The following is a 72,089-nucleotide window of genomic DNA, read 5'->3' on the forward strand; positions in this document are numbered from 1 at the left end:
CATATTGAACCTTTCCTTTTCATCGGCTACGGTTCCAACAGCCTGGAAACAAGCATGGGTCTCCCCTATTCTCAAGAAACCTACCCTAGATCCCTCCAAGCTGGAAAACTACAGACCCATTTCGCTGCTCCCTTGGCTATCCAAACTTGCAGAGGCCCATGCCAACAAAGCCCTGTCACTACATATGGACCAAAACAGTATCCTGGATCCATCCCAGAATGGGTTTAGGCCAGGCCACAGCACTGAGTCTGCTCTATTGGCTACGACTGAACACCTCCGAGCCATCCTCGTTGCCGGTCAGAGTGCTGCGCTGATTTTACTAGACCTCAGTGCAGCCTTTGACACGGTATCCCATGACATTCTGCTTAACCGTCTGGTGGCAGTAGGGATCTCAGGTACAGCCCTGGAGTGGTTCCGTTCCTTTCTGAAGGACAGAACCTTCCGGGTATCAGCCCCCCCGTTTCTGTCTAGACCCTATCCCATTGAACAGGGCATTCCGCAGGGATCTGCTTTGAGCCCATCCCTTTTTAATCTTTACGTGCAGCCACTCACGGTAGTAGCTAAAGAGTGGGACCTTACGCTGGTATCTTACGCCGACGATACGCAGCTGGCCATCACTCTCACTGAAGGCCCCTCCATCTCGGCCTCAAGATTCAGGGATGGTCTTGCTGCAGTAGCCCAATGGATGACGGACAACTGCCTGCAGCTTAATGCAGGAAAAACAGAGGTGCTGCTCCTCGGAAAGAACACCAGTTACTGGACCGAGCACTGGTGGCCCTCAGCACTAGGCACCATCCCTCCCTCCAAGTCTCTGGTCAAAAACCTAGGGGTCTGGATGGACTCCTCACTATGCTTCCAGAACCACACAAAAAAAGTGGCAGCTACCTGCGTTGGCCTGTTGAGAAGTCTCAGCCCAATACTCGGCTTCTTCGACGCCAAGGTTCGTCAACTCATCGTCCAAGCTACAATCCTCTCCCGATTTGGATTACGCCAATGTTCTACTTCTTGGCGCCAATAAAGGAGAAATAGCGTGACTACAACGCGTGCAGAACTCTGCGGCAAGAACCTCTGTTTGGTCTTCCCCGCAGATCCTCGGCCAGAGCCACCATTCGCAAGCTGCACTGGCTGCCCATCGAATCGAGAATCCAGTTCAAAACCCTCATTTTGACATTTAAAATATTTAAGCTCAGATCCCCTGAACTAATACGCCCTCTCCTCACACCATACGTGCCGCAACGCAATCTGCGTTCATCTGGCCAACGCCTATTGAACGTACCTTGCACAAAGCTCTGCCACACCGGTGGCCGCTCCTTTAGGGTTCTAGGACCCAAGCTCTGGAACGCTCTGCCAGTGAACATTCGTTCTTTGGAAAATCTATCTGCTTTTCGGAAGGCAATCAAGACCTTCCTTTTCCCCTCTCCCTAGGCCACCTGCTTTCATCCCCTTTTTTTCTCAGTGTAGTGCTGGTGGTTCCTCAGCGCCGGGACGCCTCTTTGCTGGGGCAGCTGTTGCGCTTTACCAAAATCATAACATAACATAACACCTAAGGTTAGAATTAGCAGATAGCACATGTACTTCAGTATTCATGTGACCCAATTGAGATTCTGTGGTTTCCCCGACAATGTCCTTTGCACATTTTGTAAAGCATTCTCATGCCTAATTTTAGTACATGTTTTCAACAGCACATAGATCTGTGCAATGTGCCCTTTGCTGGTTCACTTCCGGAAAGGTCATCATTATCGCAAGATTTCTCTAATCCCTTGAGTGTTAGTTAAGATATCACTGAGTGGGGTGTCAATTCCACCATGGTGGAAAACAAACTGGTTCCCCAAAAGGAAGAAGCCTCTTCAGCCGAGGTCATATTACTAACATAGAACGTGTGGCATTAAGTCTTAAGGGCAAGATGTGCAAACAATGTTTTTGTTTGCAAATATTCCGAAACAGAGTTTGAAACCGCAAAAATGTTTTTTGCACTATAAGCATCCCAATTTTGAAGTCAGTAAAAATGTACTAACTTCTAAAGCGAGATTGTGACTAGATACAATTCCTTTTTTATAAGGGGCATGCTGTGCTCATCGATTCCAAAATACCAAATTGGTATACAATGTATCAATAGCTTGAGTCCATAATTCCGTGTGCAAACCATAGCGAAGTCACTAACCACCAAGATGAGTGGGAACTCATTCACAGAAAGGAATGGGTTCTCTCTAGATGCTTTTTCCTACTGTGAATGTATACACATGTTTCAGGCAGAGTAGAGCGTAGCCCACGGACAACTGCGAATTCTCATTGAATTTTTACTTTTAAAAAAAGGGAAAAAACAATTCAAATGCAGTCCCCTTTCTTTAAAAAAAAATAGGCAAAATTTAAAAAAAATGTTTTTTTGATTTAAACACAATTACGGACATAATGGTTTGCTGATCCTTGCAGGGCATCATCCTTGTGATTGTGGTTAATCAGAATGAGCGACAATTTGCAACATGTCTTATGAATATTAATGAGGTAGGTCAGATTGCACCCACTCAGATGTGGACAGGGCCGGACTGGGAACTAAAATCAGCCCTGGCAAACTGCTATGCCGCCCCCCCAGCGGCTGGGGGGTGCGGCCGAGCTGTTTGCAAGGGCCGGTTTCGGCCTCTTTTGTTACTGAGGGCAGATATTGCAGGCCCCTGGTAACAAAAACGGCTCCCGAGGGGCCCAAAACCGGCCCCACCCTAGCAGCCCACAGGGGTAACGCCCAGTGCCCGCTACTGCCTGTCCGGACCTGGATGTGGAATTTTGTGAGCTGACAAATTGATACATTGGTTGGGACATAAAATCCAGCTCTGGTCCCAAAAATACTGGTCACAAATTTAGGACTAGTTTTTGGGACCACTGTTATATTCCATCTGGCTCTTATTCTGTCTATGGCTTCAGATATCATGAAACTTAATGGCAAAACAATATATACCAAATCCACCAGTGACAACTAATAAAACTAACTCTAAAAGCTGGTAATCATTGAAGGATAACTGCCTGAGTTATAATCTCGGATACAGAAGCTAAATAATTATCCTCCAAATTAGGTGGAGCCTAGCCTGCTTCTAATTTGGCACAGTGTTTTTTAAAAGGCTACTTGTGAAGATTTTTCCACCTATAAAAATAATGATATAATCCTTTTAATATTTTGAGACCCCCCTTTAAAAATGTGAGTATGGTGGTCTGAAAAAGGACAAGCAACTCGACGATTGTAGACATTTTTACTAAGTTGATACCACTGAACGGAGAGAGTAAGGCTTGACTATACCAGTCAAATTCTAGCTTGACAGAGAAAAGTAATAGGACATAATTCCACTATATAATTCTTCTACATTTTCCGTACTCTTATTTCTAAACAGCTTAGCGTCACTGACTGATTTCGACAAAGTAAATCTATTGGAAGTATCCCATCTACATCATAGGACATTATGTCTTACTCTCATGAAACGATGAATAGAAACCCCTGGGCCTGTCTAAAACCCATTTTTTATGTATCTGCTTCCATGTCTAAAAGGAGGCTATATTATTTATGTAAAGCCCGATTTTCAATTAGCCCTGCTAGTCTTGAGCTATACAAATACCTATCATGACTTGAATATGACGTGGAAAATGGTTCCAAAATGATGGCAGACACTCCCATTTTACATTCACACTTTTTCCTGAGTTGCCTTCTCTTCCACACAATGATTCTTGACACACATTTGCTTGCGTGACAGTGTGGATTAATTTCCATGAAACTAAAATTGCTTACACATTCATCTTCGCACGAACACTATCACAATACCTGGAACATTCTGTACAAGATCTGAATATATATTGTACAAATGTGGTTGTTTGTTGTTTGTCCATGTGACAACATAGCTATCTATAGAATATAAACAATGTCAGTCTGACTAGAATCTTGGCTCAAGGCAAGGATGCTTTCCAATATAAATAAGCATTTCAGGCTTGAGGCAGAAGACCACTTGTTGTCATTTGCAAGGTCACTATACGCTGAACCCTCAGCCCATCTGCTTTCTGATCTCTCTCGCCGAAGAGGGATGTTCAATTCGTGACCACAATGGGGACATACATACTTTCGCTTCTGGTAACAGTGTTGGATCATGTGATGGGGGATTCTTGGCAGAACACACACCTGCACCCATGACACTTAGGTTAGCAAGCACATAGTAGGAGTATGCTATCTAGAGATTGTTTTATATGCTTACATGTACATCGTTTGGAAAGATGGTGATACTTTTTTGTTCTGTTCATTGTCCTGATATTGCGAATTATTTTCACCTGCTTCTGTTTATTTATAATTGCAGTACATATGTTTTATTCAAAAATCACTTTGGTTAAATAAATATTGAAAACACACTATGTATTCCTTGTATATTTCCACCGAGAGAGAGAACAAGTGACTGAGCAAAAGGGTTCTAGCTCTGTTACCACGATTCCTGGAAGAGCTCAGGCTCATCATGTTCTGTGGTTGCCAAAACTGTTTACCACCCACCTATGTTTAGGGGGGCTAATGGTGGCACTGTGGCCTAGTTGGTCTGTGGGACGACATATCCTGCGGAGGTGCACTGAATCAGTCCTGCACCATCTCTACATTTATACTGACTAACAAATGCACAGTCTCTACAGGGAAGGGAAGATTACACGACATGGCGCCGCCAAAGTTAGTACCAATTTAATGGATCACCTGAGTAGTTCTATTGTGCTTTCTCAGAGACCCCCTCCTTACCTGCTAACTGGAGATGTCCATGGTGGCAGGGACAGTCCTCCTTAGCTGAGTAGGTATTGGCTGCAGGTCATTCAAGCTTGAACCTATTAAAGGATCTGCTCCCATTGTATTACCCTCTCTGTAATTCATGCTATACATTTGCAAAAATGGCTGATGAAGCAGCACTTAACATTGCTTAGAACTGCAGACATGCGGTTACTCAGAACCTACTATAAGATGGTCTTTCAGCTGTGGGCAGAGATGTTGACTTCATGGTTGAGACTCACAAAGCATTTAGGACAGAGGTGTTCTATTCCTGGGTTACATTCCCGGCTGCAAACAGCACCATACGGTTATTTCACACTTACAAACAGGATACAGTACCAGACAATTATACACTGAACGAATAAATAGAGATACCTCTCATGTACCAAGAGCACATAAATTGGTTTAATGGCGCCCTTCACACACAACAACAAACGCTAAACGTAGTCCTCTCAGCAATGAGGGAGCAACACGGCCAGTCTTAGCTGGCTACACACTGCATCCTAATGTTGATATTTTATCAGCAGCCAAGGTGCAAACACTATACAAAGATTTAGTAACAATATTCAGATGTCTTACACAGTTCATTATGTGAACATTAACACTTAACCCTGTGCGGAGTGCTCAATCTACCCAACCATAATGAACTACACCAGGCATCTGCCCACAAACGCTAAATGCAGGCATGGAAAAAGTTCCTGTGAAATGGGAGGACGTTCTATTCTGGATTGCACAAAAAAACAGGTCCACTTGATGCAGTATTTCCCCATAGAGGTCCACAGGAAAAACATACAATACTGACTATTTGCTTACCAACGGGGATGGTTCCCCTATGGAAGACAGTACAGTTTGTGGTACCGTTTTTGTTGCCATATATACCAGAACACATGGTAGCCCTTCATTGGCTGTTTTGCCTGAAGAGCTAAAACAGATCCAGAATGTGTATGAGGCAGCACCTGCCCTGGACTTGGGAATGGAACTGATGGGTAATTTTGCTGCAGTATCCGCCATTAAGTTAAGAAACATAAATGGGGAAGCAACAGCGTGGTTATAAGCCAGCATGTGCAGGATTTGGCTCCTGCACCGCAGGAATGAGAATTACCTAAAATTATCGAAGAAACCTATTCTACGCTGATTACAGATAATTTGGGAGCTAGGCCAGGAAAAAAGATAACTCTAAACAAGCACCCAGCTTTTCAACAAAGAAGTGGGACAATAAGAAAAACAAAGACAAAACGAAGTCACGGGGTGGATCTCATCACCAGGAAGTCACTGAAAAATGCTATAACCTGTGAAACCGTGATAATAAAACAGCAGGATACTGATACATGTTTGTCTCATTTCTTTCAGGATTCATCCGATAAAGGTTCAGAAAGAGGTGAACGGTCAGAGAGCTGATCAGAAACACACATGAAACAGAAGAAGGGCTCATCAGGCTACATAATTAAACAGGAAGAAAAACTAAAGTGTTCCAAGCCTCAATTCAAAAAGAAGAAGGTAGCCAGACCTAATGTCTGGCATGCCCCGGATATTGCGGACTCTGCTTCTGAGCAGGGACTGGGCAGTAACAATGCTGGACAGCGTGGCAGAAGTCACAATAGTTCACAAGACCCTGATTCATTGTCTGCTGTAAGTAGTGCTGAGTGAGTATATCACGGTGGAAACATCTGATACCAGGGTGAGTGTCCCACATTGTCTATATGGAAAACAACTCAAATTGGAGGGGACATACCCAGAAACAGCAATGTTCTCTTTTGGGATGACTTAACGCAAGATTATGATATTCTTTGGCTGAAAAGGATTGGCCACCTGATTTTGTAATGAAGTGCCCAAATGGGGAAATGGTAATTTTACCCGCTTTCTCCGACCTCGTTCCAGAATCAGTAAAACATTGCTACACCAAGGAGAGGGTGTTAGCACTGGCTCCTGCTTTGTACAACAACCATGTGGGGTGGGATGACGGTTCCCCTTACCATGAAATGCCACTGACAACCCTGCAACGTCAAAGACAATACCCAATAAAGCATGAAGCTAAAAAACAAGTTAGGGAAATATTTCAACAACTGAATACCAAGGTGTAATAGAAAGTTGCTCCTCATCAATGAATAATCCCTTGTTTCCCATAATGACACCTGATCATTCAAACCGTCTAGTATTAGACTACAAACATTTCAATACAGCTACTCACACATTTGCAGTACAAAATACACAGTGTTGTGCCAAAGAATAGCATAGAGCGGAAAAAATACAAAACAATACTTCCTATCTCGAATGGATTTTTCTGAAAAAATATAGTGCCTGGAAGCAGATATCTGACTGCATTCGGTGCACTTGGCACTCAGCGGCAATTCTGTTGATTACCCCAGGGGTATAAGAATAACCCTGGCTGTCCTCAGCCAGAGTAACAGAGCTACTGCAAAAGTTTGATGACCAGGCATTTTCCTATGTTGATGACATTTATTTAATGGATGATGACCTTTCAGAGCACTCGACAAGCGTGGACTGCATAGTTTTGAGGTTTGCTCACATAGGCTACAAATTTGATTTAAAATCAAAAACTGCCCATCTCAGTGTCCTTTTTCTGGGATAGGAGCTGTCAGATGAAGGTAAAAGCCTTGCGACACACTTGTTAGAGAAGTCTGCGCTACTTCAACCTCCAACTACGTTGAAGAGATTGCAATTCATATTGGAATTTCCACATTTTGGCAGAACCTACATTCCAGAATACACAGAACGGGCTAAACCGTTCTACAACCTAATACGTCCAGAGTTTTCCAGTACACATTGGACTCAGGAACATATAAATATAATATGTTCACTACAAGCTGAATGATATCTTCAAAACACTTACACACAAACGGTAAACACGCCAAACCTGGTGATCTACGTCATTGTAGAAACATCCAGGTATACCTATGTTACATTTAATGAAGGTGACACAGTTCAGATTGCATATAAATCGCATTTCTACACCAATGCTGAATTGCATTTTGCACCTACAGAAAAGATACAGACAATGGTACAATCTGACATGGTGAGGGTGCGAGCCCTGGGTCAGGGAAAACGCATCATTGTCGTTACCCCAGTGCTGATCTTAGACACCATCACCAGAGCAAGCATCCCAAACGCTAAATAATGACATCCTCGTGGATACAATGGGCTAACTCACTCATCACAACAGATATAGCCTACAAGTTTGACTCTACACTACAAACACAGGCCTTTTTGCAGTACGAATAAGAACATACTCTGTCTAATTAAATAATGCCTCTAGAATGCCATGAATACATCATTTGTACTGATGGTTTTGCCGAGCTTGTCATAGGGGCAAAGCATGAATACTCAGTGGCATGTGCTACTGTGAAAGGATGCATGCATGGTGGAGAATTCCACTCTGAGAAAACCCACACGCAGTCACTTGCTGCCAGCACAGTGCAGCTGGCAGAACATAGGGCTTTCATATGGAGGCCTTAAAATACAGATCCTGGATTCGCCACACTTATTGTGTGTGATTCGTTTTACTGTGTCCAGTCTTATACTAAATTTCTACATTATTGGAGCCAGAATGGATTCAGAGACTCAAAGGCTTGCACAATCAAGCACAAGCTGTGTTGGGAACGTTTGGCAAAGCTGGAAGATTGCTTGCAGCGTACTCATGTAACACACACATTGAATCACTAACGTGCTGGTGTGCAAGTTGTAGGGAATTCCATGACTGATGAAGCAACAAAAGCAACAGTTCACACTGCTGCGATTGCTGCAATACTCCTTCCAGTATGAGAATAGACAGAGACATTATGGTGACTGTCAATGCTGCTTGCAACAACACCCATGTGATGAAAGGTTTTCCACTTAAGTTCTCCTACAAGTTTGATGCACAAAACATTCCATATGCTCACATTCCTGAGTGGAGGCAGAGTAATACCAAACACAGATTGCAGGATGGGTTTAATTCTAGCTGCATACAAGAGTCTGGCATCTGCACACACAGGGGTGGCTGCTACAATTTCATTATTGCAGCAACATTACTGATGGTCTGTTCTTTACAAACAGGCAACGGACTTTGTCTTTAAATGCAACCTCTGTGACCAGATGAAGGGGTCCACCGTGACACGTCCTCCACAGACACCTATACTGATTTCAAATAGGCCTCTGGCTTGTGTTTACTTGGACCACTGTGGCCTTCTGACATCAGATGGGGCTTACAAGTACATCTTGGTAGCATTGGATTCCTGATCTCAATCCCTATGGGTATGGTCACAGTGGTCAGCTGATGCCTGAACTGTTATAAAGGATCTGCAAGTCTTCATCTGGACATATGCAGTTGGCACATTACATTACAACCGGGGGTCCGACATTTAGCTCTAGGGCTTACAAAGAGGCCATGGGAAATTTGGACGTGTCTATAAGTTTCTCATCTCCATACCATCCTGAGGGAAATGCGGATGTGGAGAGTAAAAAAGCGTGACTTTAAGCAGTTTTTTTTACAGCAAGGGTACTAGGTTCAGGCCACAGTTGGGTCCTTCCTCTGTGCCAGAGGGCACTCAACAACCTGCCTAGAAAATCCCTGGGTGGTCAAATTCCCTACGAAATCCTCTTTGGGGTAAAGATGTGGGTCCCAGACCTCGACAATACCAGCACAGTGGCAGGAGAAACACCATTTGACTTCAATGAAAGTTTGGCTGTTTTATAAGAACTGAAGAACTTCCAGGACGAACAAAGCAATGTGAAATGCACCGCCACTGGGGAAGTGAAGGTAGTGTTGCCAAAACCTGCCTAGGCCCCAAAGGTTGGGGACCTAATCAGGGAGAAAATTGTGGGCAAGAAAGAATTTGGGCCATCTTACAGACCTGTTCCTGTCTCTGCTGTTAAAAGTACCAGAACTGTGCTTCTTCCGCCCCTTGCTGGCTGCAAAGACAAAAGATTTGTCTCCATTGATCTGATCATACCACACTATGTGGCCAATTCTCAATAGTAAGCCACGTGGGACCCTAGGTAGCTACCTGCCTCTTTACCATGCAGGAAGTTCAGATAGAAGCTTTAAGAAGTAATGAAGCATCCTCTCTCTAGCGAGAGATAACAATTAACAACAACAAAGTATATCTTGTACTGGTTGCAACTGCTACAACTGTACAGTCAACTTGTCATCACCCCAACCACTATCTCCCAGAATGCTCTGCAGTAAAACTTGTGAACTTGGTTCTCAAACCACAAGCGTCATCATACCTTGAACAAAGAGACCTTTCCCTGGTGAACATTTCAGGTATTCCAGTTCCCTTTGGCATTGTCTGCGATAGGGTATTGCATGATGTGTATGGTCCCACTGAACTTTTACAAATTCTATATCTGTTCAAAATATCTTTGAATTATATAATTACCCCTAGTACTGTTTCTGATGATTGGGACATTGATGCAGTGCATGAAATGCCAGAAGCTCTAGAACATTCTACTGAGTTTTCTTCTGATGAACTTTATGATGGTACATCTACTTATGACAAAATGTTTTGCTTTCAATGTTACAGTCATCATTTTCTGCATCACGCATGTATTCCACAAGCTGTTAACAATTATACTCAATGGTAACATTACGCCCTACACCACCACAGGGTAGTTCAGAAACATTTGCACAGAAGTTTGCTTATTTTTCTGATTCCAATACATCTGACACTACCTCATATTATTATAGGGGTGCACTTTCACCTGCAAAGAAAAATATGCTACCTGACATTAAGCTGATATACTCTGCTTCTTTTCTTTCCCAGCTGTCTGTACAGGGTTTCGACTTTTGGGGGGGCATGATAGATTTAAAATCTATTTGGTGGACAAAAGACTAGCAGGATCTAGGAACTGAGGCCTTGTTTAGAGCATGCCTAATACCACAACAAATTATATTCCTGAACAACATTGTGCAACAAACGACATGTCTTGGATTAGCCAAGATGAAATACTTGAGCACACCACAAATTCCTACATTTGCACATTTTGAAAACTCACAACAGTTTACAAAATACAGTGAGGATACATCGGATACCATGCTATGTAATGGGGTACATGCAATTCATCACACCCCAATTGGAAGAGATGGTTAGAGTGTCCATTAGACACGAACTGATGCCAGGCATGATTCCTAGATAACATTGAGGGATTCAAAACAATAGGACCTGACTTGTGGTATGTGCAGTCTGAACACTCGGGTGGTGACAACTTACAGAGTTGGAAAGTTGTGCCTTGATTGGCTAAAAACCTCAACACTGTCCCAGGTGAAACATCACTTGTCCCTTGTGGATCACTGAAATATTATCGACGGTCACATTATCGACTACCAAATATATAGTTGAAAAATTATCGACTACAAAAATATCGACTTTGTATACTTATTACACAAACTATTAAAATATCGACTCAAAAATATCGAGTATTTACAATATCGAGTACATAAATATCGCCTTAATAAATATCGACTACAAATATATCGTTGTTCATGAAATTACCCCTAACACTACAAAAATATCGACTACTAAAATATAGAGTACTAAAATATCGTTACAAAAAAAATATCGAGTTCTTTTTTGTACCCTTTCATGTCTAAAATACCATATTAATCGTCTATAAAAGTCATTGCTCTATACAAAAAACATTTAACATATAATACCTGTTACTTTTATAACATTACTATTTATCTACATTTACTATACATTCTATTAAATGTGTTCTATCTTATGGAAAATATTCTTTACATTTAACTAACATTTTCCTTATTTTTTACCACTTACACATCTATTTTATTTAACAACTAACTTGCTTTAATGCGGAAATGACCACATACCACCATTCTCACATCAACAAACATACCAATTAACAAAAAAAATTTCAAACTAGCCTATAAAATCCTTCCTTTCATCCTACAACCAATCAAATCAAAGCACACAAAATACACATACTATAAAAGGGATACATGCATTATACCATTTGCTGCTGCTAACTCTATAGAAAGAAGATGCCAACACTCTGAAGATTTTGTTCCTGAACAAACATCTTTAAAGATCCAGCTCACTAGCTAATTAATCAAGTAAGTTACAGTGCATTATGTAGAAATCTAAATTAGTAGTGTACTAATTTACTTATATCTCCTAACTCTTGCACTTATTTTATTTTTATCTCCTCCTACATTTCAGATAGAAACTACTACAAATAAATTCATAATACATGCTCCTATTTCTTCACCTGGAAAATCAGATAGTAAGTATATATTAATGCTCTGTTATACAACAACTGCTGTTTTTAAACACTATTTCACAAGATTCATTCTTTATTTTAAACATTTTATTCACAGATATTCAGAGAATTTCCTAGTTCAACGCTACAAATGTATAAAACTAGACTAATTAAACATGTAAGTATATATGTTTTTGTTAGTAAATCCCCAATATTACAAATGCTATTTTCTAAACAACATATCTTGCATATTACATCTTCCCTTCAGATCCAATAATAACATCCAACATCAACTATACCAAAAGACAAGACTACCCTTGTAAAAAATGTAAGTATACTTGTAATTGGTCTAAAACTTCCTAAAAAAACGAAAACTATGTTCTTAACACCATGTTATGTATTTTATATTTTCTCTACAGATATTCTGAATACATCATACATCTATTCTACCTACAGCAAACAAAACTACTTATTTAGAAGTTAGTATACTTTTAAATATTTCCAATTTCCCAACAGTTCCATAAATTTTTACTAATATTTTACATTTATTTATTCTATCTTCTCTACAGATCTGAACTTTACTACCTTGATCTACTCCACCAAATACTACAAGTCAACTATTTAAACAAGTAAGTATATGTAATGTTCACATCAAATGTTGTACTAAGCAAAATTAAAAACTGCTTTTTCCTAGGAAAAACGTTTGTTATGTGTAAACATTAACTTAGCATTTCTATATTTTCATACCAACAGTAAATAAAGAAATACATACAAGAAAATCCTTCAAAATACAGTTCTGCATTTGTGATTACTACTTTTAGTAACTGTAAGTATAAATACATCATTAATTATGTTAGCACCACAAAGTGAAATATATGTTTTTTGATTTTGTTTCTTTCTACTCTTTCCTAGAACAAGTAAAACAAAATGACAGAAGGTGCAGAATTTGTTATGTCACAAAAAAATAAATTACTGTTATGTTATATGGGTTATGTTTATAATCAGGAAAGACAAAGTGGTAGAAAAGTTTTCTGGAAATGTACAAAATATTACTCAAACAAATGTTATGGAAGGGCTACTACTGAGGAAACTAATGTGTTATTTACCAGGGAACACAATCATCCCCCCAATGTCACAGAAATTGAAATAAGAGATGCTTTAGAAAGTATAAAAACTGCTAGCACACAAAGTGATAAACCAACAACACAAATCCTTAAGGAAGAACTGTTAAAAGTCCCAGCCCATGCTTCCGGTCAACTACCCTCTATTGACTCCCTAAAACGCACAATTGCATACACTAAAAGACACACTTCCACAACCCCACCCAACCCTACTACTTTTGAGGAAATTATTATTTCACCAGAAATGTCCATCACACACAATAAAGACAAATGTATCCTTTTTGACAATGAAAGCAGTACAAACAGAATCATAATGTTTGCAACTGCAAGTAATTTAAGAAAACTCCAGCAGTGTCCCCAATGGATGATGGATGGAACATTTAAACCATGTCCAAAACCTTTTTATCAACTATATTCCATCCACGGTTTATACCATAACTATAACATCCCTTTCATTTACTGTTTGCTACCAAACAAACAGCAAAACACTTACACAGAAATATTAAATGTTCTCAAAAACGAAATCAATAATTATTTTCCAGAAAAAATAATTATTGATTTCGAATTAGCTATGATTAATAGCATTTTGAGAACATTTCCCCACACAGCAATCCAGGGTTGCTACTATCATTTCAATCAGAGCATATGGAGACATCTCCAGAAATCAACTTTAAGTATTCTATACTCAACAGATAGCACCTTTGCCTATCAAATTAAAAAAATTGATAGCACTGGCCTACGTTCCTGTTACCGATGTAGCGGAACACTACAATTTATTAATTGACTGCACATATTACAAGAGGAATGAAGAAAAACTAACCCCATTACTGGACTATTTCGAAGATACTTGGGTGGGAAGGTTGCACAGATCTGGACATCGACGCCAACCCAAATTCCAAATCCCTTGGTGGAATGTCTATCTTAGTACTTTAAACTAAGAGGCTAAAACAAACAACAGTGTAGAAGGGTGGAATAATGCTTTCCAAGCTACCACAAGCAAAGCCAGACCCACATTCCATAACCTACTAGAAGCTTTGAAAAAAGAACAAAGCTATCAAGAACTTAGAATGGAACAATCTGTGACCCAAATTGGTCCAAAACTAACAAAACAAACTAAACAAATGTTCCGACTACTGCAAAGTCAAGTCACACTATATCCTACAACTAGAGGATTAGAATACCTGTCAATAATAGCTAAAAGCCTACTATAAAAATGTGTACAAAAGATACTAATGTCTTCTTACAATAATGGTACATAAAAAATCATAATTTTTTTTATTAATTATAAATAATACTTATTTGTTTAACAAACTTATCAAAAATGTGGACATTATTTCTGAACAAATATGCAATATTTATAATTACATCACACATACACATTACAACATTTCCCACCCAATAAAAAAAGTACTTTAAATACTTACAATTTTTGTCGATGAAAAAGATGTAATGAAGCAAAATACAATCCATACAATCCATTGCAATGTACGATAATTCCAATATGGGAAACCATCAAAAACCCGAAAATTATGTAAAAATGAAATAAACGCTCCAGGAAATCCCGAAAACAGTAGTGTGGACACTTTAGTATTTAAAGTGATATACACACAACTTTTAAAAAACGGTCACGCATATCAATGTATCAATCCAATACGAAACCCTCCAAAATCCCGAAAAAAGGTTAAAAATTTAAAATCCGCTCCTGGCAAACACGAAATATAGGAGATACACGTCAAAATATAACCATAATAAGTCTTACATTAGTTTCTCAGGAAAAAAACACGCTTCCTTCCATGTAGTTTTCATGCGAGGAACCGGAACCTGTAAAAAAACATACATAACGAAACCCACCCACAAATAGCCCATAACATTTGTAAATACACTCACAATTAACATTAACCATGTAAGAAGACATTTCCTAACACTTAAAATAACACTAGAACTAAAACATACACGACGCATCTATAACGACGACATTTCACCTAAAAGCTACATAAACAATTCATACATACACACAAAAACACTACACAGTTCGAATATACCCTCAAACATTACCACTCAGTTATAAATTGTATGTAAAATTAACCTTACCTCTCTCCACACGAAGGAACTCCCAACCGCGAGCTTCTCCAGTCCTGAATGAAGCGCAATAACCTTACGCGGTAAAAAAGTAGTCCCCTTAAACCATTTTTGAAAAGGTATTATAGAAAATACAATGTTATAGTATACAAATATCATACATACACATTGTTATTTTAACAAATTAATACACTAGACTCATTAAAATTTAAACAGTTTAAAAACTATAAATTTATTTAATATTAAATAATATATAGTAATTATTATATATTAATAATATTAAAAAATAATGTAACACTTGAAATGATATATGTAAATAATTTCTTATTGTGTACATTTATAGGAATAAGTTTGTGTTTGTTTATAACTAAACATTATAATTGTTTATGTTAATAATTAATAATAATAAATAATATAACTTATTTATTGTTATTAGTAAAAGAATTATAACCATTTAGTATATAAATAATACCCTGAAATAATGTATTTTTATTTCTCTGAATGTATGTTTTTCTGAAAAGAAGGGATAAATGTTTAAGTTTAATAATTAATAATAATAATAATAAATATATTTGTTATTATTTTTATTAATTATTAAAAAATGTTTTATAATAATTTCTAAGTATTATAAAAGTATATAATTGCATAAATAATCTTTTGCCAATACCAGATATTATTATTAAACATATTATTCCCCTTTACAGTTACAAAGTTAACAACATAATATATTTATATTTTTGATTTAAAAACAACATTGTCTGAAATATGTGCCAAAAAATGTCTTAATTTGTATTTCCATATCTTGAGCAAATCTCATAATTGTCATGTGACTTAATAAACATGTAAGTGTTTAAATTAAATATTTAATAATATTAATATATAATATTAACATTATTAAATATAAAAGGAAGAAGCAGAAAAAAACTGGTTGTTTATTTATTTCAATATAAATACTTGTTACTCAAAGTTAATGATGATAAGTATTTTTATTTACAGAAAAAAAGTTGTTAAATATATGTTTGTGAAAAATTACAACATGTACCTAAATGTTAATGTGTTAATCTGCAAATACTACATTTCCCAAAAATGTTATGTTCTTTGTGATTGTGATTGTATTGTAGTTCACATTAAAAAATTTAAAAATTGTAATAAAGTTTTGTGAAAACATCCATTTTGCATTGTTTTGTAATATAATAACATGGTAATGTACAATTATATGCAAATGTGCTGGACACTGATCAATTAATATTTACTATTAATACTCCAGTCAAGCTAATATAATGTATGGTGCTGGACATTGACCAATAATTATTTACTATTCCTACTCCAGTCAAGCTAATATCATGGAAGGTGCTGGATTCAGAAAAAAATTATATTACTATTCCAACTCCAGTGTAGCTAATATCAGGGAAGGTGCTGGACACTGACCATGTATAAATTAGAATAGCTACTTTAGTCTAATGTTACTGTTTAACAAATTTTTAAAAAAATGTAGACGTTTTTAATAATTTTATTTACATATATTGTTATTATATTTTTAGCTGAGTAGTACAAAAATATTGTATTAGCATAAAAATGTTTAACTTTTTGTCACTACATTTTTTTCAAATATTTTTAATATTTTTAATATTTTTTGGCACACTTTATATACACAAAAGTAACCCTGAACCCTAAAAATACCCCTTTACCCAAGAACTGAAAACTGACCCTGAACCCTAAAAAGAACCCTTAACCGAAGAACTGAAAACTGACCCAGAACCCTAAAAAATACCCCTTGACCCAAAACCCCAAAACTGACCCTGAACCCTAAAAATACCCCTTTAACCAAAAACTAAAAACTGACCCTGAACCCAAAAAATACCCCTTTACCCAAGAACTGAAAACTGACCCTGAACCCTAAAAAAAACCCTTAACCCAAGAACTTAAAACTGACCCTGAACCCTAAAAAATACCCCTTGACCCAAAAACCCAAAACTGACCCTGAACCCTAAAAATACCCCTTTAACCAAAACTAAAAACTGACCCTGAACCCAAAAAATACCCCTTTACCCAAGAACTGAAAACTGACCCTGAACCCTAAAAAAAACCCTTAACCCAAGAACTTAAAACTGACCCTGAACCCTTTCAAAATACCCCTTCATCCAAAAACCCAAAACTGACCCTGAACCCTAAAAATAACCCTTTAACCAAAAACTGAAAACTGACCCTGAACCCAAAAAATATCCCTTTACCCAAGAACTGAAAACTGACCCTGAACCCTAAAAATACCCCTTTACCCAAGAACTGAAAACTGACCCTGAACCCTAAAAAAAACCCTTAACCCAAGACCTTAAAACTGACCCTGAACCCTTTAAAAATACCCCTTTATCCAAAAACCCAATACTGACCCTGAACCCTACAAATACTCCTTTACCAATAAAATATTAATATTATTTAATTACCAATTAATTATTATTTTACAATAACAAAGAAGTTAATATATTAGCACATTAGCTGTAATTAATTTATTGTAATAATTAATATGAATTTTTCCTAATTAATTAATTAACTATAACTAAAAATAACAAATAGAAAAAAGACTCTCATTAATATAAATAACAAATTAATATTAATTAATTACCAATTATTTACTAATAAAACATATGTACAAAATTATATTAATTAATTAACTAATTTATATTAATTATTTACCAATTAATAAAAAATTAAATTTACAAACATATATTATTTAAATATTTATTTTAAATTACTCCCCACCCTTATCCCCTATTAACCCAACATCCCGCTCCTAAACATTAACTACAATTTATAACATTAAAAATAAAATTAATCTATTAGCACAATACCTGTCATTAATTTAATGTTATAATTATTAGTATTTTTCCAAAATAATTAATGTACAATAACAAAATATAACATTTATAAAAAAACTCTAATTAATTAAATTAACTTATTAATATTAATTAATTACCAATTACTTACTAATAAAAAATATGTACAAAATTATCTAAATTAATTAACTAATTAGTATTAATTATTTAATTAATTAACTTATTAATATTAGTTATTTCCCAATCACTTACTAATAAAAAAGATGTCCAACATTATAATAATTAATTAACTAATTAATATTAATTAGTTAATTAAATAACTAATTAATATTAATTAATTAACAATTAATTACTAATTAAAAATATGTACAAAATTATATTTATTAATTACCTAATTAATAGGTTAATTAATTAACTAATTAATGATAATTATTTACCAATTAATTAATAATAAAATAAATTTACAAACATATATTAATTAATTAATTATTTTAAATTACTCCCCACCCTTATCCCCTATTAACCCAACATCCCGCTCCTAAACATAAACTACAATTTATATTACTATTTTTTACTTTTTTTCTACATATTATCGATATTTTTTACTTCCACTATATATCGATATTTTGTCTTGTCGATTTTTTTGAGTCGATATTTTTGTACTCGATATTTTTTATCATTATTTTCAACGATATTTTTACCAACGATATTTTTGTTATCGATATTTTTGTATTGTCGATATTTTTAACTCGATATTTTCTCCATTCGATATTGTGGAGTCGATATTATGTCTAGTTACCCTTGTATCTGGTGGCCTGGATCTTAGGGGCTTTTCATTAAGTAACTGATGCACAAAGAGAGGGACGGGGAGCTAAGGGAAAAAGGTCCAGTACCCGTGCTCCCAAGGTAAGACGTGTCAATCACTGGAGGGTAACTGTTCCTACCAATGATAGTTCGGCAGCATGAAGTATAGGTAGAGAAGTGCCTATCTTCTTTTGTGTCTGAAGGTTGGATAGAGAGGAATTCCTCCTAATTGGAGAGTTGCCCTCAAACACCCATCAGGGTGTCATGCTTCGCCATTGGGCGTTTTGCTCCTCGTGGGGTTGGTGTTGCAGTTCCCCACGGGCCCCGCGAGAGGTCTCTTTGGCGGAGATCTTTTTAGAGGAACGCCGCAGTGGTGAGTGCGGTGTGTGGGGATTTGTGGAGTGGGTTTAAAAGCATGGTGCTGGTACCCTCAAAGGTATTTATTCTTGGGTCCGCATGATATATTAAAAACAAAAAAAAGCACTCCTATCTCTGCTATCAATGAGGAAAGTTTGTGCTACCAGAACCAGAGAAATTCATCTCAACAAACAAGAAACAGATCAATAAGTCAACGTCAATTGAACTCAATAGATAACAAGCACTAGAAAAGCTCATAGGTCTGGATTATAAAAGTCCAAGCTATTGGTTTTGGTAATGTGTTTTTTCCCAGTGGCATGCATATGCGTGAATCAAGATGCCGCACACTTCTGGCAATTTTATGATAGGTTCACTGCGGAAGAAAATCCCTCTAAGTGATAACTGCCGATGTACATTCATGTATAATGCTGCATGGCCATGTCTACAGTGTGATGCAACAGTGCGAGGCATGCGCACAAGTACATCGGGGTGCATGCATGTACATGGATTGTGATGCAGATGACGATTTTGTATTTGTTGATATAACATGGTTGGCAGCTGTGGTAAAGGAGTATATAAAATGTTTAGAAAAAACAAAATGGTTGCAAGCAAACCGTGATAAAAAAGCACCTTGCAGCTTGTGAGTAATTACCTTTAAAATTAATACATTGAACAGGATGGGGAGTGGAGAAGGGAGCATCTGGGGTAGAGTCAAAAGAGGAATCCATAAGGAAATGATGCACTTCCCTGGAGTGCTCAATAGTTATCAAACATGAGAAACAATTTCATTTTGTATTAGATAGCTTAATAGCTTATTGTAATAGATTAGGTAACTCATTTTTGCAGAATACGTAATGTTGTTTTCTCTTTTTATTGGGAGTTGTTCGATTAATTAATCAATTTATATGCTAAGGTAGTTCTATTGCATTCTAACAATTTTGATGCATTTTTAACATTTTGAAATTGTTATAATTAGCTTTCAATTAAAATTGGTTTGATTTGAGTGTTCAGTAGTAAATAAACAGAAGAGTCCCTTCAAATATGCAGTGGAATAATAGAAGTCATACAATCGACCACTGTGAATCTCTAACACTGATGAGTGGAACTAACAAAAAATAGGCAACAAAGCCATCCAATCATGAACAATATTTCATGAATGCAGGGCACCTACCAAAGTCTGCTGCCTTGCATTGTGTGAGAGGTATAGAGCAGGACAGTGTCATACTTACTAAGATTTGTGTTCTGCTTTCTTCCCAAGTCTTGGCATACAATTAGGCTGCCTAACATCAAGCACACACCTTTGCACCACAGGACAATGGTGTCTGTGCATGATGTATAGTATAGGCTTTGTACAGGAAGGGTATCTAGAAAAACTTAGGTTTTGGAATTTTATTATCAAGCATTAGAAAAAGTCATAAAGAAAGGTTTATTCAGAATTAATAAAGACAGCAAAAATACAAGAAATATTATTCATTAGCAGAAATAAGTAAAATTAAGCATTTCCAAACCCTAACTATCTCTCTGTTTCTACCCTCATCACCTAGAAATAAAGCATATAATAAAGACTCCTTTCCTTACGATTGTAGTCCATCAGCATATCACGTCCCTCAGGAATCTCGAGCGCAAGCCAAATGTCTGCTGTTTGGTCTGATTCTTATACTCTAAAATAAGCTGAGCTAACTATTTTTCACATTCCAGCAGATGAATACTAGCTCTCCATTGGCTGAGCCACCTCGTGCCACAGTAAATTGTGACATCTCCTTCTCACATGTCCGGGCAAATCCACTAGTTCATTGTTCATGCAGAAGTCTTGGCAGCATTTCCTCAGGCTGCTACAATTTGTAGCGAAAAGAGTTCATGTAATGCAAATCTATCACGTCTCTTCCTTCCAACCTTGAGCCTGTCCGTTCTGAGCTCCGTGGCACATTAGCAAATTTCTCCACAGAGTCATCTTTTAGCAGTTCTTTCCAAAACCTTTCAAAATAAAAGCTCATAGGTTTTTCATCCTTTTCAGAATTATTTTCTCTTGTGGCTTTTCATCAATAGGCCTCTTTTTCTGCCCCACCTTTGCTTGCGTCACTTTTTTAAAAGTGCACTATTTTTCTGCAGCCATCTCTAAGCTTCATTAGTATAACTATTATATAAACAAACATAAAAGAGAAATTAATGAAAGAAATACAGTTTGTTCTGTTGTCACCCTCCATTGCTAATGATTAGCCTATTAGTCTAAGTTACCTAGCTATAATGCACAAATAAAGGAGCATTTTATATCTACCATTCTTCTTATTATCCACCAAGGTTCTTTATGCACCTATAGAGAATAGAGTGACACCACATAGACAGGGAAGCAAAATAAGCACATGCCATTTATTCTAAACAGCTGCAGTTAATTTTTGACATGACAAATAGACACGATTAATTTATTATTTTCACAAACAAGGAAATGCAACATAATGCACATTTATGAGCACACATGTTAGTAGCCCTTTATGTAATTTCTCATGTATGTAACTTAAAACTAGGTTGAATTAATACACATACAGCACAGATCATTAATATTATTAATTAATTATGGAAGTGTAACTTCATGAGCTGAAATGTAATTCATTTCTGAATCTCGCTCCATCAACTCCCTCATCTGGTGATTAACCAATCACCACACACCACCAAAAATGTTAGCAAAAATTTTATCTAAGATGAACATGATTCAATTTCACCTGTGTTAGTATTTCTAAAGACTTGTCTCATCAGTTTGCCTACAACTCTCATATTCAGTTTTACAAAATCCCTCCAGATCTATTTCTTTCTCTTGTGCCTTTCTGATTTTATAAATGTTTCTTCTTTTCCTCAAGTATTTCTTTCTCTTGTGTAACATGCAACTGATCTTCAACAAAAGTGTCACAAAAACTATAACTAATAAAGGTGTCAGTATTACACTATAATTGTTTTGACTAGCTGAAGCTTTGCTTGTCATAATGACCTTAAACTTCTCCTTGTTAATTCCAAAAAAGGAAATGACAACTAAAACTAACTAAAGCAGAATTATTAGGAGCACACATATCAGAGACATCTTACAACATCCCTTAAAGATTGAGCATCTTGAACTGTTATTCACAAAAACATGAAAGTATTTTCACTAAGCTTGAAAGGAAAAAATAAAACAAAATTTTTTAAAAATGTTGTCTACATTTTCTAAAATTTTCTAACACCCCCCTTTTTCAATTTTTTTTTTTATATATATATATATACCCTTAAACCTTCTAACACTTTTTCTTCGACCTTGCGTCACAAGTTATTTTCCAGCTAACACAATTTCTTCGACCTTGTGTCACTTAACACTTTTTCTTCAGCCTTATTCCAAAAACAGAAAACTTAAAAATTTAACAGGTAAGTACTTCAATCATTTTCACTATTCTCTTCAATCTTTTCCTGACTGCTACTATTTACTTCCACTACAGGTACCACTTCTAATTTCTTTCCTGCCTCACTTTTCTTTCCTGGATCTCTTTGACATTATTTTGATATTTCATTGATCTGTTTCTTTGATCTGTGTACCAATTTGAATTTTAGGCCTTCATTTTCTTCTGGCCAATCATCACCCTTTCTTGGTAATTTCTTCTTTGACTTGATCACATTATATTCTGTTCTCCAAGCTCTTTTTCTCAATTTTCTTACTTGATAATCTTCATCATTTTCATTAGTTTCAGTGTCAGAAATTTAAACTTTAGACTCCGGTACTTCTTTACTCGGCAGCTTCACTCCGTTAGGAACTTCATCTTTGTAACTGGTACTTGGCAATTCATCTTCTTCTTTTTCTTCAATTACCTTCAACTTCCCAGTTTCAGAATTCCTGTTCCTGCTTTCAGAGCTACTTTTCTGCTTTTCAATACTCTTCTGGTCTTCAATCACAATCTGATCACATTCTTCTTCTGCTTCTTTTTCTAGCAGATCTTCATCATTTTCTGAGTCTTCAGTTACAACTTTCAAGTCTTCTTCATTCAAGGCTTGTTTTTCAATCAAACTCTCCAGATGTCGACCAACCTGTCGATCTTCAAGATCTGGATTCTTTTCAGGCTCTTCTTCAGAATCTGAATCAGCAGTTGTGACACTATCCTCATCAGGATTTTCAGGTGTAGATACACGAAAAGTATGGCCAGTGTCAATCCACCTCTTCAGTCTTTTGCACTTCACTGCATTTGTTGTGACAAGACTAACTCCCTTCTCTTTCTGCCACCTTGGCACTAGACAATTTCTTTTTAGACGAACCTTTTTCCTGACCTTTTCACCTGGTAACAGATCATGTGCTTGCTCTTTTTCTCTTGTTTGCACTTCAGTTCCATCTTCATTAGACACAGAAGTTACTACATCTGATAAATTCCTGCAGTACTCCAAATTGATGCTATCATTAATAGTCATCATTCTTTTCACTGGTATGAATGCCTGTCTCATGACCTTGCCCATCATATTATCACGTGGTCTTAAATCTGTCTTTTTATCTGGTGTGACATCTGTCCATTTTATACCTGTAGCTAGACACATTTTTGCATCTCTGTTTATAGTACCATTCTCTTGCTCCGCAACACCTGAAATTTCTAGTCTATGTGTACATTGGAGCTCTTGTTCAATTCTTTTACCATCTGGTAACTTTGTAACAGTAATTGCATCATTATGTAGCATAAGAAATGCTTCAACCCATCTTGAAATCAAACAGAAAATCACAAAAACGTAGCACAGTTTGTTATGCAGTGCCATCTCAATGAAATCCATTTGTAATCTGGTGAATGAATCACTCTCCTGTCCTTCTGTTTCCATTCCCACAACTGTTTTCTTAACTTTGTTCACTTGCTGGCAACACAGCTTGACCATTAAATCTTTTCCAATATGTTCCAAACTATGGTACATTCTGTCCATGTCAGCAATCATGCTGTTTGGTAAAACTATTCTGTCATCTCTGTGTGTCCAAATTCCATCCTCATCTCGCTGTCTACATTCTGTTCTCAACCATGTGTTTTCCTCCTCATGAGTTCCTTCATCTTGTAAATCTTTGACTCCCTGCCATGTTTCAACTACAGATGTTAGTATTAGTGAACTCAAAGCATGTTCATCATTCTTTTTGTATGCTGCACATTTCACGTCAGCAATCCTTTCTGCCAATTGAATGCTATCAGTCAATCCTTTAATTAAATTTGCATTTCTGATAGGTGAACTTGCAGAGGTCAAATAACCTCTTTGGGACCAGAGCTGTTCATAATCATGCTCAACTCCATAATCGTATTCGCTGTCATCAACATCTGCAACTGTGCAGACAAAATATGCTGCTCTCATAAAGCCTTTCTCTGTTTTTAAACAAGAGCCATCAGTGAAGTAGACATAACCTGACTCTAGCAGATGAACATTTTTAATGTCCTGTCTGGGCTTTTTGTCAAATTCTAATACATCCTGACATTCATCATTATTTGTCAAGTTTGTTTCAATCTGTGGATCAATTTCATCTATTGACTCATTATGCTGTGTCAAATCAATCAGATCAATGTCAGACTTCTCACTTGCTAGAACTGGAGTCATCACTCTTTCTTGCTGATTTGTAATCATTACCAGTGCAATTTTAAGTACAATAGAATTACGTTTTTCAGTAAAATTTTTAATTTCAGAATTTAATGGTACTGATAAATCTGTGGAACTAATTTCATCTTCTCCAAGCACAGGGATTGTCATTTCTTCTTCCATATAATTCATGGACTGTTTTAAATCATTTGATGAATTCACATGATCAGGAATGTTAATTCTAGAAGTACTAGGCATTTCATCATGCTTTTCTATTGCATCAATTTTAGTGGAAGTCTGAGCTGGCACTTTATCAATCTGATTTGGGACTTTTGGCGTTACATTAATCTGTTCTGGGGATCTTCTTGAATTCCTGTTCTGATCAATATTTACAACATCAATTTTAGACTGATTAATATTTTCTATTCTGTCATGTTTTTAATTTGGGAATCATTAATTTGCTCTCGCATTTAGCCACAACCTTTTTCATTTTCTTATACCAGGAAGTCATTTTCTTTTTCTTTAGATAATTTGGTAAATGCACTCTCTAATTTTGCCTTACAGCGTATGCTGATTAATTAATTAATTAATTTAACACTATCAGATGTAGGAAAACCTTATAACTTGGTCAATTTAATATATCTTCTAATTTACCTGTGTATTCACTTTTATTTGAAACAGAAAATTATTTGGCAAAAGGCAATAATAAAATATCTTATTTTAACAAAAGCAACAACAATTAAAATTGATTATGTATTTAGGAATGCTTGTTTGCACACATTCGTGCACCACCACTTTTGGAGAAATAATTGTAATATTTTTATTTAAACACACTGCTGCAAGATCTTCCGTTTTCTTTTTTCTCTATCAACTAGTATCAAATTACTGTCCCTTGAACTTAAATCTAAACCTCATAAATCACTAATTCCATTTATGTCACTATACTTGCTGGCTGCTACAACACTAGTCAATTTTAAAGATGAAGGCAATTTTACCTTAATTCTTGGTATTGTATTCTTTCAAATTTCAATTTAAAATGAAGCTCTGGACATTAGTATTAGCAAAATCAAAGCCCTAACACTCTCAGCAGAAGTAAACAACTCTTCTGCTCATTTATAGCATCACAAAAATGTCTCTGCCAATCAGAGCGCTGCTTTTGCGATACCTAGTTAAATTTAGCACTGCTGTAACTGTAATGAATGCTGCTACTAGTTCATCCTCTCTCTTTCTCTCTTCACAAAACAGTCCTTCCCTTGCAAAGAAAGCCAAATACACAATGTTCGCTGGTCGCCACCATACAGAAAGGAAACTTCAAATCAATAATGCTCAATTATTAAAAGCCACTCGGCAAGCAATGTCCATGCACATTACCCGATGACATACACATCCGACACAGTCTACAGCTTCTCCTTTCAAGCTCTTATTTCTAAATTGCTCCTCCTATATTAAACAGACTCACAACAAAGTGCACAACCGACCATCATTTCACACATCAACTATGACACGCGTGTAGCGAGGAAAGAAACCAGATCGTAAACAAATGTAAACAAATTTAGCAGGCAATAACAACGTGCATTCTGCCAATCACTGCACAATATATGCCTTGACCAATCACACTACAGCTTTCACAACCCCCCCAGCTTATCAAAGCGTGACTTTCAAGACGCTCAACCAATCACAGTGTGGCTATAACATGAACATACACACTGCATTTTGTAATCTCTCTCCTTCGCGCTCTAAACAGTCTCTTTTCTATTACAATACAGCGCGCAACGTTAGTCACATAAATCAGCTGTGACACAGCTCTATTTCAAAAACAGTACAGCTATAGCAAGAAAAATCAAAAAGGGGGCTTAACTTGAAGTTCAAGTGTGTTCTTGTTATATACAGGGGATCAGTCCATACAGACAGCCGATCCACTAAGACCTACTCTTTTATATGAAATTAACTTTGGGGACACTTGCTAAATAATAATAAAATTTCGATAGGTAATGACGCGCAATATTCAACTCAAGCGCAACCACTTTAAATATAGAAATGTCCGCTAACCAATCACAGTATAGCTCTGCTCTGACATTACGATATTTCAGCCAATCAGGGCGCGGCCTTTCTTTTACTCTATAGACACCCCGACCAATGAGAGCGCGGCGGCTGTGACGTAGACAGCCGCTGCAGCTGGCAGCTCTCCCCTTCGCTCCTCACTCGATAAACGGCCCCTCCCTCACAAAATTTGATTTTAACAGAGCGCGCTATGCTCTTCCTTTTAAATAATAGCGTTTGCAAAGAAGGATTTTAAAACTAAGACGGGCATTTATTTCAAGGACGCTTGCTAAGACCAAAATTCTCGGCAGGCAGTGATGCAGCCAATTACACGCAATCACTCTAAACACAGAACTGTTGCTAACTAATCATAACGCACCCTTCATAACATTTCAGCCAATCAGAGCGAGCCTTTGCCGAGATACTCCAGACACTTTAATTAATCGGAGTGCGACTTTATTGTTACGCGTTGGGTGTTTGACAGCTGTTTTTATTCTTTATGCAACGCGTTTGTCACACGCATCAGTTTTTGATTTAACAGTAAAATTGAAATGAAGGGAACAAAAGTGGAGGCTTAGCTAGTTACTGCATAACGAAGCCTCAGCCAATCAGGGGGCAGCTTAGCTATGACAAACCCGACGCTCTAGCCAATCCGAGCGCGGCGGTTTTGATGCAGACAGCTGCTGCGTTTTCAGGCTCTCCCCACACGCTCTCGCTCTCTAAAACAGCCCCTCCTTCACAATTTTCGATCGTGTTACTTTTCAATTGATTTAAATAGCGCGCAATGCTTTTTAGTGTATTTAAACAGCGCGCAACACTTTATAAAGTCTCAGAATAGTATAGACTTTATTTTGAACGTTCCTAAGTACCTTAAATTTACTTTTGGTACAATTTAATAACTACATAAAACAAACCAATTTGTCTGCTTCTCTAAATAGGACAGTTTTACAGTCATTCAAGAAATTCTTTGCGTGGAATAGATGACGCTATTCTCACAGAATATACATTCGCCAATAGAGCAATTCTTACCCTACCCTTCTAACAGGTAATAATCAAAAGTGTTTCAGTTGAATGCAGGTATATTTAGCAATTCAATTTTAACCCAATTGACATTACAGAACATTCACGCACTTTCAAACAGAAAGTATCTCTAACCACACACTTACATGAAATCCTGGCGGGACTCTAACCCCCCAATGATAACATCAATCGTTAATAAGATAAGCGAGGTTATCTTACCCTTCACTCAAATTGAATAAATTCTATTACTTTCCCCACAGAGAGGTTTACAATGGACACAATGTCCTTATACTCAAAGTTTCGATTTCTTAGACAATCCTCACTATGCATTCATTCTATCTTACACACCTATTTCCCTAACACGTGCTGCACGACGACAACACTTGTGATACACGACGATATCACAACAAACAGATCAAATGTACTGTGTGACTTGTGACTTTACACTCTGGCCACACTACTCTGTACCGGTACAACCAGGATTTTCCACGTCGGAAAAACCCTTTCGACTACACATAACACAATTGAACAAACTCAACATATGTTAATCATTTATCCTATGAATATACCAACATATATGTGTCATGCATGTAACATGTATGTCAAAAACAACATATAACCGTCCGATTGCTACCAGAAAAATTGATCCAGCGCTCTCACCAAAATTATGCATAAATGTTTCTACCTACTACCACTAAATATATCATACAACACTAGGCCCATATCAACAACAGAGCGACTGAATCATGAGGCAATAAGATCTATATATGTTGTTTTAAACTACCCACAATAAACAAGACCAGCTTGTCATTTAGAAAGTTTATTTAAACATATCTAGAAAAACTTAGGTTTTGGAATTTTATTATCAAGCATTAGAAAAAGTCATAAAGAAAGGTTTATTCAGAATTAATAAAGACAGCAAAAATACAAGAAATATTATTCATTAGCAGAAATAAGTAAAATTAAGCATTTCCAAACCCTAACTATCTCTCTGTTTCTACCCTCATCACCTAGAAATAAAGCATATAATAAAGACTCCTTTCCTTACGATTGTAGTCCATCAGCAGATCATGTCCCTCAGGAATCTCGAGCGCAAGCCAAATGTCTGCTGTTTGGTCTGATTCTTATACTCTAAAATAAGCTGAGCTAACTATTTTTCACATTCCAGCAGATGAATACTAGCTCTCCATTGGCTGAGCCACCTCGTGCCACAGTAAATTGTGACATCTCCTTCTCACATGTCCGGGCAAATCCACTAGTTCATTGTTCATGCAGAAGTCTTGGCAGCATTTCCTCAGGCTGCTACAATTTGTAGCGAAAAGAGTTCATGTAATGCAAATCTATCACGTCTCTTCCTTCCAACCTTGAGCCTGTCCGTTCTGAGCTCCGTGGCACGTTAGCAAATTTCTCCACAGAGTCATCTTTTAGCAGTTCTTTCCAAAACCTTTCAAAATAAAAGCTCATAGGTTTTTCATCCTTTTCAGAATTATTTTCTCTTGTGGCTTTTCATCAATAGGCCTCTTTTCAAAAGCGTCATTTTTCTGCGCCACCTTTGCTTGCGTCACTTTTTTAAAAGTGCACTATTTTTCTGCAGCCATCTCTAAGCTTCATTAGTATAACTATTATATAAACAAACATAAAAGAGAAATTAATGAAAGAAATACAGTTTGTTCTGTTGTCACCCTCCATTGCTAATGATTAGCCTATTAGTCTAAGTTACCTAGCTATAATGTACAAATAAAGCAGCATTTTATATCTACCATTCTTCTTATTATCCAGCAAGGTTCTTTATACACCTATAGAGAATAGAGTGACACCACATAGACAGGGAAGCAAAATAAGCACATGCCATTTATTCTAAACAGCTGCAGTTAATTTTTGACATGACAAATAGACACGATTAATTTATTATTTTCACAAACAAGGAAATGCAACATAATGCACATTTATGAGCACACATGTTAGTAGCCCTTTATGTAATTTCTCATGTATGTAACTTAAAACTAGGTTGAATTAATACACATACAGCACAGATCATTAATATTATTAATTAATTATGGAAGTGTAACTTCACGAGCTGAAATGTAATTCATTTCTGAATCTCGCTCCATCAATGCCTTCCCAGGTTTACAACTCTTTGTAAATCTGGGAATGCACCAAAATCCATACATGGATGTGTGGGAACGGCCACACTTCACACATTGAACGCCTCGCTGCAGCAAGGTAATGCGAGACAGCAAAATGCACTGCCTTGCAGTACCTTGGATTTACTAAACCGCGCAGAGCCACACAAGGGAGCTTAAGAGCTTGCATTGCCTTACATCACTTTGCGTGATGGTAGGGCAACCCAAGCTCTTTGTAAATCTGCCCCCGCTGATCCAGCGGGCTAAAGAAAATATATCATAAACTACGCTACCCAATTTCATAACCTATAAACAAAATTCTAAACTATACATGGACCCATTTATGAACCTGATATATTTTTGGGCCTACTGAATCAGGTGGTCAAATAAATCTATATACACATTATTTACAAACTATAAACATTTTATACATTAGCAGAAAGAATATTGTCATTAGAATAAAACCCAATCATTTAGATGACCACTATAGGCGACGTGATCTAGCTAAAGGTAACCTATACTTCTAAATAACCAAGACCAGCTTGTTTGTCAAAAGTAAGATTTTATTTTCTAAATTATGGTATATATGTTGTAAGTTTTATAATTGAATTTTATTAGCATTAAAGCAAGCATGATGGTAAGAAATAAGAAAATTACAATTTAAGCAATTGAATCAATTTAAAGAAATTATATAAAGTTTAGCATTTCTAAAACCTATTTCCCTAACTGAGCTAAATAGACAGAAATTAAAGTAAAGTTCTTTGAGGATTCTTACGTGCTCCACGCAAAGTCCAGCAGCACATCACCCTCATCGGAAAGTCAGAAAGCAGCAGCCAGCCCAACCCTAAGGGCATGACTTTTTATACCTTTCTACGCTAACTAAACTAGCAAAGGAAAGTTTTCAGAAATACTCGACGTCCCATTGGCTGAGAGTGACAAGTGACATGTCACCCGATTCTTAAAAAGTTCCACAAAATCATGTCTTACAAAGACCATTGTCTCTTCCACGTGAAGCCAGAGGCTTCCTGCGATTGCAACTTTGTTTTAAGTCATCCTCGCAGCTTCCATAGTCTTACGGTGCAACTTCCGCGGATGCCAAGTTAAGGACTGACAAAAAGTTCACTTTCGACCTTGGCCATGTCCGACAGAATGATGTCAGCTCATCAGTTTTTGCTTTGTGAATGCAGCCTCAATAAACGTTTTAATTCAGAATGGGCGTCTCGTGACTTTCTGCAGAATTACAGATCAGCTTTTATTTTGCGGCTCAAATAGCTAGGCCTCAAAAGCAGGCAACTTATGATTTCTAGTATAAAACAAACACAAGAAAAGTATTAATGTAAGAAATAAAGTATATTCTGTATCCACCCCATGGTTTACTAATTAATTAACCCACCCGATTAATCAAAATGTTACCTAGCCATTGCAAACAAATAAAGCAGCGTTTATATCTACCAGTTTCCGTTTTTCCAAGAGATCCATATGCACCTAGAATAGTAGAAATGACATCACACAGACAAGGAAAAGCAAAACAAGCACATGCTTCTTTTAAGTTTGCAGCAATTAGTAATGACAAAAACGAAAACAATAAATTATTTTATTATTTTGCACGAACAAAAAGATGCAACATTTATGCACGTTTATGAGCACACATGTTAGTCCCCCCACGTGTAAAGTTTAATCTAAGTTGTATTAGCACAACATATCACAAATCATTAATAATTTTATTCATGTTATAGAAATGTGACTTTGCGAGTTTAAACAAAATTTTGTTTTCTATCTCGCTCCATCAACTCCCTCATCTGGTGATTAACAAATCACCACACCAGCACTCAAAATTTTGGTAAATTTAATTTATAAGAAATCGATTCAAATTCATTGTATTAGTAAACTTAAAAGTCTGTTTCAGCATAATCTTTACAATTAACATGACGCTCTCTATGTAACTCCTGCAACTCAATCTCCCTTTCCTCTTCTTTTCTGAGTTTATAAATTCTCTTCTTTTCTCTTAAATGCTTCTTTCTTTTATGCAACAGACAACCTACTTTAGTCAAAATAAAAATGAATATAATTATAATCAAAGGTGCCAGAATCTTGCCAAGAATTGAACTTCCGATATTATGAAACCAGTTTTTAATTGCTTGAAACCTTTTCGAAAGCTTCCCTGTAAAATCTTCTTCTTCTAAAGGAATTATTTCAGAATGCATTTGTGTAATATTCTTAATATACATTTCAATATTTTTACTTTCATCCGGTATATATGTACAGCAATGTTGGACATGTAAAATGCCACAGACTCCTCCCTCTTTTGCTAGGAGTATGTCTAAAGCAAGACGGTCTTGAATTACCATGGATCTAATTGCAATAACTTCAACATTCACTAATTGAAACCCATCAGCAGTGTCAGTTGATAATCTATCAACTATAGTGGACAATTTTCTGATTCTCCCTGCATTTAGGGTTATACCAACAAAAGGTATCACAGCTTGGAAAATATCTCCCAGAACTTCAGTAAAAGTTTCTCTTTTAGCTCTATTTACATAATTATGGATTTTAAATAATCCTTCTGAATCTCTGTCAACATGAAACACTTTAGGAAAAACAATTCCCACATAACAAGTTCCATACCAATGGTCTGGAAGGTTGTAGTAGGCTTTGTCACCACAAACAAAATAAATTCCAGGAAAGATAGGATCTTTTCCACCTTTAAATCCCCAACCTCCCATAATCTGATAAGTATCTTCACAGTTGCTTGCACCTACAAAATAATTATCAAAAAGTGTGTTATCTCTTCTAATGCAAAGCTTTCCACTAACAGGTTTGTCTATGTGAATTGCAATATTTTCAAGCATTTTGCCATTTAGTTTCTCATCCTCTTTTTGCCAGAATGATGACTTAGTCTGCTTGACTAATTCATTTCTCTTATAAATTGCTCTTCTCTCCTCAACCATATTCAGAAATTTCTTCCCTTCAGCACTTAATTTACATGTTAGATTATTCTTGTAAGCATATTCATAAGTGAGTTCGTTAGTAACAAGGAAATATTCTCTCAATTGTTTAGCTTTCTTATGCTTATTTAAAGCATTATCAATCTTGATATTAGCAAAAATCTCATCATAATTTGAATAGTAATATTCTAAACGACCAGTTTGATAAAATAAACTAGTTAATACACTACATGTAACAGCATAAGTGAGAGGAAGCATATTATATGTTACTCCCTCAGAAACAGAAGCGGGTAACTTAACGCATACATAACAATCCTTTGCATCCATTACCTTTACATATTCACTCAAAAGCTTTGTGAAAGTATTGCTTGAAAAATCACCTATTGATTTATCTTGATGAATGTTAGGCTGATGATCAATTACTTTTGCAGATGCACTATGTTTAGTTTGGCTAACCAGAGCTTTGCTTGTTATGTTAACTTTGTGTAATTCTCTATTCATTTCTAAAGGTATAATCACAGCTAGTATCAACCAGAGCAGAACTAAAATGAGCAGACATACCAGAGTCATCTTACAGCATCTTTTAAAAACAGAGCATTTTGAAGTGCTCTCCTTAATGTAAGGCATTTTTAGGTTAGTTTTAGCCTCAAAAATAAAATTAAAATAAAAATAAATTTTAAAATTTATATACACCCCCCTTTTAAAATATTTTTCTTTTTATAACCCTAAACAAGATTTCTTCGACCTTATGTCATACATAAGTTTTTCTTCTACTAGACAGTTTTTCTTCGACCTTGTGTCAACTAACAGGATTTCTTCAGCCTTATGCCAATTTAATAAATTTGTACTTCAATCATTGTCACTAATTTCTTGGATTTCGTTTTCTTCTTCACTACTATCATATATGTCTATAACAGGTGGAATTACTAAGTAAGTCCACTCAGGAGACTTGTATTTTTGGTTTGGTCTAATTATTCTCTTCCCTTTTCTTGATATCACTTCTATTTTCCTTCCAACTCCAACCTCTTTTCCAGGACTCTTTTGACTACTGATTTCTTCAACTTGTTCTATTGGCTTTTTAATCAATCTGACTCTCAATCTTCCACCAGGCCAGTAGTCTGCTTTTCTCACGTACTTCTTCTTTGGTTCAGAATTATTCGATTCTGACTTCCAAGTCCTTTTCTTTCTGCTTTCACTTCCACCTTCCACGTCACTTTCTTCAGTTTCGTAGTCTGAAATTTCAATTGACTCAGGAACTTCTCTATTCGGCAATTTCACTCCTTCAGGAACTTCACTTTGTCTTCCATCACTGGTACTCGGTAATTCGTTCTCCTCCTCTTCCTCAATTACCTCTAGCTTCCCAGATTTCGGATTTTTGTTCCTTACTTCAGAGCTTGTTCTCTGCCTTTCGATACTCTCCTGGTCTGAAACTTCTTTTGGTTCAGCTTCTCTGTCTTCAACATAGACAACCGAATCCTCAGTTATCTTTCCTTTTAGCAGATTCTCTTCACCTTCAGAATCTATTTCAATTATTTCTAAGTCTTTTCTTGTCAGATTTCCATTCACTGGCACAGTTTCCAGATGTCGACTTTCTTGTCGATCTTTAGAATCTGGAATTACTTCACCTTCTGTTCTGTCTTCTGCTTCAGAATCAGAGTCATCTGTGGTATCACTTTCAACATCAGAATTCTCAGGAGTTGGTATTGGAATAGTATGACTTGGATGAATCCAACGCTTCAATCCTCTGCACTTTACAGCATTAGTAGTGATCAAGATTACCTGCCTAGGTTTCTGCCATCTAGGAGATAGACAATTCCTCCTCCGATGTACTTTCGTTCTGACCCAGTCTCCAGGTCTCAGATCATGTGTCAAAACTTTGTCATTTGATTGTGCTTCAGTTCCCACCTGATTAGACACAGAAGTTACCATATCAGATAACCTTTTACAGTAATCCAAAATTGCACTGTCATTTATGCTCAACAGTTTACCTACAGGTACAAAAGCTTGCCTCATAACTCTTCCCATCAAAATTTCATGAGGACTCAAACCTGTCTTTTTATCTGGTGTACTTCTTATTGACATCAAAACAAGTGGAAGAGCATCAGTCCACTTCACTCCTGTCTCTAGACACATTTTTCCAATTCTGTTTTTGATAGTTCCATTTATTTGTTCAACTACACCTGATGCCTCTGGTCTGTATGCACAGTGTATTTTCTGCTCAATACTCATAGCTTCGCAAATTAATTTCAACAGTTTGTTATCAAAATGACTTCCTCCATCACTCTCAATAGTGACTGGAAAACCGTACCTTGGGATGATTTCTCTGAGCATTAGTTTTGCTACTGTAATTGAATCACAATGTCGTGTAGGAAAAGCCTCTACCCACCTTGAGAACAAGCATACAATTACAAGTACATATTTCAAACAGTTGTGTAAGGGCATTTCAATGAAATCTATTTGTAACCTGGTGAAGGGACCACCCTCTCGACCAATTATTCCTGTCCCCACCACTGATTTTCTGTTTGGATTCATTTGTTGGCATGACAAACACCTTTGACAAAAAGATTCTGCAATGGTTCTAAATTTGGTATTGAACCATGTTTCTTTAAACAGTCTGACCATAGAATCTCTTCCTAAATGTGCAGGACCATGATACAATCTGGCCATGTCAGAAATCATGCAATTTGGTAAAACTACTCTCCCATCTTTGTAAACCCACACTCCATCTTCATCACGTTGTCTACAATCTGATCTTAACCACTGGTCTTTTTCTTCATCATCTGCTTCGTTTTGTAAATCTCTAATCTCATTCCATGTTTCTACAATAGTTGTTAGCATTAATGAATTTGAATCAGTTTCTGTACTTCTATTCCGATTGTAAGAATAATTTTTCCTTGCGCAGTACTTTGCTGTTTCATCTGCGAAGGCATTTCCTTTGGAAATATAATCAGTTCCTCTAGTGTGTGCTGCACACTTGACTATGGCAATTTCTTTTGGCAATTGTATTGCTTCAATTAATCTTCTAATGAAAACTGCATTTTTAATTGGTGATCCTGTTGATGTCATGTATCCTCTCTGTGACCAGAGTTGTCCATAATCATGCACAACTCCGTACCCATACTGACTATCAGTAATGATGGTAACTCTTATATCTTTTGATATTTCACATGCACGAATTAAAGCAATCAATTCAGCCACTTGTGCTGAACGAACTCCTTCAAGACATGATGCTTCTTTAATGTTTTCGACTGTACAAACTGAGTATGAAGCTTTCAAGACACCACCTTCGGATCTTAAGCATGAGCCATCTACAAAGTAGACAAAATCCGATTCAGGCAAAGGTCTGTCTTTGATGTCTTTTCTGGGTTTAGTGCAGAATTCCATGACATCTAAACATTCATGTTCTGTCTCAATGTCATTAACGATTTCTGAATCAGGCAGTAATGTAGAAGGATTCAGATTCAAACATCTTGAAATCGAAACATTATCTGCTCCTAGTATGATTTTCTCATACTTTGTCAATCTGCTACTTGTTAAATGTTGAGTCTTACCTCTTGTTAGTAATATTTCAACTGAATGAGGCACAAAAACTTTTACAGGAAAACCCATAATGATTCCTTCACTCTGTTCGAGGCTGATACTTGTAGCTGCAACTGCTTTCAAACAACCTGGTAATGCTTTTGCAATTGGATCAAGAACTGCAGAGAAATATGCAATAGGTTTCTTTAGGTTTCCATGTCTCTGAATTAACACAGATAATGCACATCCTTCTCTCTCACTGCAATACAGTTCAAAATCTTTCTCATAATTTGGCATACCCAAAGCAGGAGCTTGACATAAGCTCTTTTTCAAGTTTTCAAAAGATTCCATCTCAACATCATTGAGAATAATTGGATCTTTTATATCTGATTTGGTCAGTCTTTGTAGTGGTTTCGCAATTACTGAAAATCCACTTATCCATTGTCGACAGTAACCTACCATTCCCAGGAACATTCTGACCTGTCTTTGTGTTCTTGGCGGTAACATTGCTTGAATCATTTTTATTCTCTCGATTGTTACTTGTCTTTTTCCCTTTGCAATTCTGTGACCAAGATATTTCACTTCCTGTTTGCAAAACTGTAGTTTTGCTGGAGACACTTTATGTCCTTCTTCTGCAAGGCGATTTAACAGAATTATTGTGTCTGTTACACAATTTTCTCTTGTCTTAGCAGCTATTAACAAATCATCAATATACTGCACCAACGTAGACCTACCTGGTAAGTCTAAATCTTCTAATGATCTTTTTAACAGTTCGTTAAAGATTGAAGGACTTTCTGTATAGCCCTGAGGGATTCTTGTCCATCCAAGGGTCTTACCTTGGAATCTGAAAGCAAAGATTTCATAACTGTCTGGGTGTAGAGGAACAGTAAAGAATGCATTGCAAAGGTCAATGACTGTGTACCATTCAGCATCATATGGAATCTGAAATAGAATTACTGCTGGATTTGGAACCACAGGACAACATGGAATAACAATTTGATTAACCTTTCTCAAATCTTGTACGATCCTAAATGTTCCGTTAGCCTTTTTAACTCCCATAATTGGTGAATTACAAGAGCTACTCTTCATTTCTTCCAATACACCTTGCTTGATTAATTTTTTAATTACAGGTGTAATACCTTCAATTGTCTCTGTTTTCATTTTATATTGTGGAGTGTTTGGAAATTCTATTCCCTGTTTCAATGCAATTTTAACAGGATCTACGTTTTTCATCAGACCCATCTCATTCCCAGTAAAATCCCATATCTCAGATTTCACTGTTTCTTTTAGCTCTTCAGGTAAATCTTTTTCTTCAAATGTAGGAAACAATTTTGTTTCTTCTGCTTCCATCATCATCATTGTCATTCTGTACAAACCATCTTCCTCCATTGTTTGTAATTCAACTCCTTCAGGAGAACAATATATTCTGCAATTCATTTTACATAGGATGTCCCTACCTAATAGATTTACTGGACTACTATTACAAACCACAAATCTGTGTTTGTCTCTGTAATTTCCAATTTCAACTGGTACTGGATCAGTTAAATCTGTTTTAATTTGCTGATTACTTACTCCGACAACTTGGATGGTATCCCCAGAGAGAGGTAGGTTTTCAATTTCCACTGATCTAACAGTAGAACGGGTAGCACCAGTGTCCACTAGAAAAGTGATGTCTACATCATTAACTTTCCCGTTTACATAAGGACCAGACTGGTCAACCTCAAGAGTGGCTCCAACAACACACTCTTCCTCCTCTCTCGGGCACCGTCAGCAATAATCATCAGAATCACTGTCTTGGCTTTCTGTTAATAAAAATTGTTGTGAAGCATTTTGCATTTGAACCCTTTGCTGCTTTTGCTGTTTTTGTGGTTTTATTACCTGTTCACATCCCTGAAATCCCACGTTTGGATTATATTTTTGAACTCCCCCACAATTCGGAAAAGGTGGTTGTGGCAACTGGTCCTGTCGATTATTCACCTGTTGTTGTTGCTGTTGTTGTAATTGTCGCTGAATATTAAATTCATTTAACCCCTGTTGCATCTGTAGCTGTTGCTGCACGTTAACACCATTCTGCATCTGTGGATTCAATAAGGGATTCTTTAAGTTTCTAGGAGGATGAGGACACTCGTCCCTCCAATGTCCAATTTCGCCACAATTAAAACAAGGTAATCTTTGTTTCAGCTCTTCTATCTTTGGGCTAAATTTCTTTTGGAAATTATTACTTTTAAATTTTCCCTGTATCTGGTTCGTATTTCCAGTTTGAACAAAATTAGTGTTCTTATTTCCCATGCTGGCAATCTGTTGCTCAGCCACTTTTACCTGTGCCCACATGGCTTTCTCCTTCAGCTTCTTCTGTTTTACTTCTAATTCATCGCTACAATATTTTGCCTTTCTCAGAATATCATCAATAGATAGTGCTTGCCATCCGACAATACTAGTTCTGATCATTTCTCCAATTTCAGGTTTTAGTCCATAAACAAATCTATAGATAAAATGACTCATGTCTTTCTCATCTAATTTTTCATAACCACTGTATTGTTTAAAGATTAACAGTAGTCTTTCATAAAAAGAATGAACTGATTCTTTTGTTTCCTGCTCTGTTCTTTCTATTTTAACCCAATCAACTTCTTTGGGTGGAATTTTGTTTTTCATCCAAACAATTACTTTCTCATAAAAATCCATTACAAGTGGATTTGGGGCACCTGTTTCTTTGATTCGCTCAGGTTCTGTTTTTGGCCAACTAATAGATATTTTACATTCTGTCCAAAGATCAGATGGAACAACAATGTCAAAAAATCCATCCAAATCAATCCACAGAACTTTTGACACTTTGATAAATCTATCGACTTGCCTGTACCACTCAACAGGTTTCTCTCTTAATTTTGGAAAGTCATTTGTGAATAATAGAATGTCTTGTCTCGACCATGGGACATGAACATATCCTCCACCTGCAACTTCTCTCATTGGAAATTGTTTTGACAATTTTTCTAATCTTTCATCTTCCTTCCTTTTAGTCCATTTCACTCTCCATTTGTTCAGTTCTCCTAGCTTTTTGATATAGACAATTAAATCTTTAATGTGAACTATTCTTCCCATTGAGTTCAAACTCTCAATGTCACTTTCTGAGAAATCTAATCTGTAATGTTTTGCAAAATTCTTTTGTTTACTCACATCGATTTCAAGTTCTGCAGCTAGATCCTCTAATTGATCATATTTATTTTTCGTTTTCCATTGAATACTTTTGCAAATGAATAATAGTTCATCATCCCGATAGTAATTTAAACTATCTGGGCCAATTGTTCCAATTATTAATTCTTCAATATTTGCTTTTAATTTGGCCACATCAAGCTTTGGTGTAGTTACTCTGACTTCAGGACTTCCTACATCTGACATAGCACCCATTGGTGTTTTTGGAGATAAATCCTCATTAAAGGTTAAATCAGGCATTCTTGATCTAGAAGTGTTTAATTCAGTCAAATCTGAATAAAATTTTTCAGCAGGCTTTTGAATTTCTGTATTTAAAGGAATAGTTAATCCAGTTTTGTTTGTATTTCTTTGTTCAAATACAGGCTGAACAGGACCTATTGTTACTGGAACTGTGACAGTTTCCATGCCTTTTGTCATTCTTTTGATTAATTCTTCTTTAGACCTTAAGTATTCATTATAATCATCATCTTCAACATTTCTTGTCTCTCTTGTATAATCCTTTGGAGGTTCCCTTGCTCTTGGAGTCATTGAAAAATGTCTACCCTCATTTCGAGCATTCTCAAATTCTGGTCTTCTAGGAGTTTCAGTGATTTCACAATTATTTGGATAAAGTTTAGGAGCTTCGCTAATTGGAGGTGCACTCGGTGAAGTTTCAGTAGAAACCACCGGAGTAGACCATGATCTAGGAGGTCTCAAAGGCTGATTAGGCTGTTTCTTTCTAGCAGTTGTATATATTTCTTCCATAACTGCATCCTCAGATTCACTTTCCATAGATTTCCCTGTAGGAGAACCCATTACCATTTCATGAATTAAATACAATCCTTCACTCATGTTTCCCTGTCTCCACATTCGTAATCTATCTTCATGAGTTTCTCTTTTCCATGATGGATTTTTAGAAGGTCTTTTAATTCCACTAGCTTCTCTTTGTAACTGATACATTTCATCTTCCCACTCAACTAAAGCTTCAAATTGAGTTGGTCTCGGTTTTGGAACAAGAGCATTCATTTTCTCTCGTAAGTTTCTTAAAACCCTTACATTAAATGAACCATCATCAGGCCAAGCCAAAACACCATCGTTTTTAGTATAGCGTTTCCAACTGTCGAACCATAAGACAGTATGATATCCGTATTCACCTTCCATGTACGCTGCAGGTGTTTTATACTTATGAAGTAATTTACCACCTCGCGTTTCGATTTTCTTGTCAGGTGAAAATAAATTCTTAAATTTCTGAAATAATGTCGTCTTTTTCTCAACATGTTTAAAATGATAACTCATTTTCAAAAGTAAAATTTATTTCACAAAATCGTTCGTAAAATATTTCCGGGATGTTCCGCAAAACAACCAATCCGTGCGCGAAACACACCAACAAGCCAATGGCAGTTGAGCTGCGTCACTTTTCAGCTCGACCAATAATTTTGGAGATTTTCCTAAGGACCAATCAGCTCACAGGCCGTCAGAGACTCAGGAGCCAATCAGAATACAGTTTGTGACGTAGGTCACCCAATCCCAGCGCGGCTCTGTGACGTACACAGCAGCTGCGGTTTCTCGCTTCTCACTCCTGGCGCTTACCCCTCCTTCACAAAATCTTTTCACAGCGCCATTTTAAGAACACTTTTCAGTGTAAATTAATTTTTAACAATGACTCATAAAGACAACATCTGTTCGTTTCACTAATTAGGATAGTTTACATACATTCAAGTATCCACACTTCGGAATAGACGGCGCTATTCACACTAAGGATAATATTCAATTGTCAGTAGAGTAACCTTACCCCACCCTTCAAGCAAGTATAATTATGAACTCGCTTTGCTCTGAACCCACCGCGAAGTGAAAGTTCTAAGAGTTCCACTTGAACATAAAATACAACTCAAACTCGCACTTTTACACGGAAAATTCCCTAAATTCAAACACACACGAAATCCGTACAGGACTCTCACCTGTTTATAGAAATCATGCACCGTTAGCAAAATAACGACGTTATCCGTACAGGGCTCTCACCTGTTTATAGATATGAAACATGTACCCGTACAGGACTCTAACCTGTTTATAGATAATCATGCACCGACGCTAATTTACCCTTCACTCAAGCTCGGATATAACTAATACTCTCATCACAGTGAGTTTTATGGAAGGCGCTTTGTCCCTATTCTCATGCTGCTTTGATTTCTTAGAAAATCCTCACTATACAAGAATCAGACCTAGCCCTAAAACTGTGCTGCTCGGCGACAACACTATGGTACACGGCGATACCTCTTGTGATACTCGGCGATATCACTACAAACGAACAGATGGCTTGCGTGACTAATTTCTCGCCACACAATCTATACCGGTATAGCTTACAGATAGGCACGAAAAACGAACTTAACAAGTGTTAAAACATTGATCCTATTTTCATACCATGACGCAATCCTTAGCAACCAACATGTTACCTTGGTTACCGCTTAGCAACCATCAATTTCTGCTACCAGATAATTGATCCAGCGGGCTAAAGAAAATATATCATAAACTACGCTACCCAATTTCATAACCTATAAACAAAATTCTAAACTATACATGGACCCATTTATGAACCTGATATATTTTTGGGCCTACTGAATCAGGTGGTCAAATAAATCTATATACACATTATTTACAAACTATAAACATTTTATACATTAGCAGAAAGAATATTGTCATTAGAATAAAACCCAATCATTTAGATGACCACTATAGGCGACGTGATCTAGCTAAAGGTAACCTATACTTCTAAATAACCAAGACCAGCTTGTTTGTCAAAAGTAAGATTTTATTTTCTAAATTATGGTATATATGTTGTAAGTTTTATAATTGAATTTTATTAGCATTAAAGCAAGCATGATGGTAAGAAATAAGAAAATTACAATTTAAGCAATTGAATCAATTTAAAGAAATTATATAAAGTTTAGCATTTCTAAAACCTATTTCCCTAACTGAGCTAAATAGACAGAAATTAAAGTAAAGTTCTTTGAGGATTCTTACGTGCTCCACGCAAAGTCCAGCAGCACATCACCCTCATCGGAAAGTCAGAAAGCAGCAGCCAGCCCAACCCTAAGGGCATGACTTTTTATACCTTTCTACGCTAACTAAACTAGCAAAGGAAAGTTTTCAGAAATACTCGACGTCCCATTGGCTGAGAGTGACAAGTGACATGTCACCCGATTCTTAAAAAGTTCCACAAAATCATGTCTTACAAAGACCATTGTCTCTTCCACGTGAAGCCAGAGGCTTCCTGCGATTGCAACTTTGTTTTAAGTCATCCTCGCAGCTTCCATAGTCTTACGGTGCAACTTCCGCGGATGCCAAGTTAAGGACTGACAAAAAGTTCACTTTCGACCTTGGCCATGTCCGACAGAATGATGTCAGCTCATCAGTTTTTGCTTTGTGAATGCAGCCTCAATAAACGTTTTAATTCAGAATGGGCGTCTCGTGACTTTCTGCAGAATTACAGATCAGCTTTTATTTTGCGGCTCAAATAGCTAGGCCTCAAAAGCAGGCAACTTATGATTTCTAGTATAAAACAAACACAAGAAAAGTATTAATGTAAGAAATAAAGTATATTCTGTATCCACCCCATGGTTTACTAATTAATTAACCCACCCGATTAATCAAAATGTTACCTAGCCATTGCAAACAAATAAAGCAGCGTTTATATCTACCAGTTTCCGTTTTTCCAAGAGATCCATATGCACCTAGAATAGTAGAAATGACATCACACAGACAAGGAAAAGCAAAACAAGCACATGCTTCTTTTAAGTTTGCAGCAATTAGTAATGACAAAAACGAAAACAATAAATTATTTTATTATTTTGCACGAACAAAAAGATGCAACATTTATGCACGTTTATGAGCACACATGTTAGTCCCCCCACGTGTAAAGTTTAATCTAAGTTGTATTAGCACAACATATCACAAATCATTAATAATTTTATTCATGTTATAGAAATGTGACTTTGCGAGTTTAAACAAAATTTTGTTTTCTATCTCGCTCCATCACCGCCCAGTCAGATATTGTTAAAAACTTTTCCCACTTTGTATGTGTGAAGTTCAGTGCAGCACAAATGCAAAGTTTGGAGAAAAACATTTCTCCTACTTTGCGCTTGCCCCAAAACTTATATTTTTGCTACAAAACCCTCTCTACAAATTTTAATAACTAGAGCTTTGCATCAAAAACCATAAGTGGTAGCTTAGGCATGCACATGTACCTAACAAGGAATGCTTCGTTCAGAAAGTAACATAAAATAGTACAAAGCGTTAATAGACACTTTGATAATTTTCCAGTCGAAAAAGAAATCTGCACTGGAAAGTAAATAGTTGATCAAGACTTTCCACTGGTTTGTGTCACGTTTTATGACTTCACACGCAAAACCTTGATAAATCTGCCCCTAAGTATATAATATGTATTGTAAACAATAGATCCACCTACACGCAGCTATAGCTATCTGTAGATGAGACATAGAAATGGGTATAGAAGCGAGTAGAGACCTTTAACACATACAAAATATTTCACATGCTAAAGTCAGGGCAGCGTACATGCCCAGCATGAGTTCATCTTACATAGGACCAGAGGAGAAGCTAGGTGCAGCATCGAAACCGTTTAATATTGATAAAATAAAAGTGATACCGAAGTTGCAGAATAATATGATAAGCCTTGATAACTGCTGTCCCAATGACCTATAATTGAAGTGATCACCTACCACCTCTTCATGGCCTTGTGTTGCTGTCTCCTTGCCCCCTGCTTCTTCGCGAATTCACTTGCTGCCTTGCTTTCCACATGGACTCTCACTCTCATTCTCCACATCATCCAGTGGATGCAACAGCCAGTGTTGGCTATCTCTGCAAAACAGGACCACATCAGTATCCTGTCCTGTACTCCATAAAGAGAACCACCTGCTCCCTCTGAAGATCCCTTGGATGACAAATGCACACAAAGCAATCAAAGAATCCAGGGGAGAACCAATAAGACCAGTAGAAGCTACCTCAAAGTCACAGCCCATACCAACAGTAAGCTCTCCGCTCCCTTGTCTGCCCTGCTAACAGGTGCCACAAGCACATAACTTCCCCAATTGTTATAGCAATTTATGGCATGCAGAAGGTACAATTACTTCTGTCCCTGCTGTGGCATGGGTTAATGAATAGACGTGACGACTTCAAACCATTGAACTGTAATTGGGTGCTGTGGTAGCCTATCTGTGGGGGGATGCCGTCACAAGTAGGAAGGCCCAGCACCTTGTTTTATCTTTCATACGACAGAAGTCCCAAGGGTATGGTCACGGCATGGGTGAGAGCAGTGTGTGGCAAGTTCATAATGTTATCAATTATGGACACTACAATTGTGCTGTTATATAGCTGAGACCATATTATGGAAAGGGCGCACTGTCCCTATTTACACCATAGCACACCTCTAATAGGTGCGCCATGGGTCAACAAGGACATTGCACCCTATTTAGATTGAATGTGCTGCCGCTTGGTCAGCTGCAAACTCATGCTGCTCCCAGTGCAGTGCATTCAATCACAAGGAGTGGCTGATTCAAAGACCCTCAGTGTTTCACAGTGCAGGCCGCAAGGCACCTACACTGTAAAAAAGATACAGAGATCCCCCTGCAGACAGCTGCAGTGAGTGTCTGCACCTGCCTGCAGGAGGGTTTCTGGGGGGTCATTACACCTCCTTTCCCGTCCCCAGAGGGCTACTTTCAGGAGGTTCACTGACAGTGCGCCTTCTTTTTGTGGCACCTGTTTGCATCTGCTCCCGCATCTGTAATACCGCCCTGGCACAGAATCAAAGAGTTCCCGCATTTGCATGGAGTCACTCTCCCATGCAAATGAGGGAACACTCTCTTATGATGGTGCAGGTGCTACACCATCATAAAAAAAAATAACGAATAGGAAGCTGGTATTTGATCAGAAGGAGGAGTGGATTGATTGGGATGGTTACCCCGGCACTCTGAATTGTTTTGAAGCTCTATCGGAGGAGAATTTTAATAAAGCAGCCCTTAGTGTCTCCTCGGATTCCCTTTGGATCCCTTACCTCACAGAATATGGAAAGCACTGGGCTCTGAACTTTTCCCTGTGCTTAGACTGATTGTAATCAATCTTTTAACAGCGGGACAGTGCTTAGCTGCTGGAATCAAGCAATAGTAACTCCACTTTTGAAAAAAGCCTTACTTGATCCAGCTTGCCCAAAAAATTACCGGCCTATATCCCTTTTTCCCTACCCAGTGAAGTTCATAGAGTGATTAGTCAGTAAGACACTCTCACAGTTTCTAGAATCCAATAACAAATTAGAGGATGTGCAATTTGGATTCCGTCTAGGACACAGGACAGAGACTGCCCTGGTGACTGTTCCAGATAACCTCTGAATACGAGCGGACAGGGGGCAATCAGCTATACTCATTTTGCTGGTCCTGACCGCCGCATTCGATACAGTCAATCATGAGGTACTACTGGCTAGTCTCGCTAGAGTCGGTGTAGGGGGCCTGGCACTGAAATGGTTTCAATCCTACTTAGCAAACAGACGACAGGCAGTAGCCCTCCCTCCCTATCGGTCAGAATTCACCAAAGTTCAGCATGGTGTTCCACAAGGGTCCGAGATTAGCCCAATTTTGTCTATATGAGCCCACTGATGGCTGTCATCAAGTCACATAATGTTAACCTGGTAAATTATGCGGATGACACTCAACTCATCCTGTCGCTGGAAGGTAATCAGTCTTTATCTTTGGAAGACTTCCATGCATGTATGCAGGGCCTTGCACAATGGCTGAAAGACAACTACCTACAATTTAACAGCGACAAGATGGAAATCTTATGCGTTCCAGGTGGAAAAGCCCCTCTCTCACTTCCTACTAGGTTCTGGCCTATCGCCACGGATGCACCACCTATACGTTCCGAGATGGTGCAAAACCTGGGATTTAGTTTGGACAATAAACTAAGTTTAGAAACTCATGTGAACAAAACAGTTGGGATTTGTTTCACCTTGATCAGAATGCTTTGGAAGGTTCTACCACTGTTACCTATACAAGCAAGAGCATTGATAGTCAGGAGTCTCATCTTGAGCCGACTGGATTACTATCACTCAATGCTGCTAGAGCCCTTGGGATATCTGGTTGAGAGACTCCAGAGGATCCAGATAATAGTTGTCAAGCTAGCCTTAATGAAACCAAGATGTTCTTCAGCCTCTCAGGCTCTGTCGGAGCTCCATTGGCTCCCTGTCTCACAGATACATTTTAAGTCTCTCTGTTTTGTCTTTAAGGCTCTGCATGGATCTGGGCCCTTGCCAGTGCAACATAAGTTTGAATGGTACGTGCCCTCTTGTAATCTACGCTCCTCCTCAGCTAAATTGGTGAGAGTGCCCAGATCAGATAAAAAAAAGTAAGATCTGGAGGAAAGGCTTTTAGTGTTGCAGCGGCACAGATTTGGAATCAACTCCCAAATGATCTCAGACAGATGGAAGTTCTGATGCAGTTCAGGAAGAAACTTAGGACTTGGCTCTTTCCCAGAGCACAACTTTAGTTTTTTATCTGAAACGGAATACCATCTTTTTTTCACTGCACTTGGGCTCAATAGACTACATATATCTCAGCACCAGGATACCCGTAAGGTTGCAGTGCTCTTTATAAGTTTTACTAACATTAACGTGAACACTAACATATGCGCTAGTGCTATCAAGTGGGTGCTCAAGTGGGTGCAAAAGACCTTTACATCCCAGGGCATATGTGTGATATGGCCCAGGGTGTACTCTTATGATTGTGCTTGGTTGCTTGACACCATCGTTTCTGCTGGTTCTGGCTCAGCCACAGCTAATCCTGTTACCTCCTCTATTTCCAACAGGGAGATACCTATACTAAGATGATTTGTGGAGATGATATGTGGTCAACCTTCTGATTACACGGTGTATGCGTCACAGGTATACAATGGGACACTCTGCCCGAGTAGCCGCTCGCTATATAAATCGCCAATTAACATAACATAACATAACAATGTGTTCTGATCAGGCATGGTGTGGAGATTCTCAGCTCTCCAGCAGTGGCGACTCCTCCGCTAAGACCTTGGAGCAACGCCCTACTGCTGAAAAGGAACAATAAAATGATAATAACAGATCGTTATTAACATTTTATTTTCTCTACTGAGTCAGTGGCTCGCGGGGAGGGGTGGGGCTGGCCAGGTCAGGGAGAGGAGTGGTTTACACTCTTTAAGTGTGCATGACTGCTTGGCCGGCACTCTCGGGCCGGCCAAACAGTCCTGCACACTTTGCATCTTCTCCACCAGACTTGCTTTACACAGCCTGGTGAGGAACATGCAAAGCCTCCCATTCCCCATCTGATCAACAATCTTCGGCGCTAAGACCAATCACAATGCTGCATTGCAGCGTTGTATTTGACTATGGAAAGCCTGGGTACTTCCTGTTGCTGGCGGAGACAGGAAAAAGAGGACGGTGTTAGGAGACGGCGGCCGGCCGGCACAGGTACGTTTTTTTTTTTTTTCATTTTCCTTTGTCGTCCCGCAGCCACTTTCGACCGGTAGCAGCCGCTACTGCTCTCCAGGTTAAACATTATTTTGCAGCATTCATCTTAAACAAAAAAATCCAGTTTAGTGGTAATCTGACACTACCACTAGGCAGCATGCTGCGGTGGCATATTTCAAATTTCCTTGCATATGTTTACACAATAGGTTATTCTTCATTCTCATTTTCCGTAAAATGAACCTTCTCTGTCTGCTAGTCTCTGATGTGTTGTCTTGCCTACGCTTATTTCAGCCTCATAGTGCCTTCTATCATTTACAACAGTTCTCGTGTGCTAGCAAAGATTTGGTGGAGCACGATTAAATGTGTTAATTGGCTGCTGCAATGCACAACAAACTAAACGAACTGAGAGGGAGAAACAGACTTCTGAAATATCACGTCACATGGCCGAGGGTTGGCCCACTTGGCTACCTCGGTTCGTTTACCATTTCCTTCACGTGTCTGCCCATTCAGTTGTAAAGGAGACAGTGGTATATTTCCGACAATGCTGTATGGTGAAAAAAAATGATGTGCCGGAAGGTAAAATACGACTGATTGCAAGTTTATTCTTTTCATTTATTTTCATAATTGCAAAGACAGTTCATCATGTGTAGAGAATGTATAATTACGAAATTCATCCAGAAAGAGCGACAATTCCCAGTTAGCCTGAATACTTCTTGAGTTTGTTCCTTTTATAATGAACCTGGATACCTAACATTTGATGAACAATTTGAAATTAATAATAGGAAATATTCAAACTATATGACAAGCAAAAGAGTACAGAAAGTACAGGGTGGGGGTGGGTGTGGGGGCGGACAAGAGGGAGGATTCATTTAATTAATATTTAAAAATAAATACAGCTAATAATTGCACTCCTAACATACATCCCCGTTTTCTACCAATTAGAAAGAAATTATAAATTTTATATTTAAGAAATTGGAGTATTAGTTGAGGAGGATTTGACTCCATATCAAATAATATTCACAATCCCTGTAAGGGAGGAACCACTAAAGTCACTTTATAAACCTGTCCTTTACCCTAAAGTAGCTTGGCACAAAGCAGTCTGGCTTCACTTGGAGGAAATGTGTAAAGTATGTATGTATTTCTCAAACAGTAATAAAATAAAAACACAACACAATCCCAAACAATTTTATAAAAAGAGAAAATATTTTAATAAATAAAATTACACCAAAATGACAAACATCCAACAAACAGAAATCTGAATTTTAAAGTTTGAATTAAAAATAGTGTCAAAAAGCATCAACCACAGTTATCTGGTTGTGCTAGATAGGCTCAAAGTCCAAAGTTAAGGCCATCCATGAGCATGGGTCAGATACAGAGACCAGGTTTGTCCCAGTGGAAAATTCACCTTTTTGACTTAAAATGTTTTCTGGAAAAAAATGGTAGTGGACGAGTCGTCGGCAGGGGGAGAAGCAGGCAGGAGCCAAAGCTCGGCTCAACTATTGTGGCTTGCTGAGGAACGGGATCCCGGTGCTGTTGACAATAAAGGCTGTAAAGCTTCAAGCGGCATAGCCTGAAGTCTGTGCCTAGGTGATCTCAACATTGAAGGGTTGCCGCTCTGTGCCTGCCCCAATGAATCTCTTTACTATTCAGCAACAGAATCTTTTTGGGAAGTCAGATCTCTTTCAGCCAGGCAAAGCAGCAAGTTGAATCTGACCGGCGATTTGATGTTGACAGCTTCAGCTCAACAACAATTCCAGTCTCCTGCTGGTTCTCTGGAGGAACAGTATGACAACAGTTTCTAAATCCCAGCATTTGTAGTTTGGACAGGAGAAGCACACTGTAACAGCCAAGGATCCAGGACATAGGGCATCATCTGGGGTTAGGACTCACTCCATCGGAGGGTAGCAGCAGGGTCCAGGACAGGTTTAGTTGGGACTAGTCAGCTGGACAAGTGCAGCAAAGGAAACCTCTGGAAGGTTATTGTGTCCCTATAGCTCAAACAGGGGTCAACCAATGAAACCTAAGACATTTTTGGGGTCCTGGGTTCAAGGCAAGCAGGTTCCATTGTTGCCTCGGGATTTAGACAGAAGGGCACTCCTGATATTCATAGGTCCAAGAGTGTTCTGCAGATGGTACTGGGAGTCTCACATTTATTTAAGTTGCAGCCTGAGGGTGGGGGAAACTCCTGGTCACTCCCTAACCAATAGTGTAAACCTTTCCAGGGGTGACACTACCCTCTTTTGCAGCCCTTCCAGTGTGTATGTATTGCAAACTATCTCACAGTGAATCACTCTACCTAACTCTAACACTTCTTTGACTGATCAGAGCTCTGTGTTCCCACCAGAGGTGTGGATTTGATAATGGGGAATGCCTCCCTAGTGGCCATAAAACAAAGAAAGACAGGCCTAGGCATGAGCTACATTTGCCATTGACAGGGTAGGAACCATTTGAAGCCCAGGAAGGAGCTGGCCCAGCACCCAGGTAATCCTGCTTAAAGAAGAAAAACATGTCTCAACACCAAAGCCTTTTGTCCACTGTCTGGTAGCAATTCACATCTCACCATAGGGGAGATGACACTGGCAGAAAGGCACTTTTGACTTACGCAGAGAAGTGACAACTTTATAAAGTATAATTTCTAAAATAGCAATATAAAATCTGACTTGACAATTAAGTGAGATATTAAATTACTATTAAAATGAGTCATTTTTTGAGCTACTGACAAACTGAAATGAAGCTTTATAAGTTGTTATAATATCACACACTGTTTTCCTATGGGAGAGCCAACCTTGCTACCTACAATGAAAAAAGACTTCAGGGGTTTAGGACTGGTTTAGAGGTGTCTTTTAAGTATTCAAAAGGAAGGTTTAGGCATGGCAAAAGTTGTATTTTTTCAGGTCAAAATGACAGTTTAAATACGCATACCCATTGTGTTGGGGCAGGCATGGAGACATGTTTGATTGTGCTACTTTAGTGGATGGCACAATGAGTGCTGCAGCCCACTTGTATCATTCAGGTTACGGGACATGGGTGCATGTATTACCATATACTAGGGATTTATAAGTAAATGAAATGTGCCAATTGGGAATATGTCAATTTTACCATGTTTAAATGTAGAGTATAAATACTTCACTACTGGTTAGCAGGAGTAAAAGGTGCACAGTCCTAAGGCCATCAAAAACGGGTTGAGTAAAAGAAGGTTAAAATCTGGGGCAATGCCACACAAAATATGGCAATTTCTAACACATAGGGGCCGATTACGATGGCATTTGGAATAGCTCCGAACGGTATTCGAATTCGGAGAATCTGATTCGGAACCCATGTTTCTGACCAAATTGCATACATTCCGACTGACTGATTATGATGCAAGGAAACTTTGGGCTGTCCGAATCGGTTCCGATCGGCATTCACACAGCCTGAGTTGTTCGGAGCGGAATCATACAGCTCTTTGAACACTGTTTCTGACAGAGTGATTATGATATTCGATTCTGACTGCCGTTCCGAATAGGTTTGTCCCACAGGAAACAGCTGTCCTAATCTGACTTTGGAGGCCTATAGCAGGCCCCCCTTCACCCATAGGCCTCTGGTGGGGGCCCGTGGGATACCCATGGGACCCCTCTTTACAACCACATACAGTGTGGCAGGCACCATGGGATGCCCGTCACAAGGTGCAAATTTTCCCCACCACCCCTTTTATCAATAAGGTCCTGTGTTCTCATTCGGAACACAAGCTCCCATTGAAGTCAATGCGAGTCCGTCCTAAAGATGTTCGGAAGCAACGTAATCAGTTGGTTGGACTCGCAGAACCTGATTCCGTCAGAAACAATTCTGAAACCGATACGTTCAAAGGGTTTCCAACTGGCATCGTATTCGGCCCCTAAGTTATAGCCTGTGTGGTTGTTTTGTATAGGGATCTCAGTTTTAGAATAAGGTCTGCCTATTGTAGTATTTATAGTTATACAAATAATAAACTGCACATGGTGTTTATCCAGCTACGTAGCAGATTTCAGTTTAGGATGCAATTGAATTGTGTCATTGTGTCCTTTAAAGAAATGGACAGAAATCGCATTCTCATGTATGGAGCTGTGAAGCAAGAAGTGTCAACCTAGCAAATTTAACCAGATAAATGACAAATGAAAACAAAAATCAGCAACAACATTGCCAAAGGCCTGGCTTTATGTTTATAATGTTAAAGAATTTAGGGACAGCTGATAAAGCCATTAAATGGACAAAAAAAATCTTCATTTTATATCTGCTTGGAACTCACATAAGGACTCTTGGCAGGAATAAATGAATTTACCATTGTGTTTTTTTCTGCAGTGAGTAAAGAGAAATCTGCAATAGAAAATCCCTCACAACGATTGGGAAGTAGGTACTACAAAGTGAGGTCTGCCCCACTGGGGGACCTTGCCTAGCTGCCAGTGGTGTTACAAAAGCCCCCGAGCCCCACAATGCAATATGTCCCCTTTCGGCACTTGGAGTGTTAATTCTAGAACATAAGCAGAAAAATGCTTGCATTTGCATTAAAAGTTTGTCCCCGCCTTCTCGCCCACTGGGCTGTTTAGATTTTGACTGCTCCACAAAAAGCATAGGAAGATAGGAACTGAATTGCATTAGGCATGTTATAGGTCTGCCAAATACACCTATGTATTTGATACCATCAGCCATTCCTGTTTTTTCAGTCAACACAATATTATATTGTGGGGCTTGTAGTTTTATATTTAACATTTTCCTTATGGGGTTTGAAATGCCATCATGTTGGCTAAAATGCACTGCCCCACTGCTTACCCCATTCTACATACAGGATACATAACCGATTGCGTGGAGAACAAGCACAGGCCCCCATTCCCTGGTTGAGCATCGAACCAGGATGCTCAAAGCAGTGTTGTGATTGGTCAGGGGAGCCTTGTTGCACTTCCTGGCTTCCTGTCCCACGAGGAGAGCAGGAGAAAGGAGCAGAGACGCATGACCCAATGGCAAGGTAAGAATATAATTATAATTTAATTATTTTTTATTTTACATTGCACACCCTGAGGTTATGTAATTCTCGAGTCTGACTCCATTTTGTTCTGTGCCACCATTTTGTGTTGCCCTCACGTAGGCCTGTAAAGATAACCTGGCGAACGAAGTGGCCTGGCCTTCTTAGTTCATGTATACATTAACTAGGTTTCTTTTTGACTCTGAAATGAACTGTAAGAAACTGACCTATTCACCTGAAACTGACCTCGCAAAGCCAATTTCCCTGATCGATCTTTATCTGAGATTGCCAATCAATGTTCAGGACATCGTTAACTTTTTAGTTTCCTTGCACGTGCTTATCTTGTTCAGCATCTGTTACTGTTTCTTTTTTTATGTTTCTTCATTACATGGGTTATGCTTGCAATTATAGGTTTGTCCGGCTTGTGGAGATCGAATTTGGGACATTCCTAATAATTAACTTTTGGGTTGGGATACTGTAAATTGAGTTTTTGCTATGTGATACTTTGTTTGAAAATGTATCTTATTGGCTAGAAGTTTGTGCAGTGGGTGTACATTTATAATGTGAATATTGAGTATAAAAGGAGACGCCTCGCCTTAGTAAAATGAGCAGTCTCCTGAGAATTTACACCGTGATGTATTTCTAGGATCACTGTTACTAGCTGCAGTTAATAAACTTGGACTCTGACGCCATCCAGAAGTATTCCGTGTCTTTGAATACCAAGATAGGTGAACTCGAAGATCTTAGGCGTGCCCCTGACGCCGCTGGGTTAAACCCCGGTTCTTCAACTGGCGCCTAACGTGGGGCGACTTCAGCGGTACTGGTCCAAGCCCGAAGATTGTGAGGAGTCCCGTGAGGAAATTCTGGAGGACGGCTGCCACTTCATTGACCCCTGCATGTCGACGTGGATCTAAGGTTTTTTCTGCGAGACTTCCCCTTTCCGACGGCTGCGAAGGACTGCTGCCCTGACTGTCCCCCTGTCTTGGACCCTCTTGTGATGATTTGTAAGGCGAGACGTTAGACGGTCTTCTGGTGGCGTGACAGACATTTTGGTTAAGTATAAGTGGGTCGCTCCCACGACTTTGTTTTGTTTCTTGGTTTTGATTCGGCCATTGCAATAGTCGAAGCCGAGGGGTTCGTATATTTACGAGTGTATCATTTTTGATAACCCCTTGAAGTTTGAAGCAAGACTAGCGAGCTAAAGATGTCTGGTTTTGGCAAAATTAGGAAATGGTTTTGTTGTAGTTGTAATAAGGATTCCCGATTGGAGGACTCGTGTCCGATACCTCCGGTTGGAACTTCAACCTATGAGCTCTATTCAAAGCATGGTGTGGGTCCCATTACCTTTAATGAAGTATGGGTCCATTATACAAGGAAAGATGGTGTTTTACGATGGCCCCCACATGGTAGTTGTGAATCAGATGTTTTAGATAACCTAGAAGTTGCGCTATTTAAGAAGAAACCCCGGCAGGCGATGTTTGACTCTTTCCGCTTTTGGCGTAAGGAAGCCAAACAGCGAGAAATTAAGCAGGCTAAGAGAGGATTAGGAAAGGAATATGTTGGTAATGCAAGCTGCTAGGCAGTTTAAGGAAGATGAAGAAGATCGTGCGATTAAAGTGTCAGATAGACAACATTGCATGGCCATTGACAAATGTTACCCGGCTTTGCTACCTCCCTTTTCAAATGTGACTGAAGACCCTGAAAAGGATCCTTTGATGTCACATTTACTGGGATTACCACCCCTTATGTGCAGGGTGCTACTGCACCTCCGTTACCTCCAGTTGTTGCACCCCTTGTTGTCGTTCAACCCCCTGTTGTTGTTCCGCCACCTGTTGCTTCACAGGTGGTTCTTCCTTCCGCGGCGCAGCCCCCTCCAGGGCCACCAGCTTTGTCACCAGCCTTGCCTCAAACTCCTTTGCCTTACACTCCTTTATCTTCGAATTCTCTTATTTCTGTCCCTACGTCTCTTTTGCCTCAAAACACTTTGTCTCCTGTCCTCATGTCAACTTCTTCTCCTTCTGCTCGGCAACGAATGACTGAGACTGTTACTAGTCTTTTGTCTCCTCTCTTTGGGTCACTAAATAGGATCCCTGTTTCTGAACGTAAGCAGAGACGTAGTCAGCTTCCTGGTACCGAAGAGCAGGCAGTGTTAGATCTCCTTGCTCGTAGATGGGTTTTGAATGCCTCCAAGTACGGTCCACAAGTGGTTATGGATATCTTCCTACAGTGGGAGGCACCAAAACAAAGGTATGTTTTTGATGTCATGTGTACCTTCCTTCGTCAGGAGTGGGAAGATAATGAGTTGGGTTCATTTCCATTGGAATTGATTAATGTTCAGTCTGAATTTGCTAAAGGAACGATAGTGGGTTCCGATGTTGAAGAAGCGGTAGAGACACTACTCACTTTTAGGTCTAGACTTCCACCTCAGTTATTGTTCGAACCTGACCCTTCTGTTAGGAGAAAAGTGAAGCAGTATCCTATGAGAGAGGTCCCCCTGTATGGAGAGAGGCAGTTGAGGCTGATGCCGCTCATGGTATTGTGGCTGCACCGGCTCATTTTCAGCGAGTGTGGGTGCATGTCCCTTGGAAGAGAGCTGAGTTCCTGGCTCTTAAGCAGACCTTGCCTGACCCCCGTAAAAATCCTGCTGGTTATTACAAGGAGTTGTCTCAGACAGTTGATGCATGTGTTATGAATTTAGCTGTCATAGATATGTTGATGGGTAATGTAGTTCCTCAACCCTTGTGGGCGGAGATTCGTCATGAGCATCACGCGCCAGAGTTAGGAGATACATGGGTTAATATTACTGCTGCAGATGGTCGGCAGGTAGGAGGTGCCAAACCTGAACCCTTAGTTGCAGAACTACCTGGTAGGATTATTAATTTAATGAAAACTATGATGCCTCCTTTGCGGGTGAATTGGGACAAGTTAGCTGCATGCAAACAAAAGAAAGATGAGAGTGTGTCTGATTTCTTCACTAGGTTCGAGGAAACATTCATTGATCATAGTGGTCAGGACATGAGTACAGAAGGTGGTCAGAGGTTGTTTGTAGATAAGTTTGTTTTTAATTTACTTCCTGAACTTTCTACTAAGTTAAAAGATTCTGAGAGTTCATGGGCTGTTTCTTCTTCAGCCCAGATATTGGCTACTGCACAATACTATGAGAATAGAGATAAAGATGAGAAGGATAAAGTAGAGAAGACTAGAGAATTTAAAACGAAAGTTCTTCTGCAGCAGGCTTATCCGCCTTGCCCTAATCAGCGTCAGTTTCAGCAACCCCCACAGTTTCAGTAACTGTTGCAGAAGCCTGAGTCTTTTAATTCGCGACTCCCGCTAGGCCCTAATCAGTGTGCTTATTGTAAAGAGGAAGGTCAATTCAAGAATAGTTGCCCGATCTTGCTACAGCGTGCGAATGGTATGTCTGGTCTGAGAGGTCGTGGTGGTTACCAACAAGTTCCTAGGGGTAGGGGACGTAGTACGTTTCCCCAGAATGAACGTTCCATTTCCCCTCAGAATTCTATAAATTATTTTGACCAACAGAATGTTCCGACCGTCCATTCCGCTCAGTACTGCACTGATGATTACTATGTTGGAAGTGAGAGTGCTGGTTTTAATGATAGTTAGGACAGCCATGGACAAAGGGAGGGAGTAGTGTCAGTTCCAGTAGACCAGAGTGGACCTTATGTTGAAGTGATTACATCAGGTGTGGCAGAACCTTTTCTTTTGGATACTGGTGCAGCAAAGAGTTCTATCATGCACTCTAAACTCCCGGGCGCACCCTTGTCTGGCTTGACTAATGTTTCGGTAGGATTTTCTGGCGCCCCAGTTTGTAACCCGGTTTCTTGTCCTTTGCCCCTTTCTATTGGTCCTTATGAATTGGAGGCTCCCCTTATTCTAACGACTGGCTGTGGCGAGAATTTGTTGGGTTTGGACTTATTGAAAAGATTGCTGCGACATTACATTGTTCTCCTTTGGGAGTACATCTTACAATGGGTAAAAAAGTGATTTCCCCGATGTATCTGTCTAAGGATCACCTTCCACTGGAACTGCGTTCTCTCCCTGATACACTTTGGGCTACAGGTCCTAATTATGTTGGTCTCTTGCAGATTCCACCTTACGTTGTTACCCTTAAGTCGAATGCTAAATTACCTCGCATTCCTCAGTACAAAATTTCCAGTGATGGCGAAAGAGCTCTTTTAGCGATTATCTATGATTTGGTTGAGCAAGGTGTGGTTGAAGAAACTAGAGGCAATGTGTGTAATAGTCCTGTTCTGCCTGTCCTTAAGCGTACTGACTCTTCTCAGCCACCTGTGTATCAGTTTGTGGTTGACCTTCGAGAGGTCAAAAAGATTGTTGTGCCACAGTTTCCTGTTGTTCCAGACATTACTGCTTTATTGACTATGATCCCTGCCTCAGCTGCTTGGTTTTCTGTTATTGATCTGAAGAACGCTTTCTTCAGTATTCCGATTGCTGAGGAAAGTAGGGATATTTTTGGCTTCTCTTTAGGAGGTTGCAGTTTCCGGTTTAAACGCGCTCCTCAAGGTAATTGTGAGAGTCCCTCCATTTATAGTCAGGCTTTGAAAACTCAGCTTGATACTTTTGCATTGCCTTCTGGTGCTACTCTTATCCAGTATGTTGATGATCTGTTGGTTGCTGCTGATGATGAAGAGATTTGTAAATAGATTACTCTTTCTTTGTTGCGACACCTGTCTGACCTTCATCATAAAGTCTCACCTTCGAAGTTGCACTATTGCCGACAAGAAGTGACCTACTTAGGTCATCTCTTGTCGAAGGAGGGAAGAAGATTGACCCCAGAGCGTATTCAAGCGATTGCCCAAATGACTGTGCCATGCACACCGAAAGAGGTGCGTGCCTTCTTAGGTATCACCTCGTATTGTAGACAGTGGATTCCGAATTTTTCTTTGTTAGCGAAACCTTTGTGGGCACTTACTCTTAAGGACACACCACACCCTCCTCCTTGGTCTGACGAATGTCAGAAGAGTTTTTCTAAATTGCGTGATGCATTGTGTTCTGCTCCGGTGTTGGGTACCCCCGACTATAGTAAACCTTTTACACTTTATGTACACGAGAGAGAAGGTTGTGCGTTGTCAGTGTTGACGCAACAATTTGGAGACAAGCAGCGCCCATGTGCGTATTTTTCAGCCGCTTTAGATCCGGTAGCTAGGGCATTTCCTAGTTGTCTAAGAGCTACAGCGGCAGCGGCTGTTTCTATTCGACAGTCTGCTGGTTTGGTATTGGATAATACATTGAATGTGATGGTTCCACATGCAGTGGCTACCCTATTGAACAGAACAAAGACTCAACAGCTTACCAGTGCACATTTGTCATGTTATGAGTTGACGCTTTTGGCTAGTCATGTGCACATCAAGCGGTGCAACACATTGAATCCAGCTACATTGTTGCCACTTTTTGTAGTGTATCAGATGTTCAGGAACAGCATGACTGTTTGCTCTGGACAGAGGAGGAAACAAAGGGTAGAGTTGATCTGAAAGATACTCCTCTTTCAAATCCTGATGGTACCCTATGGGTGGATGGTTCGTGCTTTAAGCTTCCGAATGGAGAGATGACTGCAGCATATGCTGGCACAACTTTGCACACGATTTTTGAAACAGCACGTATTGCACAGAATTCAGCACAGGCAGCGGAGTTGATAGCATTGACTAGAGCGTGTGTGTTGTCAAAAGGAAAGAGAGTGAATGTTTTTACTGATAGCCAATATGCATTTGGCGTGGCTCACAGTGTTGGTCGTTTGTGGAAAGAGAGAGGATTTCTTACTTCCCATGGTACGAAAATTCAGCATGGACAATTAGTGAGTGAACTTCTTGAATCACTTACTTTGCCAACCCAAATTGCGATAGTAAAGTGTAGTGCGCATAAGAAGGTTACGGATGATGTGGGTCGAGGGAATGCGTTTGCAGATGAAGTAGCGAGAGAAACAGCGAAAGATGTGACGAGTCGGATGTATGTTTTGCAGGTCCTGCCAGATGGGTTGTGGAAGGAGGAATGTGTGAAGATACAACAGAAAGTGTGAAGATGATTCAGGCGGAGCTACTGAGAAAGAATTGAGTATGTGGAGAGAGAGTACGGGAATGTTGGATTCAACAGGCTGTTGGGTTGAGTTGTCATAGCACCGGCAATGGTTGTTGCCGGATGCATATGTGCTCCCGGTGGTTACTATGGCTCATGGGCTGGCTCACATTAGTTCAAAAGGGATATGTAAGTTGTTGGCTCTGGTATGGCAGAATGGTGGAATTCCTAAGTGTGCTGAGAATTTGGTTAAACACTGCATGATTTGCTTGATGCATAATCCTGGAAAGGGAACCCCAACTTCAGCGGGTCATTTTGCTCCTCCAACGTATCCGTTCGAGGTGCTGCAGATAGACTACATTCATATGGAAAGATGCAATAACTTGAAGTATGTCCTTGTGGTTGTTTGTGCCTTTTCCAGATGGATAGAGGCCTACCCCCTACAGGATAATACTGCCTTGTCTACAGCCAAGGTTTTGCTCAAAGAATTTTTTCCCAGATATGGCTTGCCAAGGATGGTATGGAGTGATAATGGAAGTGAGTTTGTGGGTCAGATTATGAAGAAAGTATGTGTGGGTCTGGGTATTAAACAGACATTTCACGCTGCGAATCACCCCCAGTCAGCAGGCCTGGTCGAGTGCTATAATGGCACTCTGAAGCTGAAGTTGGCCAAGGTGCAAGCGAGCTCTGGTCTTACATGGCCCGATGCCTTACCATTGGCACTTTTGTCCACGAGAACGACAGTACATTCTCGCGTGGGACTTAGCCCATACGAGATTGTTTTTGAACGCCCGGCGAATGTCTGGGGTGTGCCGAGGCCTAAGAAGTACAGGGATATCGAGTACCCTATGTTGGTTAACTACTTACATGATTTGACTGCTAAATTGCGTGTATTTCACCAACAGGTCCATGGCACTTTGCCTTCAGTTTCTGTAGACGCAGGCCACACGATTCAACCTGGCGACTGCATTCTAACCAGGAATTTCCAGCGGTCAAAGAACTTGGAACCAAGATCGACCGGTCCATACCAAGTCCTGTTATCAACTCAGACTGCTATTAAGGTGTTCAGCAAGAAAAACTGGGTACATGGTACCCATTGCAAGATAAGTGGGTCCGGGAAGGTGTTGCCGATTCCGAGAGTGAAAGGGTTCCAAGATTTGTACCTTTTAGCCATGCACATCTGGACTGGACTCAGTCAGAACGTGCGGATAATGAAGTCTTGCAAGAAGCTGTGCCGCCGTGTTTGAGATTTGATACTACGCATCCAGAGACACTCTTTCAGGATCAAACTGTGCCTGGTAAAGAACGATACAACTTAAGGTCTAAAAAGGACAAATAAAATTAGAATTTTTTTGTGAATTACACTCTTTCAGACAAGAGACTATTTTTCTTTTTCTTTTTTGAGCCACCATCCGGGTTCAGCTGCAGGGTCGCGGTATAAGACTTAAGGCGTGGCCCGCGTATTGATGAAAGGTCTGCGGTTCTAGGGACGTCTAGGACGCCTGGACGCACACTTGAGTGAAGAAGGAAAATTGCCGCGAGCAGCACGTTAGAGGATGGAGTCTATTGTAACTGAAAGAGATGTTGAGAGAATAGATCTTAAAACAAGATTTTGTACATTGATATGTAGCAAATGTTTTATAATATTGTGCTTTTTGATGTTTTTAAGTATCACATTAGCTTGTGTGGGTTGGATTGTCTATGTTACACAACAGACCTCTGCACCCACCTCCCAACCTATGCTTTCTGTCACTACTGTTTCTTTGCATCAGTTTTATACGTTGCCTGAACATAAGCAAACAAGGAGATCAGAATTTGTCAACAACTCGTTCATACAGTTGTTGCATCAGTTAGTAGTAAATACCACTAATTGTTGGGTTTGTGGTCTTATGCCTCATATGAAAGATAAAGGTATGCCATATTTGGTTTTGCCTTTTTCTTTTAATGGGTCTGTGTGGGCTTTACAGACCATGTTTATCTATGCAAATGAGGTACGCCCCTAACGTTCCCTTAAAGATAACTCCAGCAATAATGCCTTGATAAGGGGAATAGTAGCTATGATCCAAGCTATTGATGCATATAATGCTTTCCCTAAGGATGAGGTGCAGGCTTATGTTGGTTGGAACGTGACTGGATTTTGTTCCAGCTTGACAGAGAAGGAGAGATGAAAAAGGTCTCCCCCTCTTTGGATTGTACCCCACCGAGGCCATTTTTGTTTGCAAGGTACTGGTCGGAATCCGAAAGCTCAGCTAGGTAAGAGTGTGTGTGCTCAAACCTATGTCTATACATCCCGGACTTCTCCACCATTTGTGCCAGCTAAAGGCACATATTTTGTTTGCCATGACAGAGCCTACACATGGTTGCCACCTGATTTTTCAGGAACATGCTTTGTGGCGTTTTTGCTTCCCCATACATACACTACTGCTTCAGACTATCATAGAATGAGATATGGTAGAGGTGTCTTCAATCAGGAAGATACTGCAGCACATGAAGTAGGAGATTTCTTCAAGGGCTTCCTGCCCTTTTGGGGTCCTATGATCAATAGTAGGCATATTCGACAGCTCGTCCGCGTTGTTGAAGCTACTATTAATGAGACAACAGGTGCTCTTAGTAATGTTACAGCTGAGCTTCAAGCGGACCGCCTTATGACTTTGCAGAATCGTATGGTATTAGACATCATACCTGCAGATCGAGGAGGAGTATGTAAATTGATTGGATCCAGTTGCTGTGTTTACATACCAGATAATGCCCCTACAGTATACCAAGCCATCTCTAGGTTGCATAAGATCTCTGAGTCTATCCATGTAGACGAAGGAGACTGGTCATTGACGGGATGGTTTTGGGGACTGCTGTCTAAGTGGGAATGGAAGATTCTGACATTCCTTGGTATGGTTTTAGCCATCCTTTTCTCTTGTTGTCTTTGCATCCAGTGTGGTCCCGCCATTTGTAGTCTTTGTGCTACTATGTGTGTTCGGAGATCTGTCCCGAGAGAAGGAGAGAATAATAAAATGATGCTACAGCAACACTTTGATTACCTAATGAATATTGATATAGACCTAGATTCAGATTAACATGAGTCTTAGGTTATTGCCTACGTAATGGCAAAAGGAGGGTCTGAGGTTTTGTAATTCTCGAGTCTGACTCCATTTTGTTCTGTGCCACCATTTTGTGTTGCCCTCACGCAGGCCTGGAAAGATAACCTGGCGAACGAAGTGGCCTGGCCTTCTTAGTTCATGTATACATTAACTAGGTTTCTTTTTGACTCTGAAATGAACTGTAAGAAACTGACCTCTTCACCTGAAACTGACCTCGCAAAGCCAATTTCCCTGATCGATCTTTATCTGAGATTGCCAATCAATGTTCAGGACATTGTTAACTTTTTAGTTTCGTTGCACGTGCTTATCTTGTTCAGCATCTGTTACTGTTTCTTTTTTTATGTTTCTTCATTACATGGGTTATGCTTGCAATTATAGGTTTGTCCGGATTGTGGAGATCGAATTTGGTACATTCCTAATAATTAACTTTTGGGTTGGGATACTGTAATTCGAGTTTTTGCTATGTGATACTTTGTTTGAAAATGTATCTTATTGGCTAGAATTTTGTGCAATGGGTGTACATTTATAATGTAAATATTGGGTATAAAAGGAGACGACTCGCCTTAGTAAAATGAGCAGTCTCCTGAGAATTTACACCGTGATGTATTTCCAAGATCACTGTTACTAGCTGCAGGAAGGCCCGGACGTGCCGTTGCGGGCACCGGGCAAACCCCCCGGTGCGCCACAAGGGTGGGGGCCGGTTTTGGGCCCTGAGGGCCGTTTTTGTTACAGGTCCGTTTTTGCAGCATAGCTGCAAAATCGGCCATGTAACAAAATCGTCCGAAAACCGGCCCTGCAAAGAGTTCCATCGCACCCCCAGGGGGCCGGCCGAGCACTTTGCCAGGGCCGGTTTTTGTTCTCAGTCCGGCCCTGGCTGCAGCTAATAAACTTGGTCTCTGACGCCATCCAGAAGTATTCTGTGTCTTTGAATACCAAGACAGGGGAACTCAAAGATCTTAGGCGTGCCCCATACGCCGCTGGGTTAAACTCCGGTTCTTCAACCCTCTCGAATCCCCCCCCCCTCCCCCTCACAAAATCTTCCAGTCTAATTCAAAAACTGCCCCAGCTTTGCAGAAAAAGGACTTTCTCCACTGGAAAATTTTGAAAAGAAACACTAAAGGTGCTTTTTCAAATGGGATCCTTTCTCCATATGCTTAAATCTTAAATATTCTCTCTATAAATTTACCACAGGCGGAATAGGAGCAAGTTGGAGATCAGGGCTGGCTTTAGCGCTGATGGTGACCAGTGCGCATTATTTTTTTGGCGCCCCCCTCACGACCTTATTCTTCATTAATTCACTCACTACCACTCTCCAACAGTTCCCCTCAACTCTCCCCCACTCTGACATATATTACATTTGTTTATAGCACTACTCGTAGTTCTGTGATCTGCATGGTACACATTCTTTGCAGCAGGCACAATAATCATCTGAGGTACTATATGATGAGTCAAAACTACCATTAGAAACAATTTCCATCTTAATCATAAGATGTATCTTGACATTTTTATTGTTGCCTAAAATCTGCTGGGTGTACAAGGAAGTTCACCTGCTTTAAAACCCATAAGGTATTTTTAAACATAGGGCCCCTCACCAAAGTCAGCGCAAGGTGCAGCTGCAGCTGCACCGGTCACACTGCACTAAAGCTGTCCCTGTTGGAGATGGCACTGCTTTCCCGTTGTACTGCTGGGATATTTGTGAAATCCCAAAAGTAAGAAATCTGCACATGTACATAGGCATACATCTACAAGTGCAGATTTGCTACTTTTTCATGAATAGCATTCCTTGTATGCTGAGAAATCAGATGAGTTTTTGTTTCTTTTGTGTATGATTATGATTCCATAAAGTAAGCCCTTTAAAATATCTTTACTGTTAAAAATGATATGTGCAGGAGGAAATGTTAACCATACCCATGAAATAGGGCACAGTTGGGCAGTGCTTAATTTGTGCCAGTGCTTTCCGGTGCTTAGCACTGGTACTTATTTACCAGGGCCATATCTACACTCCCACTGCCAACTCACTTGCATCAACATCAAGACTGCATCAATAACCACCGGGGGCGCCTGTGCACGGCTCCTGCTGCTCCGAGTCCGAGAGACGTGCTGCAGGCAGTACCAGCAGCTGCTCTAGTTCATAAATAGTAAATCGTAAATATTGTAATGGCTGCTATCAGCTTGTGGGCTGAGAGAGAGTGCGGCAGTGCTCTGGAGCTACAATGTAACAATGCTGGCTCCAGGCTGGTGCTGTAATTTCCTGTCGCGCCACGGCTTAAGTTTGACACGGGACACAGTTGCAATTAATTAGGGGGGGGCGGGCCGCCCTCTCAGCACGATGCTGGCTGACTCAGCTAGGCACTCACCAGGGGCGCCATGGTATATTCTCGAACGCCACGGCATTCACTGACGTCAGGACTTGACTCGGACAAGTTTAATAGACGAGCCGCAAGGCCACATTAGTGCGGGCCGGGGCGGATGGCACAGAGTGATGTTAGCTGCCGCCTGCCTCACATTCTGCATTGAGAGGGCCGGCCGCGCGGCCTAATTTTGCGAGAACAGTGCCGTGAGTGGAAACACACGGTGGCCGGAGGGGTGCTGCACTACAGTCTAGCAGCCAGCCAGGTGAATGACGGGGCAGGAGCGAGTCATGCACCCACCGCCGCCGCTGCCAGGAGCATAGGGGCTGCAGAAAGTCATTACAGCGGGCTGGCCCCTTCTGTAGCAAGCAGCGCCATCAGCACATCAGCTGGCCCCTTCTGCTGATGGCGCTGCCTGCTACAGAGTACTAGTAAGTGCTGGTGTCACAAGCTCATCTCCAATTCTTTTCCAATTATTTTTAGCACGTCTGATACTGGGCAAACTAAAGTTGAAGCAACTGAACCTGAGGCCTCAAAGCTTGTAGCTCCACTGTAACAGTGACCATAATGTGCTGATTATACTCAAGCTGTGGCTGGTAGCTCACCGGCTGTGGGGCTGGGGCAGCAGCACAACACTCTCTAGTGAGTGACAAGCCAATTCTCATTTGTAAGACACATTTGATGCCCTCAAATATCCCCGTTTACATGAGGGGTCCTCATCATCAGGCAAAACTGTGGTCCTAGGTAACGTTGGGACATGTTCTGCTGTGTGCTGACATGCCTGACAATGCCACACCCAGAGAAGGTGACACAGAGCAACCCTATGCTTTGTGGTCTTTGGGGCCTGTAAGTGGTCGTGCTCCTGGGCGAAGCCATGTGTCTGAACACCGTCCGTCCAAGCCTAAGAGCAGACCTTCATCAGTCTGCATCCCTGTGATCATGCAGTAAGGCCCCAGTTTGAAAATGATTACAGCTATCGCCTGGGTCAACCCATTCTGGCTGTCATGTCTGGCCAGCATCGGTTTTCGCAGTGCCAGAATGTAAGGTACAGGCACAGTTCACTTTAAACTACATATAAAATAATAACGCACACACTTTAAAATGAAAGACAAGTAAAACTTAAATAATCAGTAGGATTATTTTTCCACATTACGAACTTCCGACCTTTTCCATTACGAAATGTTTTCATCACATCTATCATACTACATAGAAGAGTTAAAAGAAAATTAGCATTATCTTTTGTTATCTATTTTGTTTTACGACCATTGACAATTGTGACTCGCAATTTGTGCTCGGTTGCGAGTCGCAAATTGTGTCGCAAATTCCAATGCTCAACAGTGTCTGAGACACTGTTTGTGATTCTCATTGGGGTCGTAAATTGCATGCCTCGTCAATAATCACGAGGCACTCGCAATTTGCAACCCCATTTGGAATGGCTTGTCCTACCAGGTATGGTGGCCTGCTGGGCTCAGCAGACCTCCATGTCTGCGACTCTTTTTAAATAAAGCAATTTTTTTTTTTTAGCGCAGCCCGTTTTCCTTTAAGGAAAACGGAATACATTTTTTTTTTTTTCCAATGAAACGTTTTTGTTTAATTTTTTAAGGATAGGCAGTTTGCCTGCCCCTAAACAATATTTTACCCTGCATTTGCAAAGGGGAAGGGGTCCTCTGGGGACCCCTTCCCATTTGCAACTGCATTACCACATTCTTGAAGAGGGCGGTAAATTGCGAGTGTTTTTCAACCATAATTGCGGTTGCAAAAAATTCATACATAGGGCTGCGAGTCGCAATTAGGAAGAGAAGCCCTTGGAACACCCCTTCCTAATTGAGAGTCACAAAACACTATTTTGCAAGTCACAATTTTTTGCGACTAGCAAAATAGTGTTAGTACATGGCCCACAGGGATTCTGCATGCAAAAAGGGTCACAAACCCGTTTGCGCATGCAAAATCCCGTCGTACATCTGGCCCATAGTGCCACCATGTGGAGAACTGTCATAAATAAGCCCTTGTGTTTAAAACTATGCGCCCAGCACCAGCAACAACAGGCACACATTAAGCACTGCCTTTGCAAACAGTTTCTTATCTTGGAAAGAGATCGTTAAAATGATAGCCAGATAGGTAGGACCCAGACGGGTAAAGAAATGAGCAGATTAAAGAATACAGTTTTCATTTTTATTTTTAATGCTAATAATGTGTATTAAGCGATATTTTTCAAGATGTATTTCAGCGTTGTGTGCGACCTTTGTGCTAAATATGATCCTCCGTGACTGTTTAGACAACAGAGAAAATGGCATAATTCTAAAAAAAGTGCTCGCGCTGCGATAAAAGCTACAGCATGTACTCTTCATTTTTTATGTTATTTTTCAAAAACAGCACGGTGAAATTCAATTGCTTCTGGTACAGTCACATAACATTGTCACGTCTCAGCCGTTAAGAATGGCACTGCCTAGACGAGCTTTTTTATTAAACGCTCTTAAAATGCGGTTAAATCACAGCTGGCATAAGCAAAATGTTTTTCTTTTATTGTTATACTTAGCAAAAGGTTCTACAGAGGCAGGCAAATCCCATTTAACCATAGTTAATATTAATACTCTTGTCTAGAGCTCTGAAGTCCGTACTGTTTAGCAAAGGATATGTCTATATGCCGTAGTAGGGTCTTTCCTGCGTCCAACAAATTTGTCCCACGAAGTGACCATTGTTTGGTTGCAGCGCTGGATTAAATGATCGAAAGCAATCATTTAATTAAAACTGTAGCGCCCAATAATATACAATCTTCGATTCTTCCTTTAGACAAAATGCATTGTTTTCGGTTCGTGCTACCTGAATTTGGAATTTGGAACTCACTCCTTCCTGTTCTCCACACCAGGGCTTTAAGTGGGATGAAAAAACGTGGGGGTCTCTCTAAGGGGCGTGGCAGATATAATTAAGAGCGTGGCTTAAAAAAACATAATCTGAAAATATGTGCTTGGCATAGTGTGCCGCCCAACTGGTATTTTGCTGCTTCTGTCGGTGCAACTAGATATATAATACAGCAAAAAACATTGCACTTACAGTAAACCAGGCCTATTGGCTTTGCCAATGGTTGTTAGTTGCATAACCTAAATAAGCAACAACTTGTATATAATATTGAAAATGTTTCAGTAGTAAAATTATGAGATAGTGAAAGAGCTATAACGAGCCTCTTTGACCTTACATCAAAGGCAGTGAAGGCTGGCAGTGCTGTAGATTAAAGGCTTTTTTTCCACCCTGAGGCTGAGGGCAAAAATGGAGAGCCATATAGGGGCCCGTCTCAGCACCTGTTTTTTAGAACTGCCGGTGCTGAGCACAGACAGCACCCAGCCCACTTAAAGCCCTGCTCCACACCATGCACTCCCATGATAGGCACCTTGCATTCTAGGGCTAGGCCGTGCAGCTACAGCTTACCCTGCGGGAAGGGCTTTAAGAGGGAAGAAAAAACTGGAGAGTCTCTCAAAGGGGCGTGGCAAATGTAATTAAGGGCATGGCTTAAAAACACTTAAGCTAAAAATCTGTGCTTGTATTTTGTTGTTTCTGTCATTGCATCTAGATATATGATACAACAAGTAACATCATACCTACAACAGGTCAGGACTATTGGCTTTGTCAAGGGTTGTTAGTTGTATAAGATAAATAAGCAGCAACTATGGCTTGTATGTAATATTGAAAAAGCTTCCACTTAAAGCCCTGGTGACACCACAACAATGTTGCTTCTCCTGAGTTTCAAAAAGAGAAGGGAAATCCAGAGAGAAAACAACTCTCTTCAAAGGATTTCCCTTCCCCTACAACGCTCACCTGGCATGACGTCATGCCGTAACTTCTCCACTAGTGAGAAGTGAGTAGCCTGCTGTCACTGCAGTCCGTAAAAAAATTACCGCCTGTGCCAGGGCATAAAACAGAGCCCAATAGAGACCCATTTTGAGGACTCCTTTAAAAAACTGCCAGTGCTCACCACCGGTGAGAGTCGGACCCACTTAAAGCCCTGGCTGCGGTGCAATCTCTACATCAATGGCAGTTGCCGCCCTCCCAAGGAGTGAACAGGGCCCCTCGCATCTCACCTCTGGAGGCACATGCCAGCCATTGAGGGTACCCTCACCTACCTTCCCTGGTCCACAGTAGAGGCTTCAAGATGTGGCGGAAGGCTGGGAAATCTGAAGCGGCCTGGCGGTCATCAGGTAGGCCGCAAGGGGGAGACTCTCTTTGACAGAGCGACCAAGCTAGTCATTCCACCCGCTGGACCTTTCCCTTCCCCGTCACCGGGGAAGATCTACCTGGGGACAAGAAGACACATGCACTCTGCTTGAGGAGAAGCCAGGCGCCATTTTATACCTGGGACTCCTGGAAGATGCCTTGCCCTGTCCTGTGGCCAGGGACTGCCTGTACCGGTTTACCGAGGTGGGGAGGAGCCCTGCTGCAGACTTCATCTGCTGCTGGTAGGTGCTGTATGGGCACACTAGGCGCCCACAGCGTGGGGGAACTGCGCTCTCTGGTGACGGGAGTCTGCCTGTCCCTGTAAACAATATAGCAAAGTGGAGCTCTGCTATGGACCTCGCCTGCTGCTTGAGGAGCGCTGTGGACATCACCAGCTCTGAGATCCCTCAAGGTCCAAGATCACCACCCGTGAGGCCTGGTTGAAAGCAAGAACCCAAACAATGGCGAGAAGATCATGTTATGTAATATGTATTTTATATTTGTCCAACCTTAACCGCTTCAACTTTCATTAAAATGAAATCTTGAGTGAATTTGCAACTTGTATATCCGCTTCACTGCGACATAATTTGAGCCTGTGATTACAGGTGTGGCCCACCGCACTCATTTTTGAAGACCAGCAAGAGAGGGAAAACACCCACGGGGGAAATGAGAAGAGAAGAATGGAAAACAACGGGAGAAAGCAGGGATGAAAAAGAAACGGAAATAGTGAGATAGAGAGGGAGTGTCCAGGGGTGGATTAAGGAGGCATGAGGTGGAATCTAGACTATGTAGTCATAGTGTTCAGGTCGCTGAAATTCAATAGATTGGGCCGCAGGCTTCTGGGCAAAACTTTGGTCCCCCACCACTCATTCCTTTACAAATTAAGCACAGCTCCTAGGAACATTAGTTTTCTCCAATGCTCCCTACTGTTACCTATTCTCTGTATACTCTCTCCGTTTCAATACCCCATTCACTTTCTCCCCACAACGGCTCCCCCTTAGCTTTCCATACACACCCTCGATCACTTTCCACCTCTGGCAAGACTTTATTCGGTTTTACTTCTTCACAAAAGCCTCCTTCCTACCATTTCTCACATCTCTTCTAATGGTGTAATGGCTCACTAAGGGCTTTTAAAAAATATATCCTTTCCCTTTCCTCTTTCTTAGCTCTAACATTTCCGTAATATGTTTTGTTTTATTTGTAAACTTAAAGGGATTTTTGTTGATAGGTGTTCGATTTGTTATTTTTGTGACTTGGAATTTGTATTTTTACTTTTCCCCCTACCTATTTTGGATATTTTCAATTTATTGCCCTCGTGCAACATGCGATTTGAATGGCGGAACTCTCTAATGTCCTCAGGTCATGTTCTGTATATAGTAAGCTGAAACAATTAAATATATAAGCACACCAGTAACTTGTTTCAAAGGTTACGAGTTTCGATATGATTTATTTAAAAAAATATTGCACTCTCAAAGGCCCTAAGCAACTTTCTCGACAATCTGAAATCAATGAATTCAATATATCATTAACTTTACTTCATGGAGGGAAAGTTTTTGATTTGCCCACGTCTATTATCTTTAAATGACACTAGCTAGATTGTCTAGCTTATAAAGGTCTTATTGCCTTTCCATGAACACCACAGTCTACCCTCACACCAGAAAACAGCTTCGCAATACTGAATCCAATAGAGTGAGATAACTGTATCTCGTCTGTTAGGGAGTAAGGCATTACAGGAGCAAAGGATTAGCCAAGAGATCGTTAGACGTAATGAAAAAGAAGGCAGCAGCTCGTGCAAGAACAGTTAGATATTTTTTCTCTGTGGAAGTAGGTGTTAGCACAGATTCACGTGTCAACTATACACTACAACAAAATGGATGAAGAAAATTGGCAATTTGTTCTATTTATTTTACTATTGTATTTAGCGCCTACTTGCCACTTTTCAGACTCAGCTATTGGTGGATGTACGTGCAAGCTCATATACCCAGATTGGTGTGCAGTCATAATATCGAGTCTTTTATTTCGACTGGACAGAATATCGAGTAAAAAATATAGAATGGACATAATATCGACTAGACATAATATAGACAACAAAAATATCGACTAGAGAAAATTAATATCGAATAGAATGGACATAATATCGAATCAAAAATATAGAATGGACATAATATCGACTAGACATAATATAGCCAACAAAAATATCGAATTTAAGGTAAGTTAATAATAATTTTTATTTTTTGTGTAATATAAGTCTGTAGCGGGTTGTGGGTTTATAGGGGAATAGGGTGGGAAGTAATTTAATTCTAATTAATTAAATATGTTAATTTATTTATTGATATTTATTTAGAATTAATTGTTAATTACTTATTAATTGGTAATTAATTAAAATATAATTGGTAATTAATCATAATTGATTAATTGATAAATATTTTAATTTTAGTAATTTATTTTCTGTAGCGGGTTGTGGGTTTATAGGGGAATAGGGTGGGAAGTAATTTAATTATAATTAATTAAATATGTTAATTTATTTATTGATATTTATTTAGAATTAATTGTTAATTAATTATTAATTTGTAATTAATTAAAATATAATTGGTAATTAATTATAATTGATTAATTGATAAATATTTTAATTTTAGTAATTTATTTTCTGTAGCGGGTTGTGGGTTTATAGGGGAATAGGGTGGGAAGTAATTTAATTAAAATTAATTACATTTTTTAAATTATATATTGATATTTATTTATAATTAATTGTGAATTATTTATTAATTGGTAATTAATTAAAATATAATTGGTAATTAATTATAATTGATTAATTGATAAATATTTTAATTTTAGTAATTTATTTTCTGTAGCGGGTTGTGGGTTTATAGGGGAATAGGGTGGGAAGTAATTTAATTATAATTAATTAAAAATGTTAATTTATTTATTTATTCTTAATTATTTGGAATACATTGTTAATTAAATAATACTTGGTAATTAATAAAAATATGATTGGTAAATAATTTTAATTGATTAATTGATAAATATGTTAATTTCATTCATTTATTTTCTGTAGCGGGTTGTGGGTTTATAGGGGAATAGGGTGGGAAATAATTTAATTCTCATTAATTAAATATGTCATTTAAATTATTGGTATTTATTTTGAATTAATTGTTAATTATTTTTAATAGGTAATTAATTAAAATATAATTGGTAATTAAAATAAATTTATTAATTTTGAAATTGTAAATTAATTTATTGTTAATAGGTAATTAATTAGTATGAGTAGGCAATTTTTATAATTAAATAATTTTATTTTGTATTTATAAATAAATATTTAATATTTTTTATACACAAGTAAAATATTTTATTTATTTGTAATTGGT

Source organism: Lissotriton helveticus, chromosome 10 (assembly GCF_964261635.1).
Source record: "Lissotriton helveticus chromosome 10, aLisHel1.1, whole genome shotgun sequence".
In the NCBI taxonomy this organism is placed as follows: Eukaryota; Metazoa; Chordata; class Amphibia; order Caudata; family Salamandridae; genus Lissotriton; species Lissotriton helveticus.